At 40.3% G+C, this 69,456-nt stretch overlaps 1 protein-coding gene across 2 annotated transcripts; it reads right to left on the bottom strand.

Annotated features, from left to right (window-relative positions):
- Positions 1 to 11,715: 11,715 nt before the first annotated feature.
- On the bottom strand, positions 11,716 to 53,011 carry LOC126297854 (MOB kinase activator-like 3). 2 transcript variants are annotated; one of them, XM_049989120.1, is made up of 5 exons: positions 52,845 to 53,011; positions 43,444 to 43,594; positions 23,096 to 23,323; positions 22,676 to 22,791; positions 11,716 to 22,588 (listed from the first exon to the last, which is right to left on the bottom strand). In XM_049989120.1, exons 1-5 carry the CDS (start codon positions 52,884 to 52,886, stop codon positions 22,442 to 22,444), a joined length of 684 nt encoding a protein of 227 aa, XP_049845077.1. In that variant the 5' UTR covers positions 52,887 to 53,011; the 3' UTR covers positions 11,716 to 22,441. The 2 variants fall into 2 exon arrangements, with proteins under 2 accessions (XP_049845077.1, XP_049845078.1); XM_049989121.1 differs by lacking the exon at positions 52,845 to 53,011 and adding an exon at positions 52,166 to 52,836.
- Between the last annotated feature and the right edge of the window lie 16,445 nt (positions 53,012 to 69,456).

Here is a 69,456-nt window from a genome sequence, read left to right as displayed (position 1 = left end):
CATTCAGGGCAATGCACTGAGCTGTTGCTGATGTTCAAATACCCAATAGTGTGGGCCCATTCAAGTCCATTACTTAAGAAGTCTTCAAACCACTCACATATCTGGGAACCACTTCTGTACGCTCAGACCTTTGTTAATAGTCTGTAGTGCGGCACCATGTCAAACACTTAATGGAATTTTAGAAATATGGAATCTGCCTGTTACCCTCCATCTGCAGTTTGCAGGATATCATGTGAAAAAAGGTCAAGATAAGTTTCAAATGAGCAATGCTTTCCATATCTATGCTGATTTGTGGATTTCTGTCTCAAGGAAATTTATTATATTCAAACTTGGAATATGCTCAAGGATTCTGCAGCATACTGATGTAAAGGATATTGGTCTGTAATTTTGCAGGTCTTGTCTTCTATCTTTCTTATATGCATTACAATATTCTAACACTGTGACTTCTCTAAATGTAACAGTGTTACCTGTGAACTATCTTGTGGACTTCCAGCATTATGTACTACATCATTAATATAAATTACAAACAGAAGTAGCCCTATAAGGCCCCCTTGGAATATGTCTGAAGCTAATTTCATGTCTGCAGATTTTTCCCCACTAAGATTGACATGCTGTGTTCTATTTGTTTGGAGGTCTTCTATCAAATCACGAAGTTGGTCTAACATTGTGCGTGCTCATATTTGGCAATAGAGAATGGTATCAAACTACTTCCAGAAGTCAAGAAAAATGGCATCAACATTGTTTCTGGCATCTATTGCATTGTGTGTCTTATGAAGAGAACAAGCTGGATTTCTCAAGATCATTATTTGCAGAATTCATGTTGATTCCTACAGAGGTATTTTTGTCATCAGGCAGGTCATATTATTCGAACATTAACACTTTTGCTGTGACTGGCGCTTAAAAGCGTCACAACAAGCCAAGAGGCAGTGCGGCTGACGCTTATAAGCGTCCGTGCTCACTATCGGATTACTCAGTGTAGTTGCAGTGTCTAAGCTAGCATCATAGCGTGTAAACTTTTGTTTTGTGTGTTCAGTTATTGAATTTATATTGTTCGTAATGGCGCCTAATGAACCGACACCTGGACCTTCCAATGTGAAAAGGAGCAGGAAAAGTGTTAAATTGACAGAGGAACAGTTACTTAGTGTACTAGACGACAGCGATTTTTCTGTGTTGTGAGGACGAGGCATACCACGGAGATTGTCATTTAGAGCCTGCTGAAGAATTGCAGAGTGATGATAGAGTGGAAGCACAGCTTTCAAGTCTGTTTCATGACAGTTCCAAATTTGATGATACGCCGAATTTGACGATACGGATCACAACAATTGTGTGGAAATTGAAGAAGAAAAAGAGCCCGACCTGTCACACAGAAATAATCCAGGTGAGTCCTGACATAAGGAACCACATAATATGCAGTATCACCCATTTACAAAGGAAGATGTTTTGCAAATTCATCCTGCTGGAAATTCTTCTATGGATTTCTTCAGGTTATTGGTAACAAACGAAGTGTTGCAACTCGTAGTTGACGAAACGAACGATAAGGCAGTTGACATACTGCTGATCTAAAATACAAAAGAGGGATCTAGGATCTGTAAATGAAAACCTCTAAGTATAGGCGAATTACTAGTTTTCCTGGATGTTTCGTTACATATGGGTAACGTTGAATATCCGCAATTACAATACTACTCAAAGAAAGAACCGCTGTTTGTGAATAGAGGAATAGTGATGAGTATAAGCAGAGACCGGTATTCAATCATATTACGATCTCTGCATTTTGCAAAAAGTCCACTTCCAGGAAACCCGAAACCAGACGACCGTCTATATAAGATACGACCTGTATTGGATTATTTTAACACGAGAATGTCTCAAATGTATTACCCAGGAAGAGATTTATCAATAGATGAATCAATGATTCTTTGGGGGGGGGGGGGGGAAGATTGTCATTTAGACAATACATAAAAAGCAAATGTAATAAATATGGCATTAAGGTATACATGGAATCCAAATTTTTCCTGAAGGCAGGGGATTTGTTGTTTGTTTGAATTGTATTTTTTGTTACATTATCAACAAATCACGAACATTTGAATGACGCCTGTGACCCCTATAGGTGTCAGACAGCAAACAGAATTTAAAACATGAGCATAATACAGTCAAAGCTTATTTGAAGTAATGCATCTAAGGTGTCATCATTAAGTCGGTACAGAATGTGATCCTACAGATCTTACGAGGTCTTGACGTCAGCCTGTAGCTCAGATGTGCTTAGGAGCATCGGCTACGAGCACTACTTGCCGTCTCGGAGTGTTACCGGCCCGCACTCGCACGTTGCCGGGCTGCACTGGAGAGTTGCGCGCCTGCAGCAAAAGCGTTAAACGAGTTCCAAACTGATGTCGGCGATGTAGCCCTACTGTTGTTTATATAAGTAAAATGCAAAATTGTGATACTTGATTGAATATGCGCAAGAGAAATGGGGGGGGGGGGGGGGGGGGCTGAAAGCTCTTTCAAACGAATATCTGATGGTCTACGTTTCAAGGGAATTTAGCATCAAATATCCTTATGGACAACTGGACTGTTGTAGGCCCTCCTCTCTCCTCCCCCTTCACCCCCCCCCCCCCCCCCCAAAAAAAAAAAGCTATGGACTCTTCTTTTTAAGCACACTAAAGGCTAACTCCATCAGCCACAATACCGCATAGTATTTTAGCCAGAAAAATGTAACTGGACAATGCTGCTCCACCAGTAGGTCGTAACTGACAACATAACATCACATAGTGCAGAGCACAATGTTATAAAAACCTGTTCTGGCAGCTCGTTGCAGGTATACTAACTTCACTGTTACAACTGTCAGGATATGTGAGTCTTTGGATTCCCATACAGACATCTTTTCATTACTTGAAGAGCAATTCTTAATTGAAACAATACAATTAGTCTACTGCTTAAGCTGCTGTAGATGCTCAAATACACCATAGTGCAGGCCCATTCAATGAAGAGTTGGATGTCAGAAATTGAGTTATGGTTTTTTTATTCGCACCACCAATCACTTTACAAAAATGTGGACATACAGTTTCTCTCAGCAAGAATTACAGAAGCCGTATGTTGGAGGAGACTGAGTAGGAATGTGTCTGTGCAGTTACTAGCTGCAGCCACAATATATTCACAGCATACTTGTTTATTCATGATTACTAAAATGGACAAAATGCCCCTCTCCTGATTATTAACAGATTTTCATCTAGGGCTTTCATCACAATATCAGCATCCTTCCATGGCTTAACTGGTCATCTTTGATCCCAGATCTTCTGCTCCTTTCATTGTGTATGGTAGAGAGTATACATTGCAGTGGTTGCACAGTTTCTCCATATTATTATTTTCCTGCACAGTACAACCAAGAATGAATACCTGTACATCTCTACATCAACTTTACATATGACACACTCTAAGATATTTATTTGCTCTTTATGGCTCTTAGAAACACTGAGGGTATTCTGCGAATCTTTGCACCAAGCACTGATCATCCACAAGTCTTGTCTTTTTCAATAATGTTCTACTAGTGTCATTTTCAAGTATATGATATTGCCCATCGACAGTTTCAGAACCATAGATACACTTTGTAAGTCTTTTTAAAATATCATTATTAAGAGTGCTACCAAATTTTCTTTAATTGTACCTGACAGTTTCTAATATTTTGTCACTGGGTTCGTCTAAATGGCTCTGAGCACTATGCGACTCGACTTCTGAGGTCATCAGTCGCCTAGAACTTAGAACTAATTAAACATAACTAACCTAAGGACATCACACACATCCATGCCCGAGGCAGGATTCGAACCTGCGACCGTAGCAGTCGTACGGTTCCGGACTGCGCGCCTAGAACCGCGAGACCACCGCGGCCGGCTGGGTTCGTCTGCTAGGATGTCATTCCAGTAAAACATCTGACCTAAAATTCAGATGTACAAATTCTGTTCACAAAGTGACAGTTTGGAAAACTGTCAAAAACGTGTGGTCTTTACCTTCTGAATCTATGAAAGAGTGGGAAATGGGGGAGGGGGACCGCTGAGTATCAGTTTCAGGTGGTGGAATCTGTGCTGGATCAATAGATGTGAATTTTGGTCTGCAAAAATGTTATTGTGCATCAACTCATGTTCTATGAGTCTACAACAAACCAGTAACAACATTACAGGTCTGTAGTTTACGTCTCATGTGTGCACCAATCCGTTCTGAAAATTGGAACAAATTGAATCTATTCACAGTCACAGAGGATTCCCTGTTGCTTCCACAAGCTTCAGTGAGTAGAGAAGTCAGTTTTGTTATCAACAGGATCCCACCAGATCCACTGTTCTTGTGTTACTGAATAACTAATTGCTTTTAACCCCACATTTTTGTGCCTGTGAAACTATCATGAAAAAAAAAAGTTTTTATCCATTCACATTCATTTTGGTTTAATGACTTGTAGGCTGAAAGGTTGTGTCAGATTTACAGCATATACCAGGCACAAAGTGCTGTGTCCCACTTGTAGTAGAGTCAAACATTTTGCAAAGAAAAGAAATCAGTATTGACCTGCAAGATGATTTCAGCACAACAGCAATTTCAGTGCAATTGCAATTTCAGCAGCACAGCTCTGTTGGAGGTGGTAAACTCTTGAGTCTCTGCAGCCTTTCCACTAGCTCACCTTATCAGTTATGATGGAACTTACCATCTACGGTGAAGTTTCGTGAATTTATTTAATAAGTCAATATGAGGGAACAGTTGTGCTAAATGCCAGAAGAAATCTGTGGACATACCAGAAATATATCCCTCATTTTTAAGTCAGTAACCCACCGCTTAACTGAGCCATCAAACAAACCTATAGATTTCCGTCTGTTATATAATTATACACGGTATTATGCTGGAAGGTGCTGCAATAGATTAAAATAGAGTTCACCAGCTTGTTTTATAGATAATAACTACATGCCACGTCTGTTGTTTTTATGGTTCCACCTTGCAGCCGTTTTCTGTCTTTTTTATGCTTAAAGATGCCGTCTGCTCTGAAACTTTTGTTTAATGTGTCAGTATGTAACACTTATCGTAACATAGACCATGACGCAGTAAGACTTAATACATTGAACCATAATCCACACCTCAAGCTACTCAGCACACATCAGCTCATCATTGAAGACATTATTATACAAGACTCTACACTCTTATGTAGTGAAGTCACAAAACACCGTTTTCATATTTTTAATCTCTATATCAGGGTTGGCTCAGGTGACTGAAAGCATAGGGGAGTTATGTAAGAATTTTACGAAAGAGGATCAGGTAGTGATAGTGGGTGGAGCAGGGAACAGTCTCGATAGGGACGGGGAATATGATGTCAGTGGTGACTTGATTAAGATAGCTACTCAAACTGGTGGCACTAATGTGCATTTCGTGCAGCTGTTTCAGCGTCATGATCGGCCTCATCTTAATGTGGCTGTTAGGTGCGTTAATGTGGGGCTGGGGAGGGCACTGATGGCGGAGGGCATGGATCACATCTCAGTGGTGCCAGTTGGGTCTATCAGTAGATGGGGTTTCACTGGGCATGGCCTGCACCTCAATAGGTATGGGAAGGGGAGGCTGGCTAAGCTTATAGGTGACAGTGTAGTGGGTGGTGGTGGTGGTGGTGGTGGTATCACTCATGGAAAAATTCCTGTAGTAGTTGGTGTTAGAGCTGCACCTTTTTTTTAGACTGAAGTCAGCTGATAGGTATACCTGCTTAAAGGAAGTGCCTCTAACTAAAGGCTCACCTCCAGAGGACGTAATGTTTCCAAGTAGAGAAGGAATTAGTATATTTCATCAAAATATAAGAGGTATTAAAGATAAAGTTAGTGAACTGCTAATAGATGATAACTCTGAAATTATTTGTATATCAGAACACCACTTAAATAATTTGATAATTCAGAGGCTTCCTTTACCAGGCTACAGATTAGCTGGCTGTTTCTCAAGGAGTGGGGGAGTGGCTCTGTACGTAAAAAACAGTATTTCATCTGAGTCCATAGACGTATCGTGACACTGCACTGAACAGATATTTGAAAGTTGTGCAGCATTAGTTGAATTTAGTGAAACTAAACTTCTAATTGCTGTTTATAGGTCCCCTAACTCCGACTTCAGAGCATTTTTGCTTAAGCTAGAGAGGGTTCTTGATTTACTTTGTAGGAAGTACCAGAAAATAGTTATATGTGGAGACTTCAATATTAATTTTGTACATGATTGTGCAAGAAAAAGGATGTTGGTAGATCTCCAAAATTCATATGATCTGATGCAAACGGAGTTTTTTCCAACTAGGGTGCAGGGGAACAGTAGCACAGTCATAGACAATATTTTTATTCATTCTTCATTACTAGATGGGTATTCTGTTAGTAAAAGGGTGAATGGCCTTTCAGACCATGATGCACAAATTTTAACACTAAAAGGTTTTTGTACTCAAACCAATGTCGTATTTAATTACAAACTAAGTAGGAAAGTTAATCCAACAGCAATAGATAGTTTTTCAAAACTTGTCAAGGAACAGGAGTGGCAAGATGTTTATAGTGCCAATAATATAGATGATAAATACAATGCTTTCCATAACACATTTCTCATGCTCTTTGAGAGTTGCTTTCCATTAGAACATTCTCAACGGGGTACTAGCAGTAATGGACAGCCCGGTTGGCTGACTAGTGGGATAAGGATATCATGTATAACAAAGCGGAAATTATATCAAAATGTTAGAAGTTGTCACAATCAAGCTATAGTAGCCCATTACAAACAGTATTGTAAGGTGCTTAAAAATATTATTAGTGAGGCAAAAAGTATGTGGTATGCAAATAGAATAGCTAATTCACAGGATAAAATTAAAGCCATATGGTCAGTTGTGAAGGAAGTGTCTGGTCAGCAGCACAAGGTCGACGATATAAAGTCAGTTCGCAGTAATAATATTTCTGTTACTGATAAATCAGATATATGTACGGTATTTAACAACCATTTTCTGAGCATTGCTGGTGAATTAAATAAAAATTTAGTTTCTACAGGAAATCATATAAATTTCTTAGCAAATGCCTTTCCGAGATTGACGTCTGAAATACTCCACTGTGATACAGACAAGAGGGAGATCGAGTCAATAATTAAATCACTGAAGTCTAAGGATTCTCATGGTTATGATAGTGTGTCTAGTGGAATATTAAAGTACTGTGCTGGACATGTTAGCCCTCTATTTAGCCATATTTGTAATTTTTCCTTTAGGAATGGTCAGTTTCCTGAGCAATTAAAGTACTCAATAGTAAAGCCGTTTCATAAAAAGGAAGAAAGGGATAATGTAGATAGTTTTAGACCTATTTCTATGCCATTAGCGTTTGCTAAAGTTATCGAAAAGGCCGTGTATGTAAGGTTAATTGATCATTTTATATCACACAATTTGCTATCAAATGTACAGTTCGTCTTTAGAAGTCGTTTGACAACTGAAAATGCTATATTCTCTTTTCTCTGTGAGGTACTGGATGGGCTAAACAAAAAGTTTCGAACACTTGGCGTATTTTTTGATTTAACAAAGGCATTTGACTGTGTTGATCTCACAATATTGCTCCAGAAGTTGGACCATTACGGAATACGGGGAGTAGCTCACAATTGGTTCACCTCTTACTTTAGCAACAGGCAGCAAAAGGTCATTATTCATAATGTTGATAACGGCTGTCAAGTGGGGGGGTGCCCCAGGGATCAGTGTTGGGGCCGCTCCTGTTCCTTATTTATATAAATGATATGCCCTCTAGTATTATGGGTAACTCTAAAATATTTCTGTTTGCTGATGACACTAGCTTGGTAGTAAAGAATGTTGTGCACAACATTGACACGGTTTCAAGTAGTGCAGTACATAACCTCAGTTCATGGCTTGTAGAAAATAAACTAACGTTAAATCACAGTAAGACTCAGTTTTTACAGTTTCTAACACACAATTCAACACAACCTGACATTTTAATCTCACAGAACAGGCATATGATTAGTGAAACTGAACAGTTCAAATTCCTAGGTGTTCAGATGGATAGTAAGCTGTCGTGGAAAGCCCACGTTCAGGATTTTGTTCAAAGACTTAATACTGCAATTTTCACTATTCGAATGGTATCAAAAGTGAGTGATACTTCGACACGTACATTAGTCTACTTTGCTTATTTTCATTCACTTATGTCATATGGTATTATGTTTTGGGGTAACTCTTTCCATTCTAGAAGGATATTTTTGGCTCAGAAACGGGCAGTTCAGGCAATAAGTGCTGAGAGTTCACGAACCTCTTGTCGACCTCTGTTCACGAGCCTGGGTATTTTGACATTAGCCTCTCAATATGTATATTCCTTATTGTCGTTTCTTGTTACCAATATTAGTTTATTTCCAACAATAAGCAGCTTTCACTCTGTTAATACTCGGCAGAAATCAAACCTCCATTTGGATCGGACTTCCTTAACTCTTGTGCAAAAAGGTGTGCAGTATACTGCTGCATCCATTTTCAATAAGCTGCCACTTGAATTCAAAAATCTTAGCAGTAATCCACGTGCTTTCAAATCGAAACTGAAGAGTTTCCTCATGGGTCACTCCTATTCTGCCGAGGAGTGCCTTGAAGAATTAAGCTGATTCTCATTGTATTGCTGATAGCGTTTGCTTAAACTTATGGACTAATTTTCTTTCAGGTTCATGAACATTTATTTTTATCTGTTATTACTTTTATGTTGTAAGTTCATGTACTGACACGTTCCATGACCTTGGAGATTTGCTCCTCAATTTGGTCCTACAGAAATTGACATGTAAATAAAAAAATAAAATTTATTATTGTAACATTAATAGTTTATCACTTTGTGTGCCTGGTAATAATGATCATAACACTATTACAGAATTTTTTGATGTATATGTTTGGAACAGCAGGTATATAATCCTTTTACTTCTATGGATATATTCTTTACACTGCATTTCGAAGATATTATCTTATGTTGTAAAAAACTGCTGGCATTTGGCAGCACGTCTAAACATAATATATTCCATTGTTTGCCTCATAACAGTTTCCTATGACATGTAAAGGACACAACATGAAAACATTTTATACATGTCTTATGTATTTTATTTGTATCTACTGGGCACTATTCGCACAGCTATTTGCTTACAGTATGACAAGAGACAGTACTATGGATAGTTGTCCCTACCAGGTATGTTTACTTTGAGTTTGTATGTATTTTATGTTGGTTTGACATTATAATTTTCCATATTTGTAACTTTACATACATGACAGTTGTGTCCAATTAATGTGAACAGTCGACAAAATGGACTAGCGCTGTAAAAGTTTTTTCTATACAAATGATTGGAAGATTTCATTTAGTTGAAACTAGTAAGCATTGTGTATTTTGAGCAATGTGGATAAATAAACTTAGGTAATAAGAAGGACAACAATGATTAAAAGTAACATATACATTCTACAAGCAATAAAATATTGGTCATGTTATACCTGAAGAACAGTGGTTATGAATTGGTTTCCAGCCAGCCATATTTCTTCCAGCTGAATTGTCTCTACTGGCAACATTTGTTTTCATCAGTAAGCTGAGGACACATATGTTTGTTGTTTGTGTATATTAGTGTACATATTCAGCATGTGTGTGCCCATGGTATGACAAGAAAGTATACAGGTTTGTTCTGCAACAGTGAGTGTATACTGCTTGCAAAATTGATTCATGGTGACAGCAGTTCTTTGCGAAGCTTTTATGTGAACTTTGGCAAGTAAATGGGTAAATGAGGTTATGTCAAACAAATTATAAATGAAGAGATTTTAATGAACAAGCATGTAGAAACCATCTGTCAATATTAGAATGTGAAACACTAAATATTGGTGACTTCTGCAAAATCATTGAACTGGCTTTGCACAATAAGTGTTGTCCAAGAGCATGTGCCATTGTGTAATAGAGTAAGTAGACTGTGACAATAATGTTGAGCATATTCAAATGGAATCTCCTCCAATATATAACCAACACAACAGTTGTGTACACGGAAATAAACTAGACTATTAAGGATAGTTGGACTTCCAGCAGGAGGAGCAACATCTTGCATATCATTATAATGCTGCTGAAATCCAGTTAACCTGTAAGTGACCACATATTTGCAAAAGTCCTTTGACCCTCATGTTCATAACATGTGATATTGTTTTGTACTGTTATAATGGGAAAGGTTATACTGATAGTACATTGACTGACACAGTGAAGCATTCCGAAGAAACAGATGTCAATTTAACTTTGTAGATGTACACACCATCTGTGACTATGTAAATGACCAGAGTTGCAACTCTCTCTAGCACGTAGAATGGCCACCAATTAAAATGGTGTTCCTCATGTTTTAGCATTTTTATCAGCACCTCACATTATTTGGAAGTGATCTCATTGTGGGGGTCCCCTTGTTCCGCTGGTTATATTATGCAATATCCAGATTTGTGGGGCATTCAATAGTGACGGAGGCCCAATATTGGACTGCATGGGAATGTGGGACAGGTATATTTATTATCGAGGTCCCAGTTGACCATGTCTGACCACCACATGGAAGGATAGCCGCATTGTGCACCAAGCACATTGTAACACCTTCACATCTCCACATGCCATTCGAGAACGATTAATGGACTCCTGACAAAATTCTGTGTCATCCCACACCATTGCTCAGAGACTAGCAGCAGCCAGACTACGCAATTTCTGTCAATGCTTAGGTTGCCGTTAACAACAGCACCAACAGCTGTGTTGGATGATGTCATGACTGAAGCATGGACTGCTGATGAATGGCACCACATTGTGTTCTGCATTAACCCCTGATGACCATTGTCAATGACCTGAGAAGAGGTCCCATTCTTCTAATGTTTGGGAGAGGCACAGACTTGTTACTCCTGGCATCATGGTATGGGAGCCATCATGTATGACTTCAGATCATGGCTGGTAGTGATTGAGGGAACTCTGGCAGCACAACAAATTGCCATGAACATCCTGCATTTCCATGTGTTACCTTTCATGTGACACTATCGTGAGCAATTTTTCAACAGGACACTACTCATCCATACTTGATACATTTCTATGAACTGTTTGTGATATTGAGGTACTCCTGTGGCCAGGGAGATCCCCAGGTATGTCCTTAACAGAAGATGTGTAGTATCAGCTCCGATGCAGTGCCAGTATCCAGGATATCAAGAACCAGTTACAACAGTTATGGGACAGCTTGCCTCAGGAGAAGATAGGCTTTGTTGACACCCTTCCTGACCCAATCAATCCCTGCATCCAGGTGTGTGTGTGTGTGTGTGTGTGTGTGTGTGTGTGTGTGTGTGTGTGTGTGTGTGTGTGGTAGACTCATACTGCCCTGTTTCAAAAATTGACTTTATTTTGTAATCAATGAGATAACATCACATACTCTTTCAAATGGTGAAGTTTCATTTCCATCTCCCCTTATGGGTGCGTCGCTTTTCACGTGTTCCGTCAGATAGTGTACGCATGGCTAGCTTTAACGTTATATTGGCAGAAATGATACCCACCTGAAGTGTGTGTTACATATCAAAATTTTTAATGTAGTGAAGAAAGCCCACTTCAATTTTTCTTCTTTGCTTTTCAACTTACATGAATGTCACAGAGCACTTTTAAGACTTGCAAGTACTGATTTGCTTTCTGTCCCCTTCATACCAAGTATGTCTTGACTATTATGAAATAAAACACGGTGAAGGTGGCTTACAAAAGAATATAATATGCTTACAAATGCATCCACATTAATTTATTTTCACATTACTAGGAGGCATTAGAATTCTTGACATTTCTGACTAGTGAGTACATCACACAAGAACAATAGCATTACTGCAAAGCAAATTATGCACAGCAATCCAATAATTTAATAATTAAAACAAAACAACCAATGGCACAAAACTTCAGATCTTGAAAAGTTTCCTTTTCACAAAGGTTAACTACAAATTAATACTAATTTAAAACAAAAAGTGACAAATGTTCATCTTAGCCACCATTTAAAAATTTGTACACAAAAATTAAATTGAACAAAGTTCTGGATGTTTAGCACACCACTTTTTTCTGACACACACAAGTAAATGAAACTGGGGGAGAAATGTTCCAGGGCCTTAAAAAATGTATTTCTGTGTATTCTGTACATGATACACAGTAGACTGTTCACCTATTACACCACTCAACTGTCAGAAGAAAAAAAAATACTGATACATGCTGACTATGGAACCAGTTATTTCTTTCTCCAAATTGGTAACAGTGAACTTTAAAACAGATACCACAACAGACAAATGCATTTTTAAAACATGATAATTCCAATTACAATGACTAGGTTTACATCCACACGGTTCACAAATATATGTGTAAATAATGCAATACTTGAAACATGACACTCATTTCTTTAAAATTGCAGTGAACTAAAAATTCATAACATATACAATTTCATCTAAAATACTGCATGATATTGACAAAGTATGCCCACATTAGAAACTGTCTCAGGAATAACTATCAACAAACAGCTACATAAGTGAATGATGTTTACATTTACCCACAAATATACCCTGAGGATTAAACTAAGATCTTATTGTTATCACAGTGTTAACAATGACAATAATGAAACACTTGATTCAGTCTCTATTAATAAAAGTCTGGGGGATAAGAGGGACAAATACATGATAGTTGGGTAACTTTTTTCCTTCAAGTTACTAGGAAAATCAAAAAAGTTAAACTTCTGTTGCTGAATAAAAAACCACATACAATGCATTTAAGTCTTATTCATACATAAATGCTGTGCTTCTAGAAAATTTTAAGACATTCATCACAATCATGTAAACAGTAACACCGATCTCTATGGAGATTAAATCATAAACAATGTGATAAAAATGTTCAAACTTTTTCATTTCATCATTATCATGCCCCGTGTGTGTGTGTGTGTGTGTGTGTGTGTGTGTGTGTGTGTGTGTGTGTGTGTGTGAGAGAGAGAGAGAGAGAGAGAGAGAGAGAGAGAGAGAGAGACAGCCTTTGGGGGTGGGGGACAAGAATTAATATATCAACAACCAACTGAATGTTACTGAAAATTGCTGACCAAGAGAAGACTCTGGCAAAATGGTTAAGACACGGGAATCACATTCAGGAGAAGGAAGGGTCCATTCTTCATCCAGTCATATTGACAAACTTTTGGAATTTCACGAAAATCATTTTAGTCAAATACCAGGATGGTACTGTCAGAACGAAACCACTGTTGATGTCTTCTTTCATTCTTCCACTGAACTACTGCTTTATGCCTAACTATCTCAATGTCACTGAAGAATTAAACTCTAACCTACCTACCTCACAACATTCATATTCCAATAGATTAATTTATTCCACAAATGTGAACTGCAGTTCCAACAGTTTAACTCAAAGCAGACACAATATGTTACAATTAACATGATGATATTTTTGTTCTTGTTAAGCAATCTTCATTTGCCTTAAATATACTGAAGATGCAAACTGCTCCTTTGACCACAACCAAATTACATGGCAACATGTATTCTGTTCAATTTCCTTATTGGAAGAAATATTTATTTTCTTGGAAGAAGACTGCTTTCAACCATAATATAATTTTATCAAAAAGGCAAGAAACAGTTACATTACTAAACTTACATTTGTGTTTTTTGAGAAATTATTATTTTATGGTGGAAGATGTCTATTAACAGGATTCAAGCATCTACAGTAAAACCCCATTTCAAAGTTACTGCGTTTTATGATTTCCTACTTTTTACGTTCGTTTTTGTTAGTCCTATTCTCTTGATAATTCTTTCCCATCACAAACAATCCCATGTTACAGCATTTCCTGCATTTTAAGTTTTCTTTGATGTTATCATCAAAAAGTGCATCATATTCCTGCTCAGTCAGCCTTGGAACAAAGCAGAAGATGCAGACTATATACACCGTTATTGATCAAGTAACATAGCATTAAAGCAGTAAGAAAGATTACCACTGTCAGTGTGTTGGGTCCCAGCCACTTGTACGATACGTTCACAGTGTTTGAAAGGTTGGGAAAGTATGCTGAACCACTGCCTTAATGATAATCACGATCTGATGGTAGTGGCTAGTAGCAACCTTCCTTCTGCTCATTGCACTGTATTACAACAGCTTTAATTTAATTTCACAAACAAACAAACTCCACGTTTGAAGACAGTTGTCTCCATAATGGGCTTTCATGAATCATCGTTACTTCCACGTCAAGTACACTAATCCACACTAAGCATGCAGTTTTAGACTGGTACAACCTGATGTCCGACAAACATTACTACTCAAGATGCTCCATGACATTATGTCAATTTCTGCCCTCTTTCTCACCCAGGATATCCCTGAACCAATTTAATTCCTAGCTGTCAACAAGCTGAATATTTTGAGCCTACTGCTCTCTGTTTGCAAAGCCTGCCGACTTTAGTAGTGTTTTAACCAATATTTGATACAAGTTTTGTTCACCATAATTTGTAATGATTATCAACAAGTCTCACATTAGAAAATGAACATCATCTTAATGTGGTTTCACAAGAGACTTTTGATCGGCATGAAGAGGAAAACCCGCACGCGCAATTGTGTGTCAGTTCTCAGCCACTTACTTTGTGATCACCACTTATGACAATTTTACAATGTGTATGTTCACATGTTGGATCGCAAGTTCAGTTAGTGAAGGGACTAGGATTTTCCTCTTCCACCTTGAACCTTACTGTGAGAAATCAGCCCAACATTGAAGCCAATGTAAGACAGTCTGGTTCCATGGAAAGAAAGTGTAAATACACTTGGCCACCAGCATATGATCGTTTGGATAAACTTGTTGGAGAGTGGTTTGTTAACACGAGAGCATCAGAAATTCCACTTAACAGCAACATACTGGGGGAAAAGGCATTGCAGTCTGCTGCAAAAATGGGAATCACCAACTTCACAACATCAAATTACCAAACTTTTTGAAGAAGGGAAGATAGAGGTGACTGGTGAAGAGGTCGACGAAGATGATGACCAAGAACCACTTGTGCCAAGCAGTACAGACACTATGGAAGCTATTAAACAATTTTAGGCAGTACATTGGTAGTGCATCAGGTGGTGGTAATGTGTTTGAAAATTATTTTAATTTCATATTTTGAACAATTTAAAGAGAATAACAGAGTAATTTATTGATTTTTGTTTGTTTTATTTCCTATGTTTTCCTTTATTTTAACTTTGCTGCTACACTTTTTTGGATAGGTCCACTGAAAAATGTGAAAAGGAGATTTTACTGTATTTTTCCTGTATATGCTTATATGTTTCTAATACTACTGCTCATGCTAGCACAAGATTTATGAAACAGCTTCTAAGAATCCTTATATCCCTAGCAATAGGAACCTGATATTCTGATGATGATGATTAAAAATATATTTTCTGGTTGCTTTTATACATGGTACACCACTATGTGGCAAAAAACTTGTGAGTACAATGTGCAGGCCAAGGCTCGGTCTGTCTCAACATTGCTTGGTACTTCCCAGAAGTATTCAGCACAGTGCAACGTTTTATTTAACAATGAGGTGCAGCATTCTTCAGTGAGCACTACTTTCTCCAGTTTAGTAGAATTGTTGTGTCAGCAATGTTTAATCTTTGTTATTTGTTCATGGTATAAAAACAAACTTGACAGGTCCAGTGACTGTTTGCACTATCTACTGCACAAAATGAGGCAATCCAGTTATCTACTGTCACAAGCTTTTAAAAATGAATGGGAACGACACCCATCGTATAGTCAAAGGGTACCACAAATCTGCTATGGAACACCATTGCAACACCATCAGAAAGAATTAAAAAATTTAGTTGACAAAAAGAGCAAAAAATTATGATCGACACACGGGATTCATCAAGCAGCACTTTGTCCTAAATTTGTAGGCATGGAACATGTGATCAAACTGGTGTGTGAATAGCAAATTTTCTGAAGCCTCACACATTATTCCACTGTGAACTGTAACAGTTTTCAATGGAAATAAACGAAAAGTATGGAGACACTACATATTACTGCAAAGTACATTGGTTAAGTCAAGGGGTATGCCTGCAATTATTTATCAGTTTAAAACCCAACACTGTTGTTGAATCTATGAAGGAAAAAGGAAGAGCAGAAACGAAAATTAGATCATCTGGTATGGACTGCAGATCTCGCACTGCACAAGGAACAATTTGAGACAAAAAGAAATGCCATCCATTTCCCTAAACCAACTCATGTTAAAAAAAATGCAAGGTTTGAAGAATACATTGAGGACTTGAAAGAATTAAAAGGACAGTTTTCTAAACATTTTGGGGACACTGCCAAGTTTAGGCTTTTTCCCAAGACAGTTTGCCATCTCAGAAGTGGCCCTGTGCATGTGCAAATGCAACTGTAATTACAGTGTAATTCCCATTTAAAAAAGAAATTATTTTTTGTTTATACTGTCCAGAGGGCCTACATTGTTTTCCTCTGAAGAAGTTCCACATCTCCATTATGAGGTTGGACACATAATAAAGTGTTAAAGACTTTTTCAATTATAGAACTACATAAGTCACCACTACATGGCAACCAGAGTGCAAAAATCTGTGACATAGTCTGCATATGTCTGTATGTTGACATTTTGTACCAGATGAAAAATTATGTATTCACTAAGGCAAAAATAATTAAATAATGCTGAAAATTTGTTTTGTTTGCGATCTATGATGTTGAGAAACATCAAATCGTGTTACAGGCAATATGGCTGTATTGCTGTTTACATGCGGAGTTTTCGCAGTTTTCTCCTCTTTTCGTTCCTCATGCTCTGACAGCACAGTATGGTGGTGGGAGAAGTGTGCAGCCAGGCAAGAGACCTACGGTACACGAGCAAGAGAACTCCTTGCAATGCCAAATTCTTCCCCATTCCTGTTTTTATAGGTATCAGTTTTTAATATTTTAATATATAAATTCTTATGGTCGCCCAATAGTACATTACGCACAATGCTGCTGTGTACTTTTGGACCAGGAAACATGCAAATCACTATAAGAATGGTGACAGTCTAACTCCTGCTCAACAAAAATTCAGGTACTAAAATTTACAACACTGTGGCCACATTACATCTTGCCACGCTATCAAGACAGGTTGAGAATTTTGAGGAGACTGGTTCAGTTATAAAACAGAATATACCCAGAGGTCAACATATTCAACATGCTCCATAAAACATTTAAGCACCCTGAGTGCCACATTAGAAGCATCGGTATGGAAACATATAGTAGCATTAAACCTATGTCCAACTACCATCCATGCAATACTCCACAGTGATTTGAAGTTTCACTCTTACGAAATTCAAGTTTTCGGGAACTGAGACAATCAGAGCACATATTCTGTGAAAAATGATGGGATTGATTAATGATAACTCCAATTTTCTCGACAATCTTTCCATATTTGGTGAGGCTTAGTTCTGTATCAGCAGAAGTAAACAAGCAGAGGTTCAGCTACTAAGCTCCAGAAAACCATTGTCAATAGTAAAAACCAGAAATACTTTGCGTAAAGGTTAAAGTATTTTTTTGTCATCAATGTGAGGTGTTGACGGGGCCTTACTGCTTTGGGGATGACACACGGAATGCAACAACAGTAACATCTGAACAATTTGTTTATATGCTTGACACATTTGTAGCAGAATAATCTCCAAACTTACCCTATTTTCATAATACTTGATGCTTGGTTTCAGCAAGATATAGCCACATCCCATACTGCCAGAGTGTCAATGCCGCTGGTTGGCAGCTCTTTGGTAACCTCATAATTTAACAGATTGATAACATTCACTGGCCCCCAAGAACATAAGATTTTTCAGTAGCTGCCTCAAACGCAAAGTATACACCACATGCTAAATGGCTAACACAGAGCTGAAGACAGGGATTAGTGAAAAAATCTCTGGTGTTTCAAAGTGCAATGCAAAATCTCCTTCCAGGAATGCATACATCTGAATGGCCATATCATATGGACCTTATTTTCAAAAACTACTTCAATTTTTTGTGTTTCCTTGTGCCACTCTCTACATGACAAAATGTATTTTAAGTTACACAGTTGAGCATGACAGTAGCTAAATATTCCACAACTGCTTGTTATACTTTCAAGTGACTGCAGATAGACGGCGCGGGAAAGGGATGGGGCTGCTCACTAAATTCCGAAATACGATCTTCACCGAGGATGTAGAGTATGTGTTATTACCACCAATTTTCAAATCGTGTAATGATCATCATTCAAAAAATAAGAGAAATTAGAGCTTGTACTGAGGCGTTGAGACAGTAGTTTTTCCCATCACGCAATCTGCGAGTGGAACGGGGGGGAGGATATGACTTTGGTGTGAATTGTGCCCTCCCCCCACACCGCTTGGTGGCTAGCAGAGTATATATGTAAATGTAGAACTGCACGTCTAACAGCAAACCATAATAAAAGAGACGGGTATGTTAAATAATATACTGCAATGAGCTAAGTTGTCAACAACAAAAATGTATAAGCACAGAGCAACACAAACTGACAACTGCCATGTACACTTAGTAAAAAGAAAAATGGAAACACACATTTGGTAAGCAATGACTTGCTGATAAAGATTAATGAACAGCATCCTAACTTGCGAGACTAGAAAGTGAGCCAACCATGGAATGAATGTGTGTGCTCGGTTAAAGTCAGTTTGTCTGATATACCAGGTCTGTCTGTCTGTCAGTGATTTTTAGGCAGTCTTTCCCGATTTATCTCAACAAATGCAAGAGACATTCCCCCATATAAATCTCAGAAACACAACACACCAACAGATGAAATATGAATACACATAGGAAAATTTTACACAAGGCACACACAGATGCCACACGCGATTTCCCTCCTTTTGTGCACATGATGTATGCAATGATAAGAAAGTCAGTCTCATTACTGACTTAAGACAAAGATGATTGCCAAATTCTGGATGGTTACTTGCCAACCAGTAGCAGAACTTGCTGCAGGTGAGGCAAATACTGAAGGAAAGGAAGAATACTGTGAAGAAATTCTAAACAACTGAGAATCATGTCACAAATCATGTAATAAGAACAATAAATAGGCTGCACAATACTGGAGAAAATAATGGTGAAACTCTAACCTCTCCCAATATATTTTGTGGAGGTGATACCTCACAGCTCACAAAAGTATTATGACATTTTCTAACCTCTCCTTTCAGGATCTTTATCAAAATGCAGAATAGTCTGGACACACACACACACACACACACACACACACACACACACACACACACACACACAGAGAGAGAGAGAGAGAGAGAGAGAGAGAGAGAGAGAGAGAGAGAGAGAGAGAGAGAGAGAGAGACTCCCAGGAAATGACTTACGAGAGCTCCAGATGAGACATGTAAAGTATGGATTAAAAATTTTGACTCGTATTCGAAGGGGATTTTGGAATCCTTTACAAACTTTGTCATAACTTTAATTTTCCCCCTCCCCATTTATGCTGCGTAACACAACACTACGTTGTCCTATTGCTAACGAGACACATTCTGTGGGTCTCAGAAGCAAATGTAAAATATATAGCTTATAACTTTGTTTATGTATTTGATTTTATGAAATGCTCACAAAATTGAATTTTGATTAAAGAAGCATTTCCAGTTTAAATGCCCACAAGATTAAAGAAATATTCAAAGAACTTGAAAATAATTAGGTTTGACTGTTACAACAAATGGATTCAGTTGGAAAGTACTTTTCAATGTTCACCAAACACAAGTTTAAGTTTTCTCTCATGCACTATTCTTTGGTTTGTCAGTAGCTTCTCCTATGGGGGACCAAACAGTATAGTACATTATTTTCACTGCAGATTGTGAGCAAGTATGTGCCAACATGGACTTAAAAAATGATACAATGAATAAGAAAGAAGAGCTTTATAGGGAATATTTGAACATTATTATCACTGCAAAATTCAATAATCTAAAATTTGTTACAGGACATACTAAAGTGGAGAAAAGGAGTAAATGTTCCGTACAAAATTCAACTGTATTTTACATTTCTAAACACAAGTTTCTCAATGTCATCACCTTAGATACATATGCCCTGTTTGAAAAATAGTCACACTACTTATGTTAGTAGATACACAAAAATTAAATGCATAACATACAATGAAATTCTAAGTTTATCTTGCCAGATCTGCTAACTGATGGGAGGGAGGGAGGGAGACCATTCAGGAGTCTAACATGTGACCACCCCACCATTAACAGCAAAACATTACATTCTATTTTGACTCATTAGGCAGGTAACCCTGGTCACAGGAAAAAAAAAATAAAATAAAATAAAATAAAAATTTAAATGATAAAGTTTGTATTTCTAATGGACCCCTGAATTAATGTGAATCTCACCTCATCATCTGAATATCTGCAATATATCTACAGAATGAGGTATTTGATTAATAAGACTGGTGTGATTTGGCTCCTGCTTATACGGTTTCACAGCTTTCTTTTTAAATTTTTCTACATCTAATGTCACATTTAACGCCTGACAACACACACACACACACACACACACACACACACACACACACACAGTTCCAATTTGGGTTTTACAGCACATTTTCGGAGGATGCCAGAAACAGCATATACAAATTCCAATAATGAATATGAGAACTCTAAGTGCTCCCAGTTTAGGCTACATATTCACAAAATTTCAACACATTCATTGGGAGTCCACCTAAACTGATAAATGGTAGTCTGCTGTGTAGGGGATTGCTCAGTAATATCTCAGTCAGTTTCATCCAAAGTTTACAGAAAAGCTGTCTCGCACTTGAAGTTTATCAGTTTCAAAATTGGGGAAAGGAAATAATTTCTTTTCTAAATCCTTAAATCTTATAGCATTATGCATCATACAGTGATGGATAGCAAAAGCACGAGTTCACACTCTCCTTACCGATTGAGAGATAATTGGAAGTTACAGAGCATGTCAACAACACTAAATCTTAAGACCAGCGCACAAACGAAAGACAAAGTAATTTCACAACACCAAACAATCTAAGTGATTTTTTGCACAAAAAGCATCCATAAGAGGATCTACATGAAAATTTAGCTATACTGACTGATGGAATTCCAAAATTAATCTTTCATTCTACATCAGCTTGTGGCTTGAGATGGAAACAAGGTACTTGCTGGCTGATGCTTTGTTTCAGTATGATATGCTACTTAGATAGAAGAGAAATGCTCATGAGAAAAACTTAAGTTTGGGTCTTAGATCAGCAGCCAACATTTTACTTCAATTAAAATAATGGTGGCTTGTTTCGGTGAGACAAGTTGTAGAAGCCAGCCACAAGATAGTTTTAGGTCTTCCACGAGTGCCACAAGGCTTGATGTGTTGTGTGTCTTGTAGGTACATGCAGGCACCATGTCAAGTGTGGCTGGCTGCATACTGCAATATGTCACTGCCCCCACCCCCCACCCCATCCCCACCACTCACTTGCTACCACTGCAATCTGTCAGTCACAAAGTTGTTTTATTCCAGCTTTAATCTATCAGAAAGCATCTGATGACTGATTAGAAAACTAAAACTGCAATGTAAATTATGGCTTTGGTCAAGGTAACATTTGTTTCTCGTTAAATTTATATTATGCTACAACAATAAAAGAGATGAATAACTTTATTACTGATTAAGTATGATAAATCTGCTTCCACTGTTGTTTACAGACTAGGGCCTCAATATCAGATGGAAACATTCTTCCTCATTGAAACCACAAAGTTGTGGAAAACTCATTTTGGTTCACAAATTACAAAATTTCATATGCTTTGTTATTGCATGCTCAGTGCACTAATTATCAATAGGAAACTGTATTTGGATTTACGTCAGGACCAATCTTATCCTATGTTCATACCAAAATGACATTCACCTTTATTTTGGAGTGTAGCTAAACCTAGATCATGGCCAGTTTCACAGTGGCTGGAACAGTGGCCTCCTCCATTTCTACACCTCTAACCTTGAGTATCATGCTTTGCTGCACTCAAGACACAAATGATGATGATGGATAAGTTTGACATAATCAATTATAAAACAGATGTTGATTAACTGGCTACACGTTCAGTCTTAGGATTTTCTTTCCACCTGGGATTCACACACAGAAGAAAAATCAGTGCACAGGAACTATAAAGACAAGTGAAAGAAGATATTCATCCTAAACATATGTAGCATTTATCAAGAACATTATATTTACTTTTCACTTCTCTCTCATATTTCAAATACAAATTTTTAGTAATAAGTGAGTCATTTAAAAAAAGGTTTTACAACATATTTTCATCCAAAGAAGATCCAATACCTAATCAATGTCTTAATTGTACACTTACCCCTTTTGCCAACATATTTCTGACATCCTCTTAATACACTGAACATGTATTGTACACAGCCATGTTAAAGATAATAAAAACAAAAACTTACTACACTGATAGTAAAAGAAGAAACAACATTTGAAAAAACTAACTGGTCAGCTAGAGGTAGTCTGAGATTCCACATGATCCCGGCAAATATGAGCAGTCATTTCTTTCAGAGGTTCAAGCTCTTTGCTACTGACAAGATCAAATTCTTTCACAAAATAGTAAAAATGCTTGTAGCAGGTATTGACATGAGGTTCCTGGAAAATAAAATTCAGAATTTATCAGATGCAAGTTAAACATTTTGTTCATATCAGAATTTACATATAAATATGAAATATACCTACCGCTCCAATAGCCACAATTCTATCAAAATGGTGAATATAAACATGTACAAAGACTCTGAAAAGACGGGTCAGAATTTTTCGACACAAGGGGATAAATGTCTTTGGAAAAGGTACATCTGAAATAAAAAATATACATCTGCACTTATGTTCTGTAATTCTTTACAACACAACACAATACAATAAATGGACATACGCAAATATTTAACTTAACCGCATAGGTAATTTATCTAGTCCATTCCCAATTCAGTGGCATTTTGTCTTTTATAATTGTAACATGTTTAAATACTCTGACAATCTAAGTACTTAGTGCAACTGTTAATCAAAAATTCATATTTACACTTCAATCACTATGACTTATTTCCCTACAAATACAGCAACTTTGTTTTAATTTGAGGTTATTTAGATAATGTCAATAATTACCTGTTGAAACAGGAAATAAAGTTTCATTGTTTATCTGTGACTCTACCCAGTCCATAAGGAGGCTAACATATTGTGGAGCAGGAAGAGGAGTTGGTTTCTTGTACTTTACACCATCTGCCCATAAATATTCAAATTTTGGTCCTCCTGACATAGTTGGACAGCTTTCTGGAGTGCAATACTCAGACACCGTACCATAAATTAAGTTGATACGATTGAAAAAATCAACAACTGAAACAAACAGAGAATAATTGAGACAAAGCGTGTGCGCGCGCGTGTACACACACACACACACACACACACACACACACACACACACACACAAAACCACCAATATATGTATAACAACGTTCTCTCCAAAATACAATGTGTGCTCCAAAAGTATAAAAGCACTACCTTTCCTGTGTAAAACTATGAAGCCCCACAAACTTTATCCAATGGAGATATGGTGTGGGAACATTCATGTACAGTTGTGAATTTTTTCCTCTAGGATAAAGTGTCAATTGCTGCCAGTACATCTGAGAGTGAGAACATACAGTGAGCAGTCCTTTGATCCCAGAACGTTGACAGAGAAAAACTGAGCAGTGATATTGCATCAAGTTTTCCCAAAAGCTTGGACAACACTCAAATGGAAAATATTCACAATATTCAAAAGGCTTTTGAGGATGACACTATGAGCAACTCACGGATAAAGGAGTGGTACAATCACCACTTCAAATATGGTCACACATCAGTGAACAGCAAACCACATTCAGGAAGACCTTCAACAAGCCAAAATTACTGTCATTTAGCAAGGGCTGACTTTAGTCATGGAAGACAATAGTATCACAGTATAAAAGCTTTTGAGCAAGATAGGGGTAAGCATTGGATAAGAACTTTCAATTTTCACTGGAGATTTGTGCACAAGAAGTGTGTCAGTGAAATTTGTACCAAAAATTGGTGCCAATGGAGCAGAAGGAACACCATCTGGAACTTGCACAGGACATTCTGGACAATATACACAGTATCCCCAACTTTATGAACAATAAGACTGCATGGATGAGACATAGGTTTATGGATACGACTCTGAAACCAAAATGAAGTCATCACAGTGACAACATCTAACATACTCAAGATCAAAACAAGCATGCCAGGTCCAGTCACATTGATTGTTTTCTTCAATTTTTATGGGATGGTGCATCACAATTATGCATCAAAAGGCCACAACTACCAGGAGGTCCTTCTTCACTTTTGTGATGCCATGCAGCATGAATGACTCGTCAGCTCTGTCATGGTAAAGGACCCATGCACTGAGCACATCTCATTCAGACTTTTCTCAGCAAACACAACATTTCAGTGGTTAGTCAGGCTTTCTACATTTACAACATGTCCTTATAAGACTTTTCACTATTTCTCAAGCAGAAAATTTGCCTGAAAGCAAAGCAATTTAGGTCAACATGCAGAATGTGATGACCCAGCTGATCAACATTCCTCAACACAAGATCCATAAGTACTTCAAACAATGTCAGGAGCTCTGGGAGAACTCCGCGCATTACCCAGGAGAATACTTTGAAGGGGATTACAATTCTGTACCAAATCAACAAATGTATTTCTGACAATCGAAGGTTTGATACTTTTTGAACACACTTCGTAGAAGCATAGCAAATCATTATATAATGGTAAACACTACTGAGGCACATAAAGGAGCTCTCGTGACACACATCAGTAACCGTTCCATAACCTGTAACTAGCAAGTGTTACTCTGAAGTCACAGTGTGGTTCCACCGCATTTCCTCCTCCTGAGTGCCTAATGGTACAAGTCACTGACAACAGATGTGATGGTGGTGCTGGTTGTGAGTGGGAGTCAATGGCATTCAACAGAGTAGTTATTAGTGTCATTACTAAGATGGACTACGCCACAAAAATGTGGCTAACTGATCTCTTTCAAAATAAATCTATTAGTCACATTCAAGCACCCTAACTAACAATTTTGGAAGGTCAGGCAGCACAAAATCTTAAAATACATACCAGATTCACCACATCATCAGCTAAAATAGAGATTATATCAACTGCTACAATGTTTGATGCCTTCTAACCATGACAGAAAACATTTCCTTTATATTGTCTTCATTAGACTGTGATTTAGAAACAATGATTGTTTACGGAATAAAAGACAAATTAAAAAAGTTATTTGTGTTAGCTACTTATTTTCTTTTGTAGCACATTTTGAGGGTGTTCCAGTGTAATGACAAGTGCCGGCACGAAGATGAAGAATGCAAGAGCAGAGAAGGCCGAGAGATGGTGTCAGCCAATAGCATAATGACTAGGAACACACCACAACAGCAGCGGCCTCTATCTGACTAGAATATAAGTGCCGCTCCTGCCGGCATCTGCCAGACAGTAGAAGACAGGCACTAGCAGACCCGGACTAGGAACCATGCATTAGTAAAGGAGGCACTAGAAGAGAGGCACTAGAACAGCCGTAACTTGTGATCCCTATGAACTTGTGTGAATTACTTGTATGGACATTGTATATAGCAAAGGACATTGATTATGTGCATGTTACCAATTGCTTGGACCCAAAGTTAAGTTTTGTCAATCTACCTTATTATAACAAAAACCATTCATGTGATTTGCTTGAATTGTTGTATAGCTATCTGAGAAAGCAGCATCCTTTAGGCACCCTATAAGAGACGAGTGGGCAGGACACCACAGATGGCTTACACCCTTATTTCAGGTGGATCAAGGCTTCCATTAGAATTTCTTGTCCTGTATGTAGCCAGTTGTCTGTTTTAACCAACATTTCCCTACAAGTAAGTTGTGTGTTAGCTGCCACAACATGGCAGAAATGGGACACACACTTCATCTATTCCACAAACCTAATGGCTGAGGACATTTCAGAATATTAAATAACACAAAGCTTGGGCATCCTTAACCATAACATGTGTACTTATACTGAAAAATTCTGTTGCCGGAAGTACTGAAACTCTTCAAAAATTTCTAAATACATTAGCAACGTTCGTATCCTTGATCAAAGCTGTATGTAGTACTTTTCTCCTCTATATACACATTTATATTTTCATGCAGTGTTTTCTTTATTAGTCTTAATTTAGAAAAATAGAAAGAAACAAATAGCAACTCAAAATCTCACTTCACTTATTTATTATATGAAGTTCAGTCACATTGCTTTTTCTTGACATAGTAACTTCTGAATAGAAAAATCAACATCTGTTCTGTTTCCTATTTTTAATGGTTTCTGCCACACACTGTGCCAGATATATCTCTGCTCTCCTTATATGTAAAGGTGATAATTTCAGTATCATACTTATCATTTGTGTATTCTGTCCATCCTTTGAACTTGGTGCAAGGACTTTTTCATGACTAAAATTTGTTCGACCTTCTACCCTTTTGGAGCTTTTGTTGCACTGGATTATCCTAATTTGGGATTTTAATTTCTCATCTCAGTTTTGTCAACTACCAGGTCTGAAGCAAGGACAAAACTGGGAAAAAAATTTTTAAAAAAAAGGCTGTAGCCTTTTCCTCCACACAAATCATCAAGCAATTTCTTCCATCATTTCACAATGTCAAATCTCTAAACCTTATAAACAGCGGAATTCCAGACAGTCTCGAATGACTCCAACAATATATGGAGGATGAGCAAAAATCATGCACATTGTCACATATTGAACTACAAATGCAAAACTTTTTTTCAGAATTACTAGGCCAAGAGAGAGAGCAACAACTGAACTTCATATATTGGAGAAAAGTGGTATCAGATTCTCAGTGTTTCTGCGCACCTTTAGAAAAAAGGAAGAAATAATGACAAAATGGCATAACTGGAGCATGTTGTTGCTCTCTATGCCACAGAGCCTCTTGCAAGCGAGATGACATTATGGGATAGCCTATACAACCAAATGTGATCAGTAACAGTTTTTACCTCTCCCCCCCTCTTTCAGTATTTGTATCATTCATCATGGCTAGATAGCAAGCTAAAAGAAAATTAAGAAATAAATGTATTGATTTATATACTTTTTAATTCTATTTATTTTTGTTTTAGTTCTTTAACACATTGACTGCCACGTTAATTAAATATAACTCACAGGAAGTGTTCTCTTCAGGCCACATGAAGTAAATACAACTCACGGACATTTTTCCATTTAAAGTTCCGTGGTGCAGTTGTAACTCACAGGAGCATGCTGTGACTTGGTGTTATAGTAGGTTATGGCTCCAGTAACAAATCAAGTTCAGGGCCTACAGTTTTCTAGAGCACAAGAGTAGTTATTGACATTTGAATTTGTGAGTTATATATAACTCACGTGGCTAAGTCATACTGGACTTTTCTTCTTTTTATTATTTATTTATTATTTAGTTTGACATATTACTTACACAGCAGATTGCAAATTACATAAAATTCTATTTACATTCTTCAACTCTAATTGCGGCAACAATGAAATTGAAAATTTGGGTCATTCCACTTTGTTTCTCTAACACCTGTATGCACTGTGCTTTATGAAAAAACACTCTATGCAAAAATATGAGTCACAATTCTTACATTTCCATGCAGTTTGTTTGCATTTCTTGACAGCTTGCTTTCATCCAAATTCATTCTTCATTTTTTCGTAGCACACTGTACAGCTACATCTGGCTACTCCCCTGTTCACAAGTGCATGATCTGCAGGTAACACTGTGGCTTTGGTGAGAGGTGTCTCAGGCTCATCGACATCTGTATGGAATAGTCTCATAGTCACTTCCTCTTTGAATTCTGTGATTGAGATGTTGTTGTTGATGATGATGATGATGTATCGGTAAATCACATGAGCACTTACTAGTGCTGACCCTGTCAGCAATTCAATTGCAAGTTCCTGTACCATTTCACACCCCACCTTAGACAATGTGAGTACGCCTACATTTGGCCAGAAAGATCTATAAAAGACTTTGATGGACTATAGTCAATTATCATTGTTAGCTTTTCCCCCTTCCTGGTTTGAACTACTTCTTCTTCTTCTCCTCCTCTATGAACAGTGCTCAGCATCAGAACATCCCTCTTATCTTTCCATTTCAGTACTACTTTATCTGTGGTACTTCCCTCTGCTTTGTGTTCCCCCTTCTTCAGTTTTGCCTGTACAACATCTTGGGGATTAAGTTTTCTGTTTTATCTTACAGTACCAAATAAATGTGTTGATTGTTCAAGAAGCTGGTGTGCTAGATGAACACTTCTGTAAAAATTATCTGTATATAAGATTCTCCTACCATTAGTAATCCTCTCCTACGGCTCATAACAACAGAAGTGCAAGAGAAACACCAGGATTTGCATGCTTCCCGCAGTAAACTTTCATATTCCAGGTGTAGCCACCCTTTAGATAAAGTTTGAACAATTTAATTCTGAATTTATAGTGCTTATTCTTTATATACTAAATGAAACTTAGTCTTACTCAAAATGGCACAAGTGTTTCATCAATGTAAACGTCTTTCTCCGGCACAACTACACTTTGAAATCTCTGCAGCAATTTATCAATAAGAGGTTGAATTTTGAATAAAGGGTTTCCCAATTGGCACTGGTTATCGGGAAAATGCCACATACGTATAAGCAGATCAAAACAACAGTGCAGCATAACATTTTTTACGTTGTTGTGATAGAGCATATTTCTTGACCAATAATTTGGAATCCTTGGCTTTACATTTAGTGACACCCTTAACAAAAATCCTAAAAATTGTTCAATTTCAGTTTTTCTGACATCAGTCCACGTTTTCAGTCATGAATTAACAGTTACTGAATGACTTTCTAAGACTTGTTTTGCATACTAACTAGTTTGTTGAGTCACATATTCTAAAATTACATCAGTTACAAAATATTTGAAGAAATCGTATGGTGTCTTGCCTTTGAGAGTTAGTGCAACAGAAGCATTTACACCAGAACTGGAATTAATAAATGTAAAGTTATTCATATTTTTACCCATAACTCGCCCCCAGACAATCTCATTAGAATTTGTTCTAAGTGTGACATCTTCATCTTCAGAAGTTTCTGATATTACACTTACTTCAATTGAGCCTGAATCAACTGCAGTAGTTATGGCACAACATGGTTAGACGTGCTTTGTTGCCTGGCTTTTACAGCTGTGATGTCTGGTTCTTTGACTGAATGTGGACTTAAAACTCTTCTTCCTATCTTCACTGACGTGAGTCCATCAGCAGACCTTCCGGTTTCGCTTCCAGTCTCCTCTGGTAAAAATTTGTCTGAGCTATCACTAAATAAAGACACAGATCTTCATCACTTATGTCCATAACTTCATCTAAAAGCTGCTGTACATGCCTTTGTTCATCTTCATAACTTCTATGAGAAATTTTCTTCTGCCACAGTATCACATTGTTATGGAGCAAACAACACTGAATAAAGACTGTAGCAACAATAAAGGAACTGTATACAAATAATCCTGTGGAATGAAAAACTGACAGGAGTACAAACCCAAAATTATTAGCAACATAGCAAATGACACACCTGGTACCTTTACACCGGGCCCATGTGAATCATATGCAACTCTCACAAAAAAATTTAAAAAGTTACTAAAATGCCATATTTTCACTTTATTTGCACTTAACAAGTTTACTTGGAGCAAACTAAAACACGATATTGAAAAAAAATAAATGGCCCAAGGGGTCAGTAACCCAACTATACCATGGCAGTCAATGTGTTAAAATGAACTGGTAAAAAGAATCACAAACCAAAATGCAGAAACTGATTTATGTCTCAGTTACACAAAACAGATGTAATATGAAAGTGAGAACACTGAAATTACACAGAAACACAAAACCTTTTGTTGTATGTACATTTCGTAAGTACTGTCTGATTGGTTGGTTGGCTGGCTTAAAAGAGAAGGGGGAAGGAACCAAACTATGTGGTTATTGGTTCCTTGTTCCTAATAAAAACAATGCCACAAGTGTCACAATAAAACAGATGAGACATATAACAAAATGGAAAGAAAGGAAAAACCCACAAGGACAAAGGAAAGGCAAGGAAACTCAAAAGGAACAAAAGAGGACAAGAAAACAGAGAGATGCCAGAAACAGAAGAGAGTAAATCAAGAAAGCAGATTACAGTGGCTGGCTGACCACAAGAATAAAAAGGAAAAGCCAGCCACTTTGCAATACATTAAAACCCCCACCCTAAAGGAACTAGGGTGGAGGACATAAAGGGACAAAGGGCATGTGATAAAACTTAGATCAAATGATAAAACCCACCCTCATGAATAAAACGTAAAACTAAATCAGCCAATGAGGCGCTGTCAGATAAAATTAGCGGCAACGAGTCCGGTAACCCAAGATTTCATCACTGGTCAGTCAAAGTGAGACAGTGCACCAGAATATGGGCCACTCTCAACTGGGCGCCGCACCGACACTGAGGCGGGTATTCATGGCGCAAGAGGTAACCGTGGGTCGCCCAAGCATGGCCAATGCGGAGCCAGCAGAGGATAACTGATTCCCTGCAAGAGGCCCACATATAAGACTTCCACACATTCATAGACTCCTTAATGACACACAATTTGTTGTGCATACTGTTATGCCATTCCATCTCCCAAAGGCGAAAAACCCTGCAGCGAATGTCAAAACGCAGGTCAGGTTCAGAGATGCCCATCTCCAGAAGCGGTTTCCACGTAGCCTGTTTGGCCAGACTGTCGGCAAGTTCGTTGCCTGGGATGCTGGCGTGTCCTGGGGTCCATACAACCACCACTGAGTGACGGGACTGGTCCAGGGCATAGATGGACTCCTGGATGGACGCCACCAAAGGATGGCAAGTGTAGCACTGGTCAATAGCTAGTAGGCTGCTCAAGGAATCAGTACACACAACAAACAATTCCTCGGGGCATGTACGGATGTGCTCAAGAGCACGAGATATAGCCACCAGATCGGAAGTGAAAACACTGCAGCCATCAGGCAAAGAATGCTGTTCAATATGTCCTCCAAGGACATACGAGAAGCTGATGTGAGCATCAGCCATCGAGCCATTGGTGTAAACCACTTCGTGGCCTTGGTACTTGTCAAGGATCGAGAGGAAGTGGCAGCAGAGAGTGCGGGGTTAACTGAGTCCTTAGGGCCATGTGGAAGTTACAGGTGAAGCTGCAGCCTAGGTGTACACCATGGAGGTTTACGTGAATGGGCCTCAAGTATAGGTGGTACAAGGACTCCAATTCAGAAAGAAGGGACCAGACACAAACTGCAACTGGAAGCCCTGACGTGGGCCTCCGATGTGGGAGATGAACCGCCATGGGTGGGAGAAGGAGACAGTGATTCGGACGCACAGGAGAACTATGAATGTGTGCTACGTAACTGGCCAGCAGTTCAGCGGTTGTGCACACCTAACCTGCAATGGAGGCACTCTGGCTTCCACAAGGACACTGGTCACCGGACTTGTCCTAAAAGCTCCTGCGACTAGTCGAATCTCGCAGTGGTGCACTGGGGCGAGTAAATGCAATGCTGAGGGTGCTGCCGAACCATAAACCACAATCCCGTAGTCAAGGCGTGATTGAACAAGGGCTCTGTAGAGCTGCAGCTGCGTAGAGCGATTTGCACCCCAGTTGGTGTTGCTCAGGCAGCGGAGGGTATTAAGGTGCTGCCAGCACTTCCGTTTAACCTGATGAAGGTGAGGAAGGCAAGTCAATTGGGCGTCGAAAACCAGTCCTAAAAATCGATATGTCTCCACTACAGTGAGTGGATCATCGTTAAGGTAAAGTTCTGGTTCTGGATGAGCGGAATGACGTCAACAGAAGTGCATAACACACAACATTGTGTCCGAAAACTGGAAACTCTAGGCTAGAGCCCATGACTGCACCTTGAGGATGCGTCCCTGTAAGCACCGCTCAGCAACACCAGTACTGGTGGAGCAGTATGAAACACGGAAGTCGTCTACGTACAGAGAAGGTGAGACGGATGGCCTTACAGCTGCTACTAGACCATTAACGGCCACTAAAAATAGAGACACACTCAATACAGAGCCCTGCAGGAACCTATTCTCCTGTATTTGGAGGGGGGGGGGGGGGGGGGAACTATGGGAGACACCAACTTGGACATGGGAAGTACGGAGTGACAGGAAATTCTAGATGAAATCTAGAGTTAGCCTCTGAGGCCCCATTCATATAATGTGACAAGGATTTGATGTCACCAGGTCATGTCATATGCTTTACGTAAGTCAAAAAAGATGGCAACCAGGTGTTGGCGTCTGGAAAAGGATGACTGAATGGCAGACTCGAGGGGGACAAGATTACCAGTGGTAGAGCAACCCTGGCAGAAGCCGCCCTGACATGGAGCCAATAGGCCACGTGACTCTAGGACCCAACCCAACCACCGACACACCACACATTCCAATAGCATACAAAGAAGGTTGGTGAAGCTGATGGGTCGATAGTTATCCACATGAAGTTGGCTTTTACAGGGTTTGAGCACCGGAATGATGGTGCTCTCCCGCCATTGCTATGGAAAAATGCCATCGCACCAGATCCAATAGAAGATGATGATGAGACATCCCTTGTAGTCAGATGAGAAATGTTTACTCTTCTGATTGTGGATTCGATCTGGTTCAGGAGCTGAGTTGGGGCAATGTGCAAGGGCACTCAGGAGCTCGCACTCTGTAAATGGGGCATTATAGGATTCACTGTGGCGTGTAGTAAACAAGAGGAATTTCCCATCCAGCTGCCGTTTGAGAGTGCGAAAGGCTGGGGGTAATTCTCTGACGCACAGACTCGAGAATATTGCTCAGCAATCACGTTTGCATTGGTAGATAACACGCCATTTATGTTACCACCAGGAACACCTGTTGGGGTCTGGCACCTGAAAACATGTTTGATCTCTGCCCAGACTTGGGAAGGTGACATATGGCACCCAGTGGTTGAAACATCTCTCTCCCAACACTCCTACTTCCGTCGTTTGATAAGTTGCTGAACGCGAGCACGGAGCTGTTTAAAGGCTATGAGGTGCTCCAGGCAAGGGTGCCACCTATGCCACTGTAGAGCTCGCTGATGCTCCTTAATTGCTTCAGTACCTTCCGGTGACAACCAAGGGACAGTCTTTCACCAGGGGGGTGGGGGTGGGGGGGGGGGGGGGGGGGGGGCACCCTGAAGAACGAGGGATCGTGTTTTCTGCTACAGAAAAGATTGTTGTATTCAGCTGCTCAACCATCACATCAGTGTTCCCATGTGGGTGAGATTCAATAGTGACAGCAGAGGTGAAAGTTTCCCAGTCCGCCTTGTTTAAAGCCCATGTGGGCAGGCATCCATGGACTTGATGCCGGGGCAGTGACAGGAAGATGGGGAAATGGTTATGACAACACAGGTCGCCATGTGCTCTCCAGTGTACAGATGGGAGAAGTCCTGGGCTGCATATTGATAAATCACTGGCCGAGTACCTACCATGAGCCACACTGAAATGTGTGGCAGCCCCAGTATTTAAGAGGCAGAAGTTGAACTGAGACAGTAAAGTTTCGACATCTCTGCCTTGGCCAGTAAGCACAGTGCTACCCCACAAGAGGTAATGGGTGTTAAAATCCACCAAAAGTAGGAAAAGTTTAGGGAGTTGATCGATCAGTGCAGTTAATACATTCAGGGATACTACACCATATGGACGAAGATTTACAATGCAGACAGTTATTTCCTACGTCGTCCTTATTCTGACAGCCACAGCTTCAAGTGGGGTTTGAAGGGGCAAATGTTCACTACAAACTGAATTTAGGACATAAACGCAAGCACCACCTGACACTCGATTATAGTCGCTACGGTTCCTGTAATACCACTTTTTGCCGAGCAGGGATCCGCATTGCTGGGAACCAGGTTTCCTAGAGGGCAATGCAGATAGCAGGTGTAAAGCTTAACAGTTGCTGTAGCTCAGCCAGGTGGTGGAAAAAACTGCCGCAATTCCACTGGAGGATGTCATCATGAGACTGGGAAGGCATGGAACATTCAATGAGGCAGTTTATGCCTCAGGGTCACCTGCTGGCACCGACTTTTTGACTGAGCAGTCTATATCCATTTTGTCTGAGGGTCCGACGAGATCTAAGTCCTCAGCGGACACCAGAATCTCCACCTCATCCACAGACACAGAGCTTGGAGGTAGCGGTGGCGTGGGTGCCACCGCAATTCACTTGGTCTTAGGGACCTTCTTTTTGGATTTCTCTCACTGTTCTTAGGTTTCCCTGGCTGGGAGGACTTCACTGATTCTGTCTCCAGGACTGAGGATGAGCGTAAAGCCCTGCAACCAGCTGCTTTTGGGCTCTTCATCCACCGTGGCAGGTGTCATCTTTCCCATTAGCAGAAACCTGGGAAGAGAGTGACCCAAGGGACCCCTTCCCAGCAAGAGCAGCCAAAGAAGTTGTACGCTTCTCCGGCTTAGAATGGGGGACCGACGTCCCCGATGGTTGGGAGGGTGTTGCTCCTGAAGCAGGTGGTGCAGGAGCAACAGGGTGGGAAGTGCCCCCCCCCCCCCCCCCCCACCTTCAAGGGGGCAGGTGTAGTCTTCTGGCTCTGGGAGGTGACTGGGGTTGGTGGGGCTGATGGGGCTAGAACAGTTGTAGAGGCGGCGTAAGACGATGTCATGCGTACAGGATGTAGGCGTTCAAATTTCCTCTTAGCCTCAGTGTAGGTCAGTTGGTCCAGGGTATTGATTTTCCTTTCTTTCTGGAGAATCCTGCAGTCTGGCAAGAAAGGAGAATGGTGTTCTCCACAGATGGGAGGCTGGGCACATGGAGTATTGGGATGTGATGGGCGTCCGCAATCTCGACATGTGGGAAGATATATGACCAAACTTCCAACATTTAAAGCACCACATTGGGAGAGGGATATAGGGTTTTACATCACAGCAGTAGACCATCACCTTGACCTTGTCGGGTAATGTATCGCCTTCGAAGGCCAAGATGAAGGCACCTGTGGAAATGTGATTTTCCCTCCAACCCTGGTGGACATGCCGAATGAAATGTACACCTCATCATTCTAAATTGGTGTGCACCTCATTGTTGAACTGCAAACGAAGCTCCCTGTGAAGTATGATACCCTGGACCATATTTAAGCTCTTATGGGGCATGATGGTTAGAGAAATATCCCTCAGCTTGTCACAAGTGAGTAAAGCCTGTGACTTGGCAGAGGATGCTGTTTTGATCAAGACTGACCCAGATCTTATTTTGGACAAGCCATCCACCTATTCAAACTTGTCCTCTAAATGCTCAACAAAAAACTGAGGCTTCATCGTCTTGAAAGATGCCCCATCAGCTCTCTAACATACAAGGTACCGTGGCAAATAAGAGCTGCTGCCATCATTAGCCTGATGTTCCTCCCATGGTGTGGCCAGAGAAGGGAACGATTTGGGGTCGTACTTCTGTGCATTGAATTGAGCCCGTGAACGCTTAGAGACTGCTGGTGTTTGACCACCAGCAAGAGATAATGTACTACGCTTCATCGTGAGTCATCCACCCTGATGCCACCCACTCCAACCAGGCGCCCTCTTCACGGGTGACGCCCAGCCTCAGCAAGAGCCCCAGGAAGACAAGCATCTACACCTTGGCATACGTGGGGAGTTAACAGTGCAGGCATCAGCAGTGTGATCCCTGTGTGGTCAGGGGGGCTACAACCAACAGGGTACATGGCAGCCCCACCACAACAGACTGGCTACCGTGCTGAGTATCAGGTGCACCCAAGCAAACAAGTCGATTGTCATCGTCAGTGCATAAAACGATACTGCACAGCTGATGGAAAAATACGCACCCGGGACGGTGACCTTGCCCAACAGTTGAAGAATGGGCAGAAGTGCAGATCCACACCAACAAATTATTTGATAGGTCTCAGCACATGATGGACACGAAGCACCATCACAAGGGCCGAAACTTGTGGGACTCCTTTTAGTTGCCTATTACGACAGGCAGGAGTACCTCGGGCCTATTCTGACTCCCGGACCCGCAGCGAGGTGCTGTCTAACTGTGTGTGTGTGTGTGTGTGTGTGTGTGTGTGTGTGTGTGTGTGTGTGTGGAAGGGGCAACTTTGACACTTCAAAGAAAGGATTAGTGAACATAATCCATCGTGTCTGTGCCCCCTGTGTGTAGAACCACTGGCATTTTGTATTTCCTTTTATGCTAGAAATCTTTTCCTCATATATTTTACATTTCAACATTGCCTCATAAAAAGTAGAGTATGATCTGGTGATCTAGCTTGTCAAGGAACAAAGTATCCATAATTAATATGTTTTGAAGAAAAGAATTTGTTCAAATGACATATAGTGTTGAGATGACAAACACTCCACACCAGATCCAGATATTAACGCTGCATTTCATGTTGATGCCCTATGTGTACGATGTGAGGCTTTACTTCTGCCCACTGATGCCTGTATATAAGATACTGATCACTTTTTTTGCATTAATAAGAATGGCACACTATAACACAAACACTACTGAGTTTGCAACAACCAGAACAGACAACAATATTTCATTGTGTTTTGGATAAACACTGATTAACGCAACTATTTTCACTGAGGGTACTGGTTGTTGGGTTTACTAACATTAGTGTATTGTTTGTACTCCCAGTCACTCATTTTCCCAGCCATGTGACATTTTTCATTGCAGCCTTGTGATGTTGGATAACATCATGTAGGAGAATATGAATTCGCACCAGGCAGTCCAGAATACAAACGCCATCTGCCACTTCATTTCTTAGACATTTTCTCTCTTTGGCAAGGTGATGCAATAGATAAAAGAACAAAATCCTTCCTCAAATTGACAGATACTATAGTGCATCTTTTACTCCCTGAATGGTTCGGTCTGCTGGAACCTTCCTCTATTTATTACTGAGTTCCAAGAAAATTGGATGACTATGGAAAGTTTGTAACTCTACACCACGTACAGTGAATTCTTATGGCACTTTAGTCTTAATAACAATGAAGGAATATTGTAAAGCACAAAACTGTCATTCATTACAATAACAATGTTCTTTTAAAATTCCAGTAAGTGAAAACAAAATCTAGTCCAGCATATATGATTTTATGTATCCAGTCACGATTAATACCACACAAGGTCTCATAAGCAGTGATGATGATTGCTATTTCAACAGGACTTAACAGTGTCATTACAGTTCCTCCTTTTCAAACAAATGCAGTAAAAATTGTAATTGAAATCAGAAAACGTAATGGTCTATTTCAGTGTCTAACCCTGTACTTGTAGCTAAACTCTGTTGTATTATTTAAATGAGGCATTTTAAAGAGAGGAAACCTTGGTACTTTCTAACATGGCAGTTTTTAGGGGAGGAGCTAAAAAAAAGAAAAATATTGAGGGAGCGGGGAGGGGGACAGTATGGAAGTGGCTCCTGCTGAATGCACCTAGGGCTAGTGCCGCAGGCAAAAGGTGAGCCCTTAGTGCCTATCCAACACAGAACACCAATGTAACAACATGCATAGTAAAATGGATCTCAATAGCATTGACATTGTTTTATCTAAAACATTGTGACAAATTTAGTATTTGTTAGAGCTACAAGGATTATTAGCTTAATAAATTAAGAACGTGGTTCACATGTCGAAAAGGGGACAAATTTAACTGTAGGCTACCTAAGACCTGTGATGCAGCAAGCGGCATTTCATCAAATTCCACAACCCTGAGACAAACATTAAACTATAAAAGGTGTTACATTGTTTTTTAGTACCTGCTTTACTTCGTAAAATGTACTATTTATTCTGAAGCTATCATCATCGTTGTGATTTTCGGGGGAAAGAGGGGGGAAGGGGGGTGAGGAAGAGGAAAAGCCAAAGTTTAGTTCTCATCTTCGATTGGCAAGATATGCGAGGGAAAAATTACGGTCTGTATGCCCCTATAAAAGCCATCCCTTACCTTGGGTTTACAGTTATTACATGGAGCACAAATTAGTGGCAACATTAGAATAATTCTGCAGTCAGCCACAAATGCCAGTTTTCTACTTTCTTAATAGAGTTTTGCGAAAAGAACATTGACTTTGCACCAGGGATTCATTCCCATTTCAGCTCACATAGCATCTCTGTACCAGTTTTGTGTTGGTTGAACCTACCAGTGACAAATCTAGTAGCATGCAACTGAATTGTTTCAATCTCTACCTTTAGCCCAACCTGGTGAGGGTCCCGAATACTTGGACCAATACAACAAGAATTCTGAAGCAGTCTCTTACAGATAAGCTACACTTCCCTAAAATCCTCCTGATATATTGACACCTTCCATTCGCTTTCCTTATCACTGCACTTACGTGACTGTTCCATTTCGTATCACTCTGCAACATTATGTCTGAATATTTAATTGATGTGACTGAGTCAAGCAGCATACCTCTAATGGCACATTTGGACACTATATGATTGTATTTTCTATTTACACGCGTTAACTTACATTTTTCTACATTTAGAGCATGCTGCCAGTCATTAACATCAAATACAAATTCTGTATCCTGCCACAGTAACCCAATGACAACACTTTCCCCATACACTACATCATCAGCAAACAGTCACACATTGCTATTCACACTATCTGTCAGAGTGTTTATGTATATAGAGAACAAGAGTTGGTCTATCACATTTCTCTTGGGCCCTCTTGACGGTACCCTTGTCTCCAATGAACAATCGCCGTGCAGGACAACATACTAGAGTCAATTACTTAAGAAGTCTTCGAGCCACCTGCAGATCTGAGACACTATTCTGCGTGCTCACACCTTCATTTATACCTGCGTCAAACTGCTTTCCATAAATCTAGGAATTACGAACACAGAAATGGCCTATTACCTTTCACAAACAGTTTGCAGGATATCATGCAAGAAAATGGCAAGCTCAGTTTCACACAAGCTATTTTTTCCTAAAATTGTACTGACACATGGATAAAAGCTTCTCTGTCGCGAGAAAATGTATTATATTCAAAGTGGTAGTATCCTCAAGACTCCTGCAGCATACTGATGTTAAGGATATGGGTATGTAATTTTGAGTGTTTTGTTCTACCCTTCTTATATATTGGAGTGTGCTGTTTTCTAGTCACTTGGGACTTTGCATTTGAGAAGAAATTTGCACTAAGTGCTAGTTAAGTAACAGGCCAATGCCAATGTATACTCTCTGCAAACCAAATTGTTATTCCATTCGAACCTGGCAACTTTTTTGCTTTCAACTCTTTCAGTTGCTTCTCAATGGCAGGGATGCCTATCTCTATGTCCTGTATAGAGTCGACAAGATGGTCATATTATGGTATGTCTACACACACTTCCTGCATGTATGTTATTTTAAACACAACATTTAAAATTGACAATTTTCTTTTTCTGTCTTCTATTGCCACAACAGACTGGTTGTCAAGTGACTTTATACAGGTTGTTGGCAACAGCTTTCACTGTCATGTGCATCTATGTAAAGATCTGAGCATGAAGCATACAACTTCCACTGTCATCTGACAGTGGAAGTTGTTGTTTGCTTCATGCACAGATCTTTACATAGATGCACAAATTTCTACTAACATTTGCCACTCAACATTTCTACATTCTTTTTTTAACAGAATGTGCAACAATCTGTTTCCTATGCATTTTCTGAATTTTGTTATGGTGGGTCTTTTCCATTCTTAATCCACTTATTCAGCACATTACTTCTCTAAAGTGCACTTTATAATCAGTTTCAACATGGTGCATAATTCCTCTCTTTCCACCATATTGAAACCAAATAGAATATCCATTCACTGTCAAAGAAGGATGCTAACAAATGTCTCTCTGTTCTTTCAAGCATAAAAGCTCTCCTATCCTCTTTGGCTGGTTTAGTTTTCTAAGTACCCATTATCGCTCGGATGACATCTGACACTGTCAGCAAGGTTACACCTCCCTGTAAGTAAAATGTCAACAATATTTCCATTGCATGTGTCTACACCACCTGTAATAAATTCACATACGCCTCAGTCTATACCCAGTAGGTTAAAGTCACCTCCAACTAATACTGTATGATTGGAGTACTTTCACACTACTGAGTATAGCTCAAGAATGAGTCTGAGGTAGAAAATAGGAATGGTGTAATTGGAACTATGGTAGTGTCTCTGACAGCTGGCAGCACTGTAGCCAGCTTTTGTCTACTAAGAGCAAATGGCTGCAAGTGAAAACAGTGATCTATGCAACATCCTATTACATGACTGGTTATGGTAGATGTGCAAAGCACCTGTGCCAAGCCAATTTCAACTGTCAGTGATCTTCTCTCTTCAAGTGTAGTGAAGGAGAGAGACAGGCCTGTATGAAACTGACATGAAAGGAATAGTGAATGACTGCTCCTTACAAGTCATTCCTCGGTCCTACCGTTCAGTTTAACGAACCATTCCATTGGATCAGTTACTTCGCAAATGACCCACCTTTAATGCCCAATTACCTCCAACCCTTATATTAGATATTTAACTGTGATGATGGGGATATCTATAGAGCTCCAAAGTCCATGAATGTTCACACAATTTTCACCCACTAGTGATCCCAAACATTCAGTTTCTAAATTGTGCTGATCAGAACGAAATTTTTCTACAAGTTGCACTCACCGATTGAATCATAAGTCAACGTGGTCAAATTTATATTAACTGAAGCATCACACTGTAGTTAGGATGTATAATATGACCTGGCAGAGATGAAGGTAGCTTTAATACGAAGCACGTTTTTTAAGTAAGTACCATCTTGCCACACCGCGGCCACAGCACTGCAGTCGGCGTTCTGCACATGCGCACTGGGTACCTACCTCTGTTGTGTACACACTGACGCCATTACAGTCTGATTCTTCCTTGTTTATGTTGTGTACACTGAGTGTTTAAGATGCCTCCGATAATCTTGAGTCCCGCCGACTGTGAAGTATGGGCTGTTATAAAATTTCTTAGTGCTAAAGGCATAAAAGCGATTGATATTCATCATGAGATCTGTGCAGTTTACAGAGAAAACATTATGAGTGATGGAATGGTAAGAAAGTGGGTGAGAGCATTTACAGATGGCCGCACAAATATGCACGATGAACAACGGAGTGGGTGTCCTTCGGTCGTTAATGACAGATTGGTGCAGGAAGTGGACAAGAAGGTGAGACAAAACAGACACTTTATGATTTCCTCCTTGCAGGATGACTTTCCTAATGTTGAAGAAACACCTGAGCGATCAGTGTCTTCAAGACCATGACGAAGTCAGAACAGTGGTGATGCAGTCGTTAAGGAGTCAGGCGGCAGACTTCTATGAGGAGGGTATTCAAAAACTGGTACAACGTTATGACAAGTGCATGAATATTGATGGAAATTATGTAGAAAAGTAGATTAAGGTACAGGCTTTCATGTAAAAATAAAATTATTGAGATATCTCAGCACGTCCTTTTTAAATTTCGAAATGGTACTTACTTAAAAACACGCCTTGTATTATTGGTAAGGAGGTAAGATTAAATGTTGAAGGCTTCCACAGTTCAACACCAATTCTTGTATTTATATTTTTCAACTCCGTAACCTTTGGCATTTTGCCACTGCAGGCTACAAAAGTATTGCTAAAAACAAGTGAACTGTGCAGTTCTGTTCCTACAGAGTGCTTTCACGATGCTTTTAGTTCAGCATAGAAAATGTTTGATGGGATGTTAATGTGTCCACCATAAACTTCTGTCTTGGAAAGAATGTGACAGGCTTGGGAATTCAGCATTTTTTTTTTTTGAGAACTTTCCAATTATACAATGTGGATAAGTTTTCAGAGCTGCCCTACTGGCAATTAAAAATGAATATGTGGTTAGTAAGCCAGCTCTGCTGCTTAAAAATTTGATATCTAGACGAGAAATGGTGAACAAACAGAAACTGTGCTATGCACAAAGCAGCATCTTTAAATATATTTTTATAGCAGTACTGTATTCCTTTAATACCTAACAAACTTGGTTGATTGTTTATGATACATTATGACATGTAGGTATGTCTGTTCTAAGATAGGAGAATGGAATGATGAGAAAAATTTTCTCTCTTTCACCTTGGGAATAAACATTTCGATTTTATGTCAATTTGGAAGCTTTTGTATAAACACCACTGCTTTTTTATTCATACAGTTTCTAAGTTTACATCAGATCATGGGAATCTGGGCCTTTTTAACATAGAAAATTTCAAAGTGGCGACAGAGAATTCAAGCTGGGATCCTGAAACTAGAGGGGCGATACAAAATCCATATTACTTCACAAGCTACATGTGCCCCTGAATGATAGTAAATGCTCTACACTGCAGTGCCAGTCCTTAGCTATATGGTGGCACTAAAGGATAAGTGTTTCAGGGAGATTCACTATTTTTGGATGGATTAAATTTGGCGACACTAGTTAATAGAAATTAACAGATAAAGAAGAACTTTGTTTTGGTCAAGGCAGAATCCCCAAATGCATTTCCATTCTTTTTTAAAATCATAATTTGACATAACTGTATGTCTCTTACTTACTGGAATAGTAGAGTTTTGATCAAACAAACCACCCTAATATTTCTACAGGTAATGAAACACCCTATAATTAGAAACAATGGGGTCAACAATTTCAAACCAAACGTGATCCCCATATAACCAAAAAATATATTAACTAAATGAATGAATGACACAAAATATAGGCCATGTGTGCCAATTACTCTTGATTGGTTGTCGCTGAACACACTGTTCATTTTTTGTACATATAGATGCCTGGGGATGGTCTGTTGTTCAGTTCTTGTTCCAGTTCATGTTCTTTTGAAAAATATTAAGATTTTGTAAATCACCACCACCTTGAAATAATATTTTCCCTGACTAAACAAAAATGTACTTAAAGAGTAAGGTATCTAATGTGGGGAGAAAAGGAAATCATAAAAACAATAATGTTTGCTGTCTCAATGCCCAAAACCTGCTTGATGATGGAGATAATTTCTGAATTTATCTGATAAATGAACTCCAAGAACCACAATCTTCACATTTAAAGAAAATAAACTGAAATTTCCGTTCCTGCCCCATCAGCCAAAATTACTACATGTTGCCTGTTTTAATTTTTGTTTCCTTCAATATTTCAAAAAATTCACCATGAGTGTGACAAGAGAAATTACCTGAGGATACAAACATTTACCATTATATGAGGGTATAAAAGCAACAACACATGGCTTATATTAGGGATTCAAATACACAGAACTCAGGAATAGTGCAGTGATACTAATACAATATTGGGGAAAGCATGGGAGATTAACTGAAAATGAAGTAATTTTTAAAATAGTCTTCACTTTCTGTGAAACAATGGGTTACCACCACAACTCCCCCAAAATAATTAATACAATGATATCTAGACAAAAAATTATGTTTATATAAACAAATTAAAAAACAGTAACATCCAATGTATAGTGTAAAAACCAGAAACAAAATGGCAATCATATCTGAATTCATGACAGTAAATATTCTTACCATGAACTGCAATCCAGTCATTTGTATCTTCACCATTTGGCAGCTGTACAACAGCTCGTAAATTAATTCCAGAGCTCAATGACGCTTGGGCTTGTTTATGAAGGGAATACCTTAAGGTTCCTGGTTCAAAGCTCTTTTTGGGACGGAAAGTCTGCAAGCAGGTAAATTAATAATGAAGTACATTTCTCGAAATCTTAATACAATCACTATTCACATCACCTAAATCAAGAGCAATGTAAATATAAATTCAAGTTATTAATACAAATGTTCACCCTGTAGCAAGTTGTTATTTGTTGACATTCCATACCACAGGCAAGTATCACATTCTCTCGTATCTACAAAATAACCAACCCAATGACAGACAGTGTAAAAAATAAAAGACTATGACACAGTACAAACACATTAGTAATAGTGACAGTGCTGGTGAAAGATAGGATTTGGAACCTTGCAGCTCATGGATAACAATGCTTTTTCACTGTTCGTACTTTTTCTTAGAGCCTACTTTCAGTCTCCAAAAAGCTACTAATGACACAGGGAAACAAAAGAAAGAAATAAAAAAGGCTCATTTCAAAAATTAGTACAAACACTGCGCTGTCAACAGATACACAGTGCCAAAAGTGTTATCTTAATCACGCATATACCCCACTTCTGTTAGTTTAGCCATATTTGCTTTATTATTATTCTAATCTTGAATCACAATGTTTACTTGTAATCAGGTTATTAATTTCAATCGGTAATGACCATCTTCAGTTTACCAAATGCAACATGCCACATCTGCTCACCGTACTTCCACCAGGCAGTCAGCAGAATGTTTTTGATCAGTATTTTTGGATTAGGTATTCAACACTAAATACAACCACCAAACCATTTGTGTCAGCTGAGGTGGTGTGTGAGTTTTTGTATTAAGAGTTTTGTTTGAGCTGTAGAGGTCTAGCGAAATTTGAGTTGTACAGGGAGTGAAAGGCTGTTTACAATTTGTACAGAAACCAGATGGCAGTTATAAGAGTCGAGGGGCACGAAAGGAAATGGTGGTTGGGAAAGGAGTGAGACAGGGTTGTAGCCTCTCCCCAATGTTATTCAATCTGTATATTGAGAAAGCAGTAAAGGAAACAAAAGAAAAATTTGGAGTAGGTATTAAAATCCATGGAGAAGAAATAAAAACTTTGAGGTTCGCCGATGACATCGTAATTCTTTCAGAGACAGCAAAGGACTCGGAAGAGCAGTTGAATGGAATGGACAGTGTCTTGAAAGGAGGATATAAGATGAACATCAACAAAAGCAAAACGAGGATAATGGAATGTAGTCGAATTAAATTGGGTGATGCTGAGGGAATTAGATTAGGAAATGAGACACTTAAAGTAGTAAAGGAGTTTTGCTATTTGGGGAGCAAAATAACTGATGATGGTCAAAGTAGAGAGGATATAAAATGTAGACTGACAATGGCAAGAAAAGCGTTTCTGAAGAAGAGAAATTTGTTAACGTCGAGTATAGATTTAAGTGTCAGGAAGTCGTTTCTGAAAGTATTTGTATGGAGTGTAGCCATGTATGGAAGTGAAACATGGACAGTAAATAGTTTGGACAAGAAGAGAATAGAAGCTTTCAAGGGTCGACAGAAGCATCGGATCCCACGCGTCGGGTTTGACCCGTGACGTAAGGGTGTTGTGTGTGACGTCATGACGGCGCGGAGTTTGGTTTGGAGTGTGGCGTGTTTGTAGATGTTATCGCGTTGTGGTATGTTCAGGGTTTTCGTTTGGGTGGTGCAATGAGCTCAGTTTCCTTTTGCTCATTATCAAGAATTGTTGGAGTGTTGGCTGTGTTTGTAGTGGAATTAGTTTCAGTGAGTTAACGATTTTGCATGAAGGTTAATTTAGTGTTGTTCGCTGTACGTCGTGTGGTAATTTTAGTAAAATTAATCGGTTGTTGTTTTTGTTCAGGAATGTATATGACGGATAAAATTAACACTGCGCAGGACAAGGGAAGTGTCCGATCCCAATATCTGGCTATGTATGTTGGTAATGGTATCGGGAGATGTTTTTGAGCTATATAGGCCAAGGGAAGTGTTTGATCCTAATTTATGGGATCGGAAGCTGCTGTTGAGCTGTATAGGTCAAGGGAATTGTCAGAGATGATATTGTGTTTAGTGGTATTTGAGGAGTTTTGTGACGTCTGTTATTTTCGTTGTTTTGTGTGGTTTTGTATTGGGGGTGGGTGTCTAAATTTGTTTATATTTAGTTTGCCCCCACCCAAAAACATCCCATTTCCCGCGCTTCTCCCATTAGTGTCATTAGGCTTTTTTGGAAATTGTGGGTGTTTGTTTTTCGATGTATTTTCGTCCTCATAATGTGTACATAACGACTTTATACGTGCCATATTGGAATCTTGGTTTGTGGTCGTTTCTGCCATGTTAGTGACGTCATGGGTCAAAGCAGACGGGCGGGATCGGACACTTACTTATTTCCGCTTTCGGAATGTGGTGCTACAGAAGAATGCTGAAATTAGATGGGTAGAACACATAACCAATGAGGAGGTATTGAATAGAATTGGGGAGAAGAGGAGTTTGTGGCACAACTTGACAAGAAGAAGGGATCGGTTGGTAGGGCATATTCTGAGGCATCAAGGGATCACAAATTTAGCACTGGAGGGCAGTGTGGAGGGTAAAAACCATAGAAGGAGACCAAGAGATGAATACACTAAGCAGATTCAGAAGGATGTAAGGTGCAGGAAGTACTGGGAGATGATGAAGCTTGCACAGGATAGAGTAGCATGGAGAGCTGCATCAAACCAGAGTCAGGACTGCAGACCAGAACAACAACAACATGTGGGATTTTTGGTATTGTGGTCTTCATCTGAGCTATGCAGGTCAAGAGAAGTTTACAATACCAATAGTGTTTCATTTTTGCATGATTGTCTTGAAAGTTGAGAATTTTGTGTGCTTGATTTGTGGTATAATACTTGTTTTGGAATGGTAACATTATCCTTGCTGTTTATTTAGTCTGTTCCTGCCCAAAACACCTAATCAAGCAGGTGTTCAATCAGTTTCATGTTATTGCTGGAGTTAAATATTTTGAGTGCTATGTATGTTTATTCACAGGTTTTATGACCAACATCATAGTCACCATATTGCACAATGTTGAAATAATTGTGCCCACCACTTTGATGACATCACGGGTCAAAGCTGACAGGTGGTACCACTATTTTTGGTTTAGTCCGAAAATTTAGTCGCATCATTATTGATTTCATTTTGAACCAAATAGAACTTAACATACAAGTAATTAAAGTCTCTTTTTCCCCCTAGAATTATAATCCTGTGCATCACTACTCTGTGACCTATAACTGCCATTAAAATATTCCATTAAAGCATTCATACACTATGAGACAATATAGCTTCAAAGCCAAGCTCTTGCAGAAGATATCTACTATATGATCCAGGATGAGCAACATGTATTACTGTTTGTGAATATAGTTGAACAGAATGAGTTATTTCTCAATGCAATGCTTTTTCAAGAAAATTGCAGATCAGTATCTGTATTGTCTGGTACTAATGCCGTGTTACTCTACTGAGCTTCATATCACCCTCATAATGGGGAGCATGCTGACTGTTTTCCATACAGACTAAAGAGAGGTCATGGAGCATAGCTGCTTGTTTATGGGCCAGCAGTTACTTTTCTGGACAGACTGAAGGGAATGCAAAGAACATAGCAGCATGTTTTGTGGCCTTGAGTTATAACTATGTCCACAGTGTGCGCAGTGACAGTATAATGAGACGTGCACAAACATTGAAAAACTATTTTTGTACTATAAATTATGTTGTGCAAATTATGTATAGTCAAAACAACATGGTACAACAAGGACCAAACAACTGAAGCAGTGCAGCTGTTAAAACAATGACCTCATATTCAGCACAACAGTTTTTTCCCCTGTTCGGTCACTTTAGTTAGGCTTTCCTAAATCATTTTAGGAAAATGCCGGGCTGGTTCCTCCAGCAAGGCCACAGCCAAGCACCTGTCCTATCCTATCCTCATAAAGATGTCCTTGTGTACTCTTATGTGTATATTTGAGCAACTTATTTTCAATGTATTATGATGACAAATTCTATATCATTGTGAGAGAATCTATAGATGTATGCATGAATATATAAAACTTATGTTCGATTCATACACACAGACAATTCTGTGAATGTGACATTTCTGAAAATTGTAAACTCCAGTGGAGAATTAGGGATCAACAGAAGCGTCTGATCCCACATGTCGGCTTTGACCCATGACATAAGGGTGTTGTGTGTGACGTCATGACGGCGAGGAGTTTGGAGTGTGTGTGGAAGTCGTCGTGTTGTGGTTTGTTGTGCTCTCTGGTGATATGTTCAGGGTTTTTGTTTGTGTGGCGTAGTGGGCTGTTTCATTTTGCTCATTTTCCAGAATTGTTCGAGTGTTGGCTGTGTTTGTCATGGAATTCATTTCAGTGAGTTAACGAATTTGCATGAAGGTTAATTTAGTGTTGTTCACTGTACGCCATGTGGTAAATTTAGTAAAATTAATTGGTTGTTGATTTTGTTCAGAAATGGATATGATGGATAAAATTAACAGTGTGCAGATCACAGGAAGTGTTTGATCCCAATGAGTGGCTGTGTATGTTGGTATTGACATTGGGTGATGTTTTTGAGCTATATAGGACAAGGGTAGTGTTTGATCCTAATTTATGGGATCGGGAGCTGTTGTTGACCTATATAGGTCAAGGGAAGTGTCCAATTCCAGATGATATTGTGTTTAGTGGTATCTGGGGAGTTTTGTGATGTCTGATTTCTTCGTCGTTTTGTGAGGTTTTCTATGGAGGTGGGTGTCTAAATTTGTTAATATTTTGTTTGCCCCCACCCAAAAACACCCCATTTCCTGCACTTGTACCGTTAGTGTCATTAGGCTTTTTGTGGAAAGTGTGTGTGTGTTTGTTTTTCGATGTATTTTCGTCCCCATAATGTGAACGTAATTACTTTATATGCGCCATATTGGAATCTTGGTTTATTGTCATTTCCGCCATATCTGTGACGTCATGGGTCAAAGCAGACGGGCAGGGTCGGACACTTCCGTATTTCCAAGAATTAGGGAGTAATATAATTTTTAAACTGTTGCTACATATATTAAGACAAACTGCTATACAACATTAAATAGCTATGAATGATCTGTTCATGGAGATCTAAAATATGAGGTAAGTAAGTGGCTGCATGCTCCTGGGCAACAATGTAGTAATCCTACTTTCGGACGTACCATCATAGTTAGAAAGCAGAATGATATGATAATGCAAGATACCAGCAATGATTTCTAGTAAAGTCATCAACACCAACTTTGAAGAGTGTTGCATATCACTGGCAACAACCACTACGATATGGTCATTTTATCCCTTTCCTGTAACTTCCTGAATTAAGTGCAGCAGATATTATGAAAGCTTCTGATGAAATACCCACACCAGTTTTCTCTATACTATTAAACAATGGATCCTTCCACACATGTACTGAAAGTACTGTAGTGTCATGTGAAGTATAAAAGCCAAATTATGGGTTAGCTGCTGGTAGCGAGATGCAATTTGATAAACTCTATGATCCTCTGAGGCACATTTAATTTAACTGAAACCTTAAATTTGGCTTTGCCAACACACATGCAAACTGTCAAGTTTCCACCTGACTTGGAGCTATGACTGTGCTACAGATCATTATGTCACCATGACTATGATTTTGTGTGTACACTTATTAGCTTCACCAACACTCAACCAAATTGTCACTTTTCAACCTGACATAGACATTGGGCAGATCAGTCTGTTACCACAGGCTACGTTCCAAACAATAATATATAATATAGACACAAAAAAATGTAGTCTGCATGCTATTCTCTTCCTCACAAAGGTGACATCCAGTATGGGTGGTTCAAGAGACCCATTACACCACCTTAAGTACGAGCAGATGTGCATTATTCAGTAGGTTTCATTTTCAATAAGATCCCAGTAGAGCTGAAACAATGACACATCCGAAGTCCTTGTAGATCTGAAACAATAACACATCCCAAGTATCCCAATCTAAGTTGAAACAGTTCTCTGAGGCACACTACTACTATAGGAGAACCTTACAGTAGTTCAGAATTTTTCTCATAATTTTTTGACATGCTCATAATGTTTTTGCATTTTCTTAATACTTTTGTTCATAAAGTTTCTAATCAGTGTAATGTGATCTATCTACTGGCTCATTCTATGAACAAATGGCTTTGGCTCACATGGTCACACTGAATATGATAAATAATAAATAAATCAGTTTGCCAATGAGGCATCACATTCGTGTCAATGTTGATGCCAGTGGCCTGAGGAAGAAGCGTATGCTTCTTGTACCAGTTTTGGATGGCAGCAGCACAGAGATTAATGGCTGGACCACTGTATCAGATGAAAAGCCAATGCTAAAAGTGTAATGACTGTAGGGTAAATGAAAAACAATTTTGCAATCAGTGCATCATCTCTAACCAACTGGAAAAGTTTGCTTAAGACTGAGATGACGTGTGCCACTCATTAGGTGTCATCTACACCTTATCACCATGCAATCCATCTCTGCAGCAAAAGGCAACTAGAGAGGCAGATGGTGCAAAGTTGTCTTTAGTGACAACAGCAGACTGTGCCATGCCGTAAGCAATGGATTTTCGCAAGTGTGGGACTGATGAGAACAGCCACAACTGAAATCACATACAAGACCATTTTAGGTAAGAGCTTACAATAACCTTACACCTGCTGTACTTGCTGGACACTGAACAGTGCAAAGACTTCTCACATTAACGTTTCTGCTCTTGAAGTTGATTGTTACCTGTTCTGACCAGCAACGACACCAGAATTGTCCCCCATAGAGCACATACAAGCTGCCATGGGACAACAGCTGATCTATTTCACATTCTTACCAACATTACCTGACCAACTGCATCAAGAAGTGGAGGAAGTGAGAAACATTATATTGTGAGATGGAACCCAGAACATATATAACACATATATGCAAAAGTACACGATTGCATTGTATAAACCACCCTCGTCAACTTATCAGCCTCCCATCAGTCTTCAATAAGATGATCTAAATCATTATTTCTCAAAGCCTCCATCAGCACCTTGCAACCGACCTACCCATTCCCAATATCCAGTTTGCTATTGTCCCAACTATTCCACTGGCAACTAACTTCTTTACCTTGCCTACCTAATCTCCCATCAACTGCATAAATGTATGTCTGCCATATCCGTCTCCCTTGATATCCAAAAAGCCTTTGACAGATATGGCATTCTGAACTGCTCTTCAAGCTACAAACCTATGCACTCCCAGTTAACTATGTCTGCATCCTTGCGTCAACACTATACTAGACGTCACAATCAATCCTGCTCCCGTATCTTTCACGCCACTGTAGATGTGCCTCATGGTTCTGTCCTTTCAACCTTCCTTTACATCCTGTACACTGCAGACAATCCCATACTGTTACCCCAACACACCTCCTGCAATATGCTGACACCACCACCTACCAAGCCACTCACCACACCCTTCATCTCTCCCATGCCTCCCTCCAATGCCACCTGAATCTCCTAGTCAAATGGTGTAATGCAGGAAACTTCGCATAACTCTACAGAAAAGCAAAGCCACCATCTTTGTTCACACCACTTGGTGTTTCCATCTTCCAGATTTCCATCTCTACATCTAGAACCACAGGTGGCAACTAGAAGTGAGCAAGATGGAGGAAGGAGAAAATGGAAGGATGGTGTGAGGTGGAGCACTGTGATTAGGGCTGGCAAGAGGGGTACAACTTGAGACGGGTTTCATTGTTGGGGGAGTGGAAATTGGTTAAAATTCCAGCACGAGAGGATAAGGCGTGGTGGTGTGTGGACTGACTAACACAGTAAAGGATTTAGGACTAACTCTTGACAGAAAACTAACATGAAATGTACAGCACCTTACCCATACAACACAAAGCCTGAAACCGGCAAACTACAAAACCTACTAATAGAGTGCACCTGGGGTCTATATGCTACCATTAGTCCTCACCCATAAATCCTTCAACCACACCATTCTAAACTATGCCAATACTGCCTGAATCTCTGCCTTGTCTAAACTCTGTAAGTTACTTGAAATCCTGGTAAGACATACACTCCACCTAGACTTCCACAGCCACCTACCTTCACAACACATCTTCTACCAACTCCCCCACTTCCCGTATCATCATCTCTACCTGGGGCACCTGCAGCTCCAAAACATTACCCGCAAAACCCAGTCCCAGCACCAAATTTCTACCCACTGACAATCAGCCCAGTATCCCTGCTGTATCCCACCTTCCACACACCTTATCCTCTCCCACTGGAATTTTAACCAATTTCCACTCCCAAACAATTAAATCTGTCTCCAGATATCCCCCTCTTTCCAACCCTAATCACAATGCTCCACGTCACACCATCCTTCCATTTTCTTCTTACCCCTTCATCCACTTGGCTGACTTCTGGTTGCTACCTGTGGTTCTACAGTGCCCTATAGTCATTCCCATCATTGCACCATCATGACAATTCTTAATATATCATCTAGTATCACCGTTACATCAAGACATAATTCGCATTCATAAGTGACAATAGATTAACTATAAAATAAAATCATAAAAACGAGTTTTAAAAACCATCAACATTTTCAATCTACGTGTATTTTATAAAACCCTTGTTTATTGTCAGTTGTTTTTACCTTAGTCATAAATATCGTTCACCCAAGTTTTCTTACAAAATCATCTTTTATATCTTTTGACCATCTTTTCAATACAGTTTATGGAACCTTTGGATTAACTGGGGATTCTATCCGCTGACAGCCTGCCTCCTTTGCGGACAATTGCAACAACAATAACTGAAAAGTAAACTGCATTGTTGTTACGGGAACCGATACAGTGATACTGCTGTACAAGACAACCTATCTAAATTGCTGTATGAATCTATGATTTACTGTGTACGAGCAGTATAACGTGTGTACCATGGCAAATTAGATTCCGGGTACCTATTTCCATTTTATCCAAATTTATACAGTAAAACAACAGAATTTGAGACACACCTCAGCCAAATCTTTGGCTCTTCGAACACTAATTAAAATCACTTAATCCGCTTAGTTAATAGAACTAGTTTCACTGTGGAGAAAAATGCAATCGTACATATCTACACTTCTCTCGTGACTTTTCTTGTCTTTGTCACATCAGTGTAGATAACAATATAAAGTTAAAAACAGAAAGTCACCAAAACAGCTGAAATTATGTGCCGAACGGCAAAAAACTAAACGTAAATAACCGATGCCGACCCGCTGGAGCGAGTCTACTTTTCTAAAAATATACGAGATGATACAGCACTCTGTCGATAATTTTACGCAAATATCACCATACCCTTCCTTTCTGGAAGAATTCCACGAAACCACTCAGTGCCATTGGTTTTGCCCATATATTACAAAACTTGTACACTCCACGCGCACAAACACCAAAACAAACAGGATATTGCGGTTGTCCCTATCGCTATACTACAAAGTGTATTCAGACTCGAGCGTGACAGTCGAAACAGGTGGATGCACGATAGTTCATGTTTCGATAGTGGCGTGTCGATTAAAAAGAATACATGGAAATTTAAACATTACATTATATGTTTTGGTAGTAGTTCTCTGTTCCGATAGCGTGCACTGACGGCCTACAAACTCCGGTCACAGGCTTAATAAACGAGTGTTTTAGTACAGATATTTTCCCAGAGCATTACGGCACGTACTTGTGTCCTCTGTAAAAAACAGTAATGAGGAAAATATTTAGAACTACCGGTCAGTTTCCCTACCCTCATCAGTGTCAAAAATATGTAATAAATGATGAAAGACAGGCTAACGAGTTACCCGAATGCATAAATACACTGACGGAAAAAAATCGAAACTCCAACAAGGAGCTGTGCGACAAAAACGAAGGTTGGTTGGAGTTTCTCTACACTTGAAAGACAATGTTTATTCAAATTTTGCGCCAGTCGCACGGTAGCACCACTATGAGGATGCAAATCAGGTTTGCTTTAAATACACGCTTTAGCAGCCGTAAGCGGAGCTGCATCAACTGACTAGCACTAGTTCGTTTATTGCTACTGTTTGGTTTTACATAGACTACTAGCAGCCACTCCCCTATGCCTGCATCTGTAACTGTTCATCTGTATAGTTTTGCTTGTGTCGTCCAGACAGTCTTCTGTGTATGTGTTCTTCATCATCTCCTCGCGTATCGTTGTTTTCCTTTCGTCACCTTGGTCTTGCTGCACAACTGCCGTCGCTGTCGCTGTCGTAGCTGCCAACCGTTGTCGCTGCCAGGAGCACCGTCACCATCTTCTCGCATCCGTTTCCTCCTAGACTTTGTCGTCACAGCCACAGCCTCCCCGCCGCCTCCATCTACTCGTCGTTGTCTCCATCACTGCCACTCCTCATCTACCATCATGACATCATCTCAGACATCGTTGAGCCCGCCCTATACCATCTCAGAGGCATTCTGTCGCTGGGATGCATCAACCTTATACTCAACTCCTCAACCCAGTATGGACACCCCAACCACATCGATTAACACCACCACCTTCCCTGCTCCTACCATCACTACATGGAGTGCTTTGTTCAGCAGACCATCATATGTCTACCCCCGCTCCCCACAGTATCTTCCCCATCCATAGCCACATCAGCTGCATATCCACCCCTCCCTGCGACACCTCCCCTACCACCTTCCGCCATTTTCATTTGCCTATCTTCCACTTACACCCTTTCCTGCACTCGCCACTGCCCCTGCAACACCTGTACAAGCTTTACCTCACTGCACCACCACTGCTACACCAGACACCACAACACTATCAAACAGCAGCTGCACTGATTGCAGCCCACTGGAGGGACCAGCCCAAAGCCATATCCTACCCTCTCTAAATCTTCAACCCACACCCTATCCCACAGTAACCAAAAAACCCCAGAAGCAATTCTACACAGACACCAGAGCCAGCACTATCATCAAAAAACCGCAAACCAACCAAGACTCCACTGAATACATAGACACTGCTACCTCCTGCACACTTTTTCCCCTGGGTGTCCATACTTTCCTTCTATACCAACCTGATTCTCAATTCCTAAACGCCAAATCCCTCACTCTTGAAATCAGAAAGTACATCCCTCACATTCCTATCACCCAAATCATTCCCCATAAAGACTCTGTCCTCATCAAATCAACCAATCCCAACTTCCACACAGACATTCTCCTCGAACTTCCTTGTGTTAGTTTTGGTCCACATGCCACTCTCACTCCCTTCACCACTCCACACCCCATCCAAACAACCACAGCCTTATTGCTGTTCCCCAACCTCACTGCCATGATCATGAACTTGGCCCCAACATCACTGCAGAGGAGGTGGTCATAGAACTCAATTCCCATCCTTCCATAGAAATCTGCACCACCTGCCATATCTTCAGTTATTCTGGTCCCATCTTCCTCATGAGAGTATTCATCTACAGCCTCCATCACAGACTCAAATCCTCCAAACCCTGAAATACAGCAGATGCCAAAAATGCATCCTATATAATGACCACCTTACTACTGATTTTAAGAATCCTCCCACATGCCCACACTGTAAGCAGTCCCATTCCTTAAGCAATGTCCCAACCTAGGTTATCCCTTCCATCTGCAACACCTGCAATGACACTTACCCTACCTACTTGGCCAAGTGCAAGTCCCAAAGTCTCCCCTATCAAACCTGAATTAACTGTGCCTGTCCACCCTACTGATCATCCCATCCATCCCAACAACTCTCTCAGCCCACACCCCACTGCTGAGGACGCCATCTTTTCCCTTACCATCATCCTTCAAAATATCCACCCCTTCCAAAGACCACACATCCTTTAGCAAATCTTCCTTGCTGGCTACTCAGTATTCCTCCTGAACAACCACATGCTCCCGAAACCAGGTCCACTTTGTTGTCACCATCTTGACACCCTTGTAGATTGCTCTCCACCCTGAAACTTCCTGTCAGATTCAAACTGTGTGCTGGACCAAGACTCGAACTCAGGACATTTCCCTTTCACAGGCAAATGTTCAACCAACTTACCAACCCAAGCATGAGTCGTGAGCCACCCTCACAGCTCGACATCCAACAGTACCTTGTCTCCTACCTTTCAAATTTCACAGAAGTTCTTCTGCTAGGATATGTCGTAACTCATGCTTGGGTAGGTCAGTTTGCCCCTGAATGGCAAAGGTTTTGAGTTCAAGTCTCAGTCTGGTACACAGTTATAATCTGCCATGAAGTGTAATGTCAGTGCACATTCCACTGCAGAGCGAAAATTTCATCCTGAAAACATCCTCCATGCTATGGCTAAGACATATCTCGGCAATATCCTTTTTTACAGGATTGCTAAACCTGCAAGTTTCACAGAAAAACTTCTGTGAAATTTGGAAGGTAGAAGATGAGGTACTGACAGAAGTAAAGCTGTTAGGACAGGTGCCAAGTTGTGCTCTGGTAGCTCAGTTGTCAGAACACTTGCCTGTCAAAGATAAAGGTGCCGAGTTCGACTCTGGGTCTGGCACACAGTTTTAATCTGCCAGGAATTTTTATTTCAGTGCACACTCTGTTGCTGAGTAAATATTTCCTTCTCTCCATTCCTAAACCTTGCAACATGCATCCTAGCCTCTCACCATGAAGCAGCAGTACTAGAGCATCCTATATAGCAACATCCGCTCCCTTCCCACCAAGCCCCTTTTAATGTGCACCCTGTCCCAACACAACACTGATGCCTTCATCATCAATGAAACATTCCTCCAACCACACCACACCATATGTACCTCTCCCTGTACCCTCCATCACATTGATAACCCCCTCTGCTTGGCCAGAGGTCGAGCAGCAATTGACTATCACATGGACATCCCCATTTGGCCACTACCTTACCCTAAGCCCATTGAACAGCTTATCCTAGCCTCTTCTTCAAAACCATAACTGTTACCTGTGCTATTATCTACATCTGACCTAGTAATCCCATCCCCTATGACTTCCTCACCCACATCAACCATATATTTTCCACTTATATTAATGCCACTGACATCAATATCCATAGTACATCCCATGCAGACCTCCGGTGGTGGCATCAGTTTACAGACTCAATCCAAGGTGACATTGTCCCCATCCCACACCAAATCCACCCTGAAAGCAACACCACCCCAGATGTCATCCTTGTATGCCTCACTGCAGAAATCCTCAATCTAATTGGAAGTAACCACATACCTATCCTCCTCACCTTATCCTACATACTACCCTGGTCTCATGCACCCCATCCCAGTCTCCGTCCAAACGTTCTCCACAACTAATCTCATGCCAATGGGAATGCCTACTGGGAATCTATAGATATCCAGACAGAAAGCCACCCCCTAGTCCTCCATCAACCCAATGATATCGCCTATGCCACAGCCTTCTTGCAGCAGATATTGTCAGATGTGGTATCCACTCATATAGTTACTGAAGCCATACATCCTCATCCTTTCACTCCCCCACCACAAGCCACACTACTTCTCCATGAATCCTGCCGCTTATATCGCTCCTTCCTATGGAATTATGGCTGGTATACACTCACACACCACCAGCAAATACAGCGACACAACAGATATTCACTCAATTCCAAAAACCACCAGGACTGGCGCCAGATATGCTCCGCCCTCAATGCTACATGCTAAGTTAACTCTTACAAGTACTGGAAAGTACTCAACCAATTTAGTGGCACTCATTCCATCCCTATTTACCTGATCCTTCACAACAACCATCCCTTAACTAACGTCCTCATCAAAACCAATCAGTTTGCATCCTATCTCTCCACTACTTTCTCCACCCTGACTATTGTCACTTTGACTACTCCCAATTACCTTCTGTTCATGAACGCACAGATACCACAGTCCCAACACTGGCTCTCAGCTTCCAGCAACTTACCAGAAACAGAATTAAGCACCCCAATCACAGAACAGGACACAAAACAAATACTTCACAGCAAACAGAACACATGATTACAGAACAGGACACAAAACAAATACTTCAGAGAAAACATAACATATGCCCTGGTCATTACTGTATTACATATCACCAACCCAAAGAATTCCCTGTTTCCTTTATCACCACTCTCGCAACCCTGCATACCACTATCCACTTCATAGGCTGCTATTCCGATCTGTGGGAAACCTCCAAAATCCTACTTTCCCTCAAACCAAACAAACTCCCTACTGATGCCTCCTTGTACCACCTCACCTCAGTGTTTAGCAAGGTCTTTCAATGTATCCTCTCCTGACACGTCCACTGCTATCTGCACCAACACCATCTGCTTCAAATTATCAACTCCTGGACCTCACCTATCCCCTATTCAACAGTTCGACAACTGTAAATCAGCCATATTTGTCTCTCTTGATCTAGAGAAAGTTGATGATACCACTTTCCTCACGCTTTATCCTACGTCAAGAAATCCCAACGATCCCTCCAAATCCACCACAACCAGTTTACCTCCTGATGTAACAAATTGTTCCTTAAGATGAACCTCTGCAAAACCCAGGCAATAATTATGGGACACACAACCTACACCTTCCTCCTCCATTGCGTCTACCTCACGATTTGCAATCAATCCCATCCAGCTAACTAACGGACTAATATTACTTGGATTAACCTTCAACTGGCAACTAACGTGTAAACCTCACCTACTAACCATCCAACAGAAAGACCACTATAGTCTAAAACTACTAACCACTCGAACATGGGGACTACACCCCCACATTGTCCTTTATATGTGCAAATCGCTGATCTGCCCCCTCCTTTGCTATGCAAATGTTGCATGGATATCTGCTCCACTCAAGTTCTGTAAGTCCCTCCAGATCCTTGAACGCCATGCTTTCCTCTTCGCTTTCTGCATCCACTTACCTTCCCACACAAGAATCTGTTGCAAACTTATTAAATTCTCACTTCTCCTCACTCACATTGAACATCTCCAAATATCATACACCATCTGTAAACTTAACACAAACAGTCCTTTTTTTCCTCTCTCATTTCCAATGCCAGTGTGCTGCTGGGCTTCTACCAACACATCCTACCAACCCTCCACCTCCACACCTTCTTCGTCTTCTCCCAAAGAAATTCAACCATCTTCCTCTCACAAACTGTGAACTCCACTCTGACATATACCCATCCTACTAACTCTGAATCCACCCTATCCTATCCAACCCCTCAAGCGCTCCCTTCTTGTCCTGTCCCCACACCGTATCTCCCTTTCCTCTTTCCTGTCTCTCCCACACCCTTTTCCTCTCATGTCTATAGACCCCAATACCAGCTACTCCTTGCTCCTTGTCCCCCACAGCCATACCTGATTAGTCGCCAGTTCTTACCAGTCCTCAGTCCTCATCTCTGCCACACTCCTATCTCCCTCCATACCTACCTTTCCTTTCATCAACAAACTACCATCCAAGGACAGGTCCTTTTCTAGGTTTAGTGAAAGTGTATGGTGTTCTTTTTTCAATGGCAAGTGTATCTTCTGTCGTGTTCTCTGTTTTTCAAATGTAACCGCCCGCGACACAAGCAGCAACAGGGAAGTAACCGATTTTGTGACTTTTACGAGTTCCTAACCAGGAGCGAATTTTATATCATCATCTATGTGCACTAATACACTCCTGGAAATTGAAATAAGGACACCGTGAGTTCATTGTCCCAGGAAGGGGAAACTTTATTGACACATTCGTGGGGTCAGATAGATCACATGATCACACTGACAGAATCACAGGCACATAGACACAGGCAACAGAGCATGCACAATGTCGGTACTAGTACAGTGTATATCCATCTTTTGCAGCAATGGAGACGATCGTAGAGATGCTGGATGTAGTCCTGTGGAACGGCTTGCCATGCCATTTCCACCTGGCGCCTCAGTTGGACCAGCGTTCGTGCTGGACGTGCAGACCGCGTGAGACGACGCTTCATCCAGTCCCAAACATGCTCAATGGGGGACAGATCCGGAGATCTTGCTGGCCAGGGTAGTTGACTTACACCTTCTAGAGCACGTTGGGTGGCACGGGATACATGCGGACGTGCATTGTCCTGTTGGAACACCAAGTTCCCTTGCCGGTCTAGGAATGGTAGAACGATGGGTTCGATGACGGTTTGGATGTAGCGTGCACTATTCAGTGTCCCCTCGACGATCACCAGAGGAGTACGGCCAGTGTAGGAGATCGTTCCCCACACCATGATGCCGGGTGTCGGCCCTGTGTGCCTCGGTCATATGCAGTCCTGATTGTGGCGCTCACCTTCACGGCGCCAAACACGCATACGACCATCATTGGCACCAAGGCAGAAGCGACTCTCATCGCTGAAGACGACACGTCTCCATTCGTCCCTCCATTCACGCCTGTCGCGACACCACTGGAGGCGGGCTGCGCGATGTTGGGGCGTGAGCGGAAGACGGCCTAACGGTGTGCGGGACCGTAGCCCAGCTTCATGGAGACGGTTGCGAATGGTCCTCGCCGATACCCCAGGAGCAACAGTGTCCCTAATTTGCTGGGAAGTGTCGGTGCGGTCCCCTACGGCACTGTGTAGGATCCTACGGTCTTGGCGTGCATCCGTGCGTCGCTGTGGTCCGGTCCCAGGTCGACGGGCACGTGCACCTTCCGCCGACCACTGGCGACAACATCGATGTACTGTGGAGACCTCACGCCCCACGTGTTGAGCAATTCGGCGGTACGTCCACCCGGCCTCCCGCATGCCCACTATACGCCCTCGCTCAAAGTCCGTCAACTGCACATACGGTTCACGTCCACGCTGTCGCGGCATGCTACCAGTGTTAAAGACTGCGATGGAGCTCCGTATGCCACGGCAAACTGGCTGACACTGACGGCGGCGGTGCACAAATGCGCAGCTAGCGCCATTCGACGGCCAACACGGCGGTTCCTGGTGTGTCCGCTGTGCCGTGCGTGTGATCATTGCTTGTACAGCCCTCTCGCAGTGTCCGGAGCAAGTATGGTGGGTCTGACACACCGGTGTCAATGTGTTCTTTTTTCCATTTCCAGGAGTGTAGTTTAGTTTGTTCTGTTTCTGCGTGTTTATTTAATATCTGACAGTCACAGTTCTCGCGTTTTCAATTGCATCAGAAAGTAAACCGATTTTGTGACATATTATAAGTTCCTAATCAGGGGCGAATTATTTAGTTTCACCCTAGTGCTTCGGTATTTAGGTTTTTGAATCTCTAAGTGTTAATCTAATTTACTAGACACAGTTCCTGCGTTTTCCTCAGGGTTTAGAGTAGAGTTGCGCAGCACGTGACGATAGTCCATTTATCTGCATAGTTTAGTTTTCCACGGTCTTTAGTATGGACAGGGACTGCGATTGTTTTGTGCAGATGCGAGCCGAGTTGGTGACACTTCGCTCTCAGCTTCAGGCTGTGATGGCTTTGGTTACACAGCTTGAGGCTGCAGTGGATGGGCACAACTGTTGTGGGCCAGCTGTGGGGATCCAACGGACATCCAGCACAGTCGAGTCCTCCGATTTGTCCTCACAGGTGGCCAGCCCAGTTACTGCTCACACTGAAGTTGACCCCTCACCTGTGGTCGAGTGAGTGGTCGCCCCGAGGCGCAGCAGGAGGTGGAAGACTTCCCAGGAGGCCGCACGTAAGGCCTCCCCGGTTTGACTGACAAACAGATTCCAGGCGCTGCCTGTGACTGAGGTCGCTGCTAAGCCAGATGCTATATTTCTGTCCTGTTTCAGAGGAAGCCTCTCAGCCTGCAAGATCTGGACAATCGCAAAGGGTGGGATTATTGATAGTTGGGAGCTCCAACGTTAGGCGCATTATAGGGCCCCTTAGGGACATGTATACCAAGAAGGGAAAGAAAACCAATGTGCATTCCGTGTGCATACTGGGTGGAATCATTCCACACGTGGAAAGGGTCCTCCCAGATGCCATGAAGAGCACAGGGTGCAGCCAACTGTAGTTGGTTGCTCACGTCGGTACCAATGATGTGTGTCACTTTAGATCAGAAGAGATTCTCTCTGGTTTCGGGCGGCTAACAGAAGTGGTAAAGGGCTTGCAGGATGAAAGCAGAGCTGACCATTTGCATCATAGTCAACAGGGCTGAATGCGGACCTCTGGTACAGACTCGAGTGGAGGGTCTCAAGCAGAGGCTCAGGCGGTTCTGTGACCGTGTAGGCTGCAGATTCCTCGACTTGCGCCAAAGGGTGGCTGGACTTCGGGTTCCGCTGAATAGATCAGGTGTCCACTATATGCAGGAGGCGGCTACACGGGTAGCAGCGGTTATGTGGCTTGGACTGGGTGGTTTTTTAGGTCAGAGGGTCTCAGGAAAACACAAGAAGGGCTTCAGCCACAAAGGGTGCAGGCTGAACACAGGAAGAATTTGACACAGGAACCATCGGTATAACAGTTGTAAACTTTCGTAGCTCTGCTGCGAAAGTACCAGAGCTCTAAGCGCTAATAGAAAGCACTGGGGCTCAAATCGTTACAGGCACTGAAAGATGGCTAAATCCGGATATAAGGTCAGCTGAAATTTTTTAGGTAGAACCTAACGGTGTTCCCAAAGGATAGGCTAAACACTGTTGGCGGTGGCGTGTTTGTTGCTGTTAGAAGTAGTTTATCTTGTCGTGAAACTGAAGTAGATAGTTTCTGTGGGTTAGTATGGGCAGAGGTCATTGTTGACAACCGGAATAAAATAATAATTGGATCCTTTTACCGACCTCCCAGTTTAGATGATAAAGTTGCTGAAAGGTTCAAAGAAAACTCTAGTTTGATTTTAAACATGTACCCGACTCATACCATTAGTGGTGACTTTAATTTACCCTCGATATGTTGCCAAAAATTCATTTTTAATTCCGGAGGTACGCATAAAAATGATCCGAAATTGTGCTAAACGCATTCTCTGAAAATTATTTCGAACAGTTAGTTCATGAGACCACGCGAATAGTAAACGGTTGTGAAAACACACTTGTCCTCTTAGCAACAAACATTCCTGAGTTAATGGTTCAAATGGTTTAAATGGCTCTGAGCACTATGGAACTTAACATCTATGGTCATCAGTCCCCTAGAACTTAGAACTAATTAAACCTAACTAACCTAAGGACATCACACAACACCCAGTCGTCAGGAGGCAGAGAAAATCCCTGACCCCGCCGGGAATTGAACCCCGGAGCCCGGGCGCGGGAAGCGATAACGCTATCGCACGACCACGAGCTGCGGACATCCTGAGTTAATAATAAGCATCAAAACGTATACAGGGATTAGTGAACACAGGGTTGTCGTAGTGAGATTGAATATTGTAACCCCCAAATCATCCAAAAATAAACGAAAAATATGTCTATTCAAAAAAGCTGATAAAAAATTCACTTGACGCCTTCCTAAGACAATCTCCACTCCTTCCAAATTAATGACATAAGTGTTAAGCAGATGTGGCTTGAACTCAGAGAAATAGTATCGGCAGCAACTGAGAGAAGTATACCAAATAAATTAGCAAACGACGGACGGATCTCGTCCTCCTTGGTAAACAAAACGGGTCAGAACATTGTTGCAGAAACAACGAAACAAACATGACAAATTTAAAGAGATGCAAAATCCACAAGATTGGCGGTCTTTTACAGAAGAACGAAGTATAGCGTGGTCTTCAATGTGAGATGCTTGTAACAGTTTCCACAACGAAACTTTGTCTCGAAACCTGGCAGAAAACCCAAAGAGAGTCTGGTTGTATATGATGTACGTTAGCGGCAAGAAACAATCAATGCTTTCTCTGCGCGATAGCAATGGAGATACTATGGAAGACAGTACTGTCAAAGAAGAGTTACTAACACAGTCTTCTGAAATGCCTTCACAAAAGAAGACGAAGTAATTTTCGAGAATTTGAATCAAGAACAGCTGCCAATATAAGTAACGTAGAAGTAAATATCCTTGAAGTAGTGAAGCAACTTAAATCACTTAATAAAAGCAAGTCTTCTGGTCCAGACTGTATAACAATTAGGTTCCTTTCAGAGTATGTTGATGCATTAGCTCCATACTTGACAATCATACACAACCGTTCGCTCGACGAAAGATCTGTACCCAAAGACGTGAAAGTTGCACAGGTCACACCAATATTCAAAAAAGGTAGTAGGAGTAATCCACTTAATTACAGGCCCACATCATTAACGTCGATGTGTAGCAGGATTCTGGAACATATGAATTACCTCGAAGAAAATGGTCTATTGACACGCAGTCAACATGGGTTTAGAAAACATCGTTTTTGTGAAACACAACTAGCTCTTTATTCCATGATGTGTTGAGTGCTACTGGCAAGGGATTTCAGATAGGTTCCGTATTTCTGGATTTCCATAATATGTATCGTCTCAGTTATGTGACTGGATTTGTGACTTCCTGTCAGAGAGATCATAGTACGTAGTAATTGACGGAAAGTCATCGAGTAAAACAAAAGCGGTTTCTGGAGTTCCCCAAGGTAGTGTTATAGGTCCTTTGCCGTTCCTTATATATACAAATGATTTAGGAGACAATTTGAACAGCCATCTTAGGTTGTTTGGCGCTTACGCTGTTGTTTATAGACTAAGAAAGTCATCGGAAGATCAAAACAAATTACAAAAGGATTTAGAAAAGATATTTGAATGGTGTGAAAATTGACAGTTGACCCTAAATAACGGAAAGTGTGAGATCATCCACGTGAGTGCTAAAAGGAATCCGTTAAACTTCGGTTACACGATAACTCAGTCAAATATAAAGGCCGTAAATTCAACTAAATACCTAGGTATTACAATTACGAGCAACTTAAATTGAAAGGAACACACAGTAAATGTTGTGGGGAAGGCTAACCAAAGACTGTTTTATTGGCAGGACACTTAGAAAATGTAACAGATCTACTAAGGAGACTGCCTACACTACGCTTGTCCGTCCTCTTTTAGAATACTGCTGCACGGTCTGGGATCCTTACAGATAGGACTGAAGGAGTAAGTTCAAAGAAGGGCAGCACGTTTTGTATTATCGCGAAATATGGGAGAGAGTGTCACTGAAATGATACAGGATTTGGGCTGGACATCATTCAAAGTAAGGAGTTTTTCGTTGCGACGGAATCTTCTCACGAAATTCCAATTACTAACTTTCTGCTCCGAATGCGAAAGTATTTTTTTGACACCGACCTACATAGGGACAAACGATCACCACTATAAAATAAGGAAAATCAGAGCTCGTACGAAAAGATATAGGTGTTCGTTCTTTCCTCACGCTATACGATATGGGAATAGTAGAGAATTGTGAAGGTAGTTCGATGAACCATCTGCCATGGATGAACCTATCTGAAATCCCTTGTCAGTAGCACTCAACACATCATGCGAATAAAGAGCTAGTTGTGTTTCACAAGAACAATGTTTTCTAAACCCATGTTGACTGCTTGTCAATACACCATTTTCTTCGAGGTAATTCATATGTTCCAGAATCCTGCTGCATATCGACGTTAATGATGTGGGCCTGTAATTAAGTGGATTACTCCTATCATCTGCCATCTGTCCTGCATGTCCATATTTTTATCGCTGTTTTTCAACTGTTCATAGGAACATCACTATTTCTCACATCCTCCCATTAACATCGCCTTTGGAATTAACTGTAAATTGAAGGGCTAATTTCAGTAGTGGTAGAAGTCCATTTTTGTTCATTCTGAGATACAGAGTCCTAAATTTAAAAGAGCACTGAAAAATCTGCAGCGCTCTTTTAACTTTAGGACTCTGTATCTCAGAATGAACAAAAATGGACTTGTACAACTATTGAAAGAAGCCCTTCAATTCATGGTATCTATGTCTCCTTGTTCTGTGTTTAAGACTAAGTCAGAAAATAATGTCCACTGGCTGAAGAGAAGGTTGGTTGTCCGCTGCCAACCCCTCCCACCCCACCCACATGGGGCGAGGAAGATGATATAATAACAAAGGGAAAAAAATGAGCGTTAGTTACCTTTGAGATTGGACGTGGTGAGTTGATGTTAGTCAAGAATGCCTTTAAAGCGACGAAGACACCATTATCAACACCTCACTGACAGACTACCACATGTCACTACCAAGAGGGTAGTAATCAACAATGGATGATGATACCAGCCATCAAAACTTCGTCTTGGAGAAACCTCGATGGTGCTGTGACGTAAGGCTTCTCATGGATCCCCCAGACGTGATGTGACATGACATGACAGCTAGTGTGAATGATGCCATTTGAAATGCATTGTGGAATGTTTTGATATGACAAGACAGCCAGTATTAACTGCCCTGCAAAACTTAGAAATGGGAGATATACGGTACAACCAGTATTATGTCAATGATGCCAAACTGCTTGTTCAATTCAATGACAAAGTCAACAACATGTGAGCACTGAAAAGCCACAAAGTGTAATCCATAAAAAAACTTCATAATGTGAAAAAAACCTAATGAGAACATAAACAGAGGCAAGAAGATGTATGATGTATGTGTATTATCTGACAGCCACTGAAAAGGCCTTGTTGGATTTATGTCTAACATGCATACAGAATAATAAATAACTGGCATTATTAAACCTGGAGCTCCTCTCTCTCTGAGCTACTGAAAAACTGCAAAAATGTATTAGAGAATATTTGTAGCTGTGTGATAACTGGGGGAGGGAACCCTGTTTATAGAAATGAGAACCACCTAGAATCAATAACGCTAAAGGAAGTGTTATGAATAATTCCTCATGTGAAATGATTCCTCAAAGGTACGACTGTATAGAAGGCTCATGTGTAAACCAGGAAATAAATGTAGTGAATTGAAAACTAAGTCAAGTATGTAAACTGGCAGTTCACTTAGAGAACACTTTCGAAGACATGGGCTGCATAGGAGTTCTAAGGTGAACAGAGTAACAAAACTAAGAAATAAGAAGACTCCCACATTCCAGGATGATTTTTGTTATTCTTCATTGCAGAGGAAGAGGGTACAGCAGATAATCGTAAGTTCAAACCATAAATATGTGTGCCCAGTGGAATTACCCTGACATCTGATAATTCTAAAAACAGTGCAAATTTAAAGAATTTTAAATCTCTAGCAATTTTCTACCAAAGCACAAAAGGACTTACAAATAAAATAGACCGGTTAGTAATGAATTTAAATGATACTGAATATGAAAAGCAATCTGAGATATGATGTTTCACTAAACATCACGTCACTAGTGGAACTGACATGCTGTGCATTGACACAGCCTGCTAAGTATGTCATTTTTGTAGATTAACCATTGACAAAGACAGGGTAGTGATTTGTGCTACAAATAATGTAGTATTTTGAGTGCTAATCTTAGCAATTTTTGTGTTCAGCAACATTTTGAAGTGTGTGGCATTGAAGGTAACACAGCAGAACTGGAGCAATCGATAAGCCCTTACGATTTAGTGCAACTAATAGATTTTACGATTAGGGTAACTGACCACTCTAGTAATTCAGTTGATAATGTTTTTGTTGATACATCTAGGCACAGAAGTTTGACAGTCAGTAAAAGTTTTAAATCTGCTGTCAGCCCACAATGCTATATTTGTTACTATCCCTCATTTCAGTCTTAAGGTATAACCAAAACCAGTCTGGAAAACTTTGAGAGTAATAAATAAATAACGGAGACATACAGATAGAAACTACAGTACAGCTAGGTGACTGGTCTGAAGTATACAATCAGCAGATTAAAAATTTAAATGAATTTATGAATCATCTACAAGTCTTCCTGAGGTAGTGTTTAAAAAAAGAATGGCAGAAAACCAGCGCAACACCACATTTAAGCCATGGATTACCCAGCTAAAACTCTCAAGTAAAATAAACAGGGAGATGTATGCATCAGTCAGAATGTCTGAAAATTTCGAAATGATGAGACGAAACAAAGTGTACTATGAGATATTAAGGAAGGTGATAGAAAATTCGAAAAACGTACTTAAAAGAGGGAACTAAGAAATCTAGTAACAAAATGAAGACCATGTGGAAATATGTGAAAAATGAGACTGAGAATGGTTCAGCTACAAAAGAAATGATTAGTTTAAACTAACAAATTAGATGACAATAGCAGTGAAGGAAATACGAAAAATTATTCTGTCTTTAAAACGTAAAAATTCTGCTGGAGTTGATAATACTTTCAGTAAGTTATTGAAATAATGCTTAGAGAAATAAGCAAATCTTATGCCATATTTTTAATACGTCACTTGAGGAAGGAATAGTCCCTTGCAGATTAAAATATGGATTTATACTGCCAATTTATAAAAAAGGGAGAAAAAAAGATGCTAGAAACTGTCGACCAATTTCATTACTCTCGATTTTTCCTAAGTTACTGGAAAAATTGATGCACAGCAGTATGGTTGAACATATTAGCAAATACAACATCCTCAGAAATTGCCAGTTTGGTTTTCAGTAACGGTTATCAACAGAGGATGCAACATGTGCATTTGTTGAGAATATTTTAGAATACATAAATGGCATTATGATGACAGTTAAAAATAGTTTGTGACATGTCAATAGGTTTTGACTGTGTCTGCCACAGTAATCTCCTGAATAAAGCCAAAACCTTAGGAATGAGTGGAATAGTAGACAAATGGCTCGAATCTTACCTGAGTGGTAGAAGGCAGAAGGTAATCATTTAAGAAATGCACTGTGGCAATGTATCTTCAGATTGGGGCTCCACTGGCATTGGAGAGCCCCAAGGTTCAGTATTATGTCCACTGCGTTTTTTTTTTTATGTTTATAAATGCCTTGGCACTATGCTCAGGACGTGGAAAGGTCAAAATATTCACTAAGGACACCGCTATATCACCTAATAATTCTTCAGGAAGCATATTAAGTGAGGTAGGAAATAAGGCATTTGCAGATATGGTAAACTGGTTTGAAATTAATGGTCTTTCAGTCAACCTAAAAAAGACAAACTGCGTTCATCTCTCCTCTAATACTAATGTTGCAGATGAAAGAAATCTAAAAATGGATGATCACGAGATCCCAAAGGTTGAGTCCTCTAGGATTTTGGATCTGCATATATACATAAAACTGAAGTGGCTCTTACATACTCAAGACCAGCGCAAAAGGTTAAGCGCAGCAACAATTTCATTTAGAATTATCTCTGGCAGTATGGGAATGCGCACAATAAAAACAGCATACTTTAGTTATTTTCATCCATTTATGGCCTATTGTATAATATTCTGGGGTATTAACTACTAGCAAAAAAATGTTCTATGCACAGAGGCGAGCTAGAAAAATTATGTGTGAGGTGCATCCTTGGCACTCACGCAGAGACCTGTTTAGAAATCTCCAAAATTTTACAACAACCACGCAATATATTTTTTCCCTGGTAAGATTGGTTATTAAAAACAGTAAATCACTGAAAACCAATAGTTCATTCCATAACTATAACACCTGGAGGAAACTTGATATCCACTACGATCTACATAAAGAACAGAAAGGTGGGTAAGGGGTTATGTACAGTAGAACCAATATTTTTAATGTCCTACCGTCACAAATTAAAGATATTGTTGGAAGCCTACCCAAATTTAAAGAAAAACTAAGGCAGTTACTTCTAGATGGATGTTATTATACAAGGTGTACAACTTTGCTTCCAACGTTTGCCGATAGGTGGCGACAACGGTACGTAGCGGTCGAAAGAAACAGATCGCAGATGTCAGACAGTTAGCTTGGACCTCAGTAACATCTCATTCAAACATTAATTGATTTGTGAAAGCATCATGAAGTTGTTCTTGATTGACAGTGTCAGTGTACTAGCGTCATTCTCGTCATTTGCGGGAGGTGTTACTGTTTTGTTCCAATGTGAAGAAGACAGCGGCTGAGTTTCATAGAATGCTCTCAAGTACGTATGGTAAGGACGCTATTAGTGAAAGAACGTGTCGCGAGTTGTTTCAACACTTCAAGAACGGTGATTTTAACGTCGTAGACCGGCATAGTGGTGGAAGAGAGAGTGTTTTCGAAGATGCAGAATTGGAGACATTGCTGAGTGAAGACTGGCGTCAG

This window comes from Schistocerca gregaria, chromosome X (genome assembly GCF_023897955.1).
Source record: "Schistocerca gregaria isolate iqSchGreg1 chromosome X, iqSchGreg1.2, whole genome shotgun sequence".
Lineage (NCBI taxonomy): Eukaryota > Metazoa > Arthropoda > Insecta > Orthoptera > Acrididae > Schistocerca > Schistocerca gregaria.
This window is presented reverse-complemented; position numbering and strand designations above follow the sequence as displayed.

What these genes read in the sequence shown, in the direction of transcription:
- LOC126297854 (XM_049989120.1), bottom strand. Translation starts at nt 52,886, where the DNA reads ATGGCACTGAGTGGTTTCGTGGAATTCTTCCAGAAAGGAAGG. An exon ending in AATTCTTCCAGAAAGGAAGG is followed by an intron (nt 43,595 to 52,844) that starts GTATGGTGATAT and finishes ACCTGCTTGCAG; the next exon opens with ACTTTCCGTCCCAAAAAGAG. An exon ending in TGACTGGATTGCAGTTCATG is followed by an intron (nt 23,324 to 43,443) that starts GTAAGAATATTT and finishes TGTTTGTTTCAG; the next exon opens with TTGTTGATTTTTTCAATCGT.